General features: G+C 40.0%; 6 protein-coding genes across 7 annotated transcripts in view; 3 read left to right on the top strand and 3 right to left on the bottom strand.

Annotated features, from left to right (window-relative positions):
• Positions 1–331: 331 nt before the first annotated feature.
• On the bottom strand, positions 332–15,126 carry LOC121051865. Its single transcript, XM_040515389.1, has 3 exons — positions 13,919–15,126; positions 13,625–13,726; positions 332–406 (listed from the first exon to the last, which is right to left on the bottom strand). Exons 1-3 carry the CDS (start codon positions 14,235–14,237, stop codon positions 381–383), a joined length of 447 nt encoding a protein of 148 aa, XP_040371323.1. The 5' UTR covers positions 14,238–15,126; the 3' UTR covers positions 332–380.
• An 8,610-nt stretch (positions 15,127–23,736) lies between these two features.
• LOC112188833 (DELLA protein GAI) lies at positions 23,737–25,794 on the bottom strand. The gene has a single exon (XM_024328051.2). The coding sequence runs from the start codon at positions 25,571–25,573 to the stop codon at positions 23,951–23,953; it is 1,623 nt and encodes a 540-aa protein (XP_024183819.1). The 5' UTR covers positions 25,574–25,794; the 3' UTR covers positions 23,737–23,950.
• Positions 25,795–31,746: 5,952 nt separating this feature from the next.
• On the top strand, positions 31,747–33,945 carry LOC112187500 (pentatricopeptide repeat-containing protein At1g08070, chloroplastic). The gene has a single exon (XM_024326333.2). The coding sequence runs from the start codon at positions 31,757–31,759 to the stop codon at positions 33,905–33,907; it is 2,151 nt and encodes a 716-aa protein (XP_024182101.1). The 5' UTR covers positions 31,747–31,756; the 3' UTR covers positions 33,908–33,945.
• Positions 33,946–34,657: 712 nt separating this feature from the next.
• On the bottom strand, positions 34,658–36,371 carry LOC112187501 (GDP-fucose transporter 1). The gene has a single exon (XM_024326334.2). It carries the CDS (start codon positions 35,904–35,906, stop codon positions 34,857–34,859), a length of 1,050 nt encoding a protein of 349 aa, XP_024182102.1. The 5' UTR covers positions 35,907–36,371; the 3' UTR covers positions 34,658–34,856.
• Positions 36,372–37,199: 828 nt separating this feature from the next.
• Positions 37,200–39,377, top strand: LOC112183506 (pentatricopeptide repeat-containing protein At1g31430). Its single transcript, XM_024321890.2, has one exon. The coding sequence runs from the start codon at positions 37,247–37,249 to the stop codon at positions 39,107–39,109; it is 1,863 nt and encodes a 620-aa protein (XP_024177658.2). The 5' UTR covers positions 37,200–37,246; the 3' UTR covers positions 39,110–39,377.
• Positions 39,378–57,854: 18,477 nt separating this feature from the next.
• The window catches only part of LOC112188407 (heme-binding-like protein At3g10130, chloroplastic), a 3,536-nt gene continuing 442 nt past the window's right edge, over positions 57,855–60,948 (top strand). The window contains exons 1-8 of one of the 2 annotated variants that reach the window (XM_024327516.2): positions 57,855–58,367; positions 58,852–58,989; positions 59,085–59,153; positions 59,246–59,317; positions 59,508–59,590; positions 59,707–59,838; positions 59,925–60,138; positions 60,685–60,801. In XM_024327516.2, coding sequence (XP_024183284.1) covers positions 57,945–58,367; positions 58,852–58,989; positions 59,085–59,153; positions 59,246–59,317; positions 59,508–59,590; positions 59,707–59,838; positions 59,925–60,138; positions 60,685–60,729 — 1,176 coding nt within the window. In that variant the 5' untranslated portion in view covers positions 57,855–57,944 and the 3' untranslated portion in view covers positions 60,730–60,801. The remainder of the gene's footprint in view (positions 58,368–58,851; positions 58,990–59,084; positions 59,154–59,245; positions 59,318–59,507; positions 59,591–59,706; positions 59,839–59,924; positions 60,139–60,684; positions 60,802–60,948) is intronic. The other variant, XM_024327517.2, reaches the window with a different exon arrangement.

The following is a 60,948-nucleotide window of genomic DNA, read 5'->3' as shown; positions in this document are numbered from 1 at the left end:
TGTTAAGATCCCTATGCTAGATGGCAGATGGCAATAGGAATTTGAAGCAGCTGGAACAAACTTTGCAAGGCCTCATAAGCTAGCCCATTTCGAGTTCAAGGCAGCAAGAGTGGAAACCACCAGCTCAAGGCCTGTACGTAAAACTAAACTTTGATGGAGCAATGTCTAGGATAATTGGCAAGCCTTGGGGTGGGAGGCATGGTGAGAAATGATGCAGGTCAAATGCTAGGTGGATGCCTTGGGTCTTGTCATTGAGATCTGTAGACGAAGATCTCGGTGTTGAGGGGCTCATAATGGATGAAATTTGTGCTTTAAGTAATGCTTTCGAGTTCTGCAGTTGGCGTTTTGTCCCTCATCTATGTAATAGTGCTGCCCATGGTCTACAATAGTTTTGGGGTGCTTTCACCTGTAAAAATGTGAGTGAGATCTTGATTATTTACATTTTTTGTGAATGTCATATTTCTATAGCTTATTGAATAAATTAATTTGATACGTAAAAAAATGGTTTTTGCTTGTTTATTTTGAATGTACGATGGCTAAAGAAAAAACGAATACTTGTAATCGTTTATAGTTTCTTCAATGACATGGTCCGGATAATTAGACTTCCCTTTTGCACACTCATTCTTGGCGCTGTTAGCCCAACCAAAAATGTCATAAATTAGATCTTGCGCAAAGGCCTATTAGAGAATAATGATAATGATAAGAAGATAACAACTTGCAGAACATTTTTATTTTTCCCACACAAAATTGATCACTCTCCTTGGAACCCTATTCTTAAAAGAGAATTCTCAATGCATTCAATCTATTAAGCTTAAAAGTCTATTGAATCCCTCAAATCTCATACGGATCTCTTCAAATAATGTCTCCACTATTTTATCAAACCCTCTCACCTTTTCAAGGCATCTCTCACTTATTAGAAAAATAAAGAAACACACACACATTCTAAAGAGTTGGCTCATTACTAATTCAAGACCCAAAAAGATTAGGAATTCGATCTTCTCTAAAGAGACAGTGAAACCTTTTTACTTCCAAGGGAGAATAGGGATAATCTTAGAGACTATTAAGAATATTATGTAATTAGTTGAGAATATTATGTAATTAAGAATAGATTTCTTGTATCTTTTGTATCTTTAGGAAATCATGTACATGAGGATTATGGCATTATCTGTATCCCTAGATTATAGAGTTTCCTTGTTGATCAAAGTTGTATATCTGTATATATTGATGATTATGAATAGAAGGAAAATCAATTCAATCACAATTATAATTCTTTATGGTATCAGAGCAGGCAACGTCCTGACTCTTCTTTCTTCTGCAAATTCTTTTGCAGCCTTTATCCTTCTTCGTTTTCCCTAACCTTTCATGGCTGGAGATGATATATTTTCTGAAACTCCCAATGGTGGCAGCTGCACCAATGACACCTCCTCTAATGAATATGCAAATCCGCTCTTTCTCCATCATTCAGACCATCCCGGTCTCATCCTTGTCTCCAAGAAATTGACAGGAGACAATTACAACTCATGGTGTCACGTCATGAAGATCTCCTTGAGTGAGAAGAATAAGACCAGATTCATCACCAGTGCAATCAAAGAACCCTTTGAAATCAAGAAACCAGAGGAGCATGCTCTATGGTAGCGATGCAACGACATGGTCTTGTCCTGGATTCTCAATTCTCTTGAACCAGACCTTGCTGATTCGGTCCTCTCCTGCACAATACCTTATGCTATTTGGGAAGATCTCAGGGAACGCTTTGCCTTGGGAAATGCCCCACGTATCTTCCAGGTTCAAAGAGACATCTACAAGATTGAATAAGGCCAGTTGTCAATCGCTGCTTATTATACCAAGTTGAAAGCACTTTGGGACGAACTTGCCTCATACAATACAGTGGAGAATTGCACTTGTGGGGCACAGAATGACCGCACCAAACTCATGCAATTTCTTATGGGCTTGAATGAATCATATGCAAGTACTCGTGGTCAAATTTTGCTAATGAATCCATTACCTTCCGTGCCACAGGCCTATGCTTCAGTAACTCATGAAGAGAAGCAGCAAGAACTTGGTGTTGCTGCCCTTGCTCCATCCAACGCAGCAGCAATGGCCATTCTTAACAATCTCAAGCCACAATCTTTTAATCCGGGCAATCAAGGCAGCAGTTCTCGCAATCGTACTCCAGTTCAATGCACCTATTGTAACAAATTTTATCATACTGAGGAGACTTGTCACAGGAAACATGGCTTTCCACCTGGTCATCGGCTCTATAAACACAATCAACAACAAAGAAATCGACCTCCACCACGCAATGATGCCTTTGCTAGTCATGTTGATTGCACACCTTCATTTAAGGAGCTGCAAGCCACACTTCCCAACCTGACTAAAGATCAATACACTCAGGTCATTGCTGCATTGAATCCTAAGCCACCAACTCCTCAGGCTAACGCCACTTCTGCTACAGAGTTTGCTTCAGGTTTGTCTTTGGTGGATCCTAATCGATGGATAATCGATAGTGGAGCAACTCACCACATTATTAATTCACCACATCTTTTTACTAGCCATAAGAATGCATCTTTTCCTTCTGTTTCTTTGCCTAGTGGAGCCAAGGCAAACATCACTATGAAAGGGTCAATTACCATTAATAATGCAGTTTTGTGGGATGTGCTTTGTGTTCCCTCATTCGATGTTAATTTGATGTCTGTTGGACGCACTATAGATGATTTGCATTGTTCAGTAACCTTTTTCCCTTCTTGGTGTATTTTGCAGGATTTGGCTACGAGGATGACGATTGGTGTGGGTAAGCGACGTGGAAATTTGTACTATCTTATGGTGTTGTCTTCTACCATTCCTACCACACATCCCTTTTCCGGTCATATTACCATCTCATCTGATCTCTGGCATCGCCGCTTGGGACACCCCTTTCCTGCTCGTTTACAATTTCTAGCCAAGAATTCTCTTTCTTTTGTTTTTGATTCTAGTCATAAATGTGCAGGGTCCTTTAGCTAAACAGACCCGCCAACCTTTTTCTTCTAGTTCAATAAAAACTTCTTGATGTTTTTCTCGTATTCATTGTGATATTTGGGGACATCTTAAGACGCCTTATCTTAATGGTGCTCATTATTTTTTTACTATAGTGGATGATTTTTCTCATTTTACATGAGTTTTTCTCATGCGTCACAAAAGTGACACGCAACATTTACTTCGACATTTTTTTGCTTATGTTAAGACTCAATTTAATACCCATGTTCAACAATTTCGTTCCAACAATGGCGCTGAATTTCTTTCTTTACGCAACTTCTTTCAAGATCAAGGAGTCATTTTTCAGCATTCTTGCGTTTACACATCTCAACAAAATGGTGTTGTTGAGCGCAAGCATCGACACCTTCTAGAAGTTTCTCGAGCTCTTCGTTTCCAATCTCATTTGCCTCTTCAGTTTTGGGGTGAATGTCTTCTCACTGCTGCCTACACAATTAATAGGTTGCCCACTCTTTTACTCCATGTTAATGTTTGAGATTGGGCGGTGGTCGAATTTTGGTTAACGCTGGTCCGGTGGGCGGACCGCTACTGGTGATGTTCTTAGAGCTTCCGCTATCTATCAAGTAAAATATAAAGGGGCGTCAGAGGGAGACCGCGCTGGGCGGTCTTCTCCTCTCCGATGCCTAAGTTAGTCAATGTATTTGTGTTGACAGAATAACAGTAGGTAAGTAATAAATGCGTAATTAATGAGGAGTGAGAAATGGACCTTTTATAGGTGGGGAAGAGACTGATCTCTTCCTTGTTTACGATGTGGGACTGATATGGTTCAGTTCCCAACTTCTGATGCTTCAGCGAGGCGATACTAGCGCGGCGCGTCAGCTGCGAGCTGGGGGTGAGCCGGGGCTCAGGTGATAGCCTGCTTGGCAATGTTTCCATAGGGCACACCGTTAGTGGTTGTTGGTACCGCTGACGGTAGTATGAGCGTGGCTCATTATAGCTAATTATGCTTGGTAAATGCTCATGTAAGTACAAGTCCCCTAAGACCCGAGTCAAGGAGGGTGTATTCTACGTTAAGTCCCCCTGGTCCTGTGAGGATGATACCGGCGTAGCTAGCCTTAGCGCAGACAGAACCATCTACATAGAGATTCCACTATGATGGTGTCTTTGTTTGAGTGGTTTTAGGGTGCTGATTGCTACCCTCCGACATTGCATCGGTGGTATGTTTCGGCTGTGGTTCGGTTAGTTCTGCTATGAAATCATCAATAGCTTGTCCCCTGATGGCAGTTCTTGGCTTGTCCCCTGAGTTCTATTACCCATTTGCTAAGGCGTCCTGAGTGTTCCGGACTTTGGAGTACTAGCTTTAGCGTTTGATTTGTGAGAACATGGATTGTATGTGCTTGGAAATATTAGCGCAACCTCCTAGCGGCCATTATAAGTGCTAAGGCAAGTTGCTCAAGTGGCGGTACCTTGTTTCCGCTCCATTCATGCCTCTGTCGGCGTAGAATACCGACAATTCTTCTGATGCTTCCCTGCGGACAATTGCACAACTTATGGCGGACTTGGATACCTCTAGGTATATGTATAGTATTTCGCCCTATACTGGAATTGGGAGTAATGGAACAGAGGCCAAGTATTCCTTGAGGCCCTAAAATGCCGCTTCACAATCAGGCGTCCAGTCAACCACCTTGCAATGAGATTGCTTCATTGCCTTGAAGAATGGTAGGCACTTGTCGGTGAGCTTGGAGATGAACCGGGAAAGTGCCGTTAACTTTCCCTGCAAGCTTTGTACCTCAACTTTTTTCTCAGGAGATTTCATGTTCATGACCACCTGTACTTTGTCGGGGTTAGCCTCGATTCCTCGCTCACTAACTATGTATCTAAGGAACTTGCTGGCGATGACGCCGAAGAAACACTTTTCCAGATTTAGGCGCATTCCATATGTTAGCAATATGGCAAATATGATGAGGAGGTTGGCTACGTGACCTCCAGCTTTTACACTTTTGACAAGCATGTCATCGACATATACTTCAATGATCTTGCCCAAGTGTTCAGCTAACATTGCATTCATCTACCATTGGTACGTGGTTCTTGCATTCTTGAGGCCAAATGGCATGACATTGTAGCAGTATGAACCTTTGTCGGTGGTAAATGTTGTGCATTCCTAGTCGTCGGGATGCATCTTTATCTGGTTGTAGCCAGAAAAGGCATCCATCATGCTGAGTATCTCATGCCCTGCTGTTGCATCAACCAGTTGGTTGATGAGGGGTAGCGGAAAGCTATCCTTGGGGCATGTCTTATTCAAACCTTTGAAGTCGAGACACATCCGCCACTTCCCATTGGGTTTCTTTACCATTACCACGTTAGAGATCCATTGTGGATAATTAACCAAGCGGATGAAGTCTATGTCTCGCAACTTGGTTACTTCTTCCTTGATGGCCCGATATCACTATTCGTCAAATGCCCGTCGCTTCTGCTTGATGGGGTAAAAGGATGGCTTGATGCTGAGTTTATGTTGAATTATATAGGGAGAGATTCCTGGCATGTCGGCATACAACCATGCAAAGACTGTGGCGTTTTCTTTTAGAAACTGGGTGAGTTCAGCCGCTATCTCAAGGGAGAGTTGGGCTCCGATGCGCACAGTTCTCTCTGGGTGCTCGTCGGAGATGCTTACAATGCGGACAGACATTTCTGGGTTGACTGGCTCCTTTTTGAAGTATTTTTCCTTATCATATCTGGGGTTGTCAATTTTGTCCGTCAACTGTGGTGTATTGGCTACCGTTAAAATTTCATGGCGGCCTCTTGACATTGACATCGTTGTTGAGTAACACTCTCGTGCAATTGATTGGCTTCCCCTGATGGAGTAAGTGCCGTTACGTGTTGGTAACTTCATGAGTAGCATGTACCTGATGATGATGCACTTGAGCTTGTCAAGGGCTGGGCGATCGATAATGGCATTGTATGAACTTAAGCAATCTACCACAATGAATTATGTGTGTATTTCCGCCGTATATGAGACCGTCCCAATGGATAGGCGCATATAATCTGACCCCAGAGGTTGGGTCCCATCTCCGGAGAAACTGAGTAGCGGCTCGTGGTCTTGCAGGAGTTTCCTGTTGCACTGCAGTTGCTTGTAACAGCCGTTGAATATGACGTTGACTGTGGACCAGCTATCTACTAGTACCCTTCCGACGGACCACTTGTCGAGGACTGCATCCATCAGAAATGGGTCGTTATGGGGTGTGTGAATACCTCGCTCCCCCTCCTCGGAGAAAGTGATTGGTTCCCAACCAGTTTTGGCCATTTTGGCGGATCGGTCATAACGGATGTTGAATACTTCTTTTGGGTGATTAGCGCACTCATAATGCTTTCTTGCCCTGTGTGATAAGCTGCCTATGAAAGCACTGCCATCAATGGTGTTGATCCGCCGCATTGGGTCGATGTTGGCTACAACAAGCTGTGGTTGTTGAACTTTGTACTGCTCCAACTTTCCGTCGCGGTATAATGATTCGATTGCAGTCTTGAGGGCATTGCAGTCTTTGGTGTTGTGACCACTATTCATGGTGTTTGCACCATTTGCAGGGGTATTTTCTTGGGGGTGGTGGTGGGATTTGATCCTTGCACTGATCATATATTTCTTCATATGACGCCGTCAAGACTGTAAAAACCTCAAATTTTTGAGTATTTGTGGGGGGGTTATTGTGGCGGTTGTCGCCACTGTCGCGACGGTCATTGTGAAAAGATCTGCTGCCCTTACTGTGATACTGCTGATCCCTTTGCTGCTTGTCTTGGTAGTTGCCTTGCTGCCTCTCCTTTTTCTTGTCATTGGGTAGTGCGGTGATGTTTGGAGTTGTGATGGTGTTTCCTTGTTGGTATGTGGTAGGGTGGGTTTTGAGTGGACTTTGTGGTGGTGGTAGTGTGGCGCCATAAGTGTTGTACTCGGCTTGGGCATGTAGGACCACCTCATTCATGACGTGGTCATATGTGGCATTTGGATAATTGCAGTTAAGATGGTATAAAAAAACTTGACTTGAGGAGTCCCTGCTTGAAGGCTGCCAGCGCCATTGTTTTGTAAAGATCCCGACATCTCGATGTGGCTATCCTCCATCTTTGTGACAAATGATTTTAACGACTCATCAGTACCTTGTTTGATACTGAATAGTTGGCTGGAGTTGTGATACTTGTCCGTCATGAGGATGAACCGTGATAGAAATGCGTTTGATAGAGCTGATAATGAATCCATGGAACCTGGCGGGCACTCAAAAAACCAACGCATTGCCTTGCCATCCAATGTTTCACTGAATAGGTGACAAAGAGTTGCGTCAACAAATCCCTTATTATTGCTGACTTTTTTGAATGTATCCATGTGCACGAATGGATATGTTGAGCTGCCAAATTGGGCTATCTTGGGGGTCTTTGCATATGTAGGTCCGACGGTTTGCAAAATTCTGGTGGTAAATGGACATGGTCGTTCCGCAAAGAGTGGATTTTGTGTTGGAGGTAGGGTGCTAGCCTAGCTCTAAACAACATTTCCTCTAGTTCCAGCATTTTTTTCCAGTATCAAGGTGGTGGCGTCAACAGTCGGTCTAGGCATGTGTTGATTTGGTGCCACTATCTGTTGTCGGGGCGCCAGTATGTTTCTGGTTCCCCTTTGCTGGTCAGCGCTGAATAAGTTATAGTATTGCGGCTATAAGTCCGCTAGCTGCTCTTGTGCCAACTGTGGCGGTGGTGCCGGTCCTAATCCCGCTAGTTCAGCTGGGTTTAGAGCGACACCCATTGGGATTACTGGTATCGGTGCTGCTATTGTCCCTATGCTTGGACTAAGCCTTGCGCTTTGGGAGTGTTCACTCTGGGTCGGTCGTGCATTTGTTCCTAGCGCCTTCTTCAGCTCGTCAAATTTTGACAATAGCGTCACCACTTGATTTTGAGCTTCCGCCTTTTCCCTTCGCTCCTTTTCTCGCTCTCTATTTGAACTGTGCAAGTCTGCCAAGGCTATTTCTAACATAACGGCAAGATCTCAACCTTGTGCTTGACGGCTCGTGCCAGTCTGATTTTCCACGATAGATTGTGTTGAGAACACCTCGGGGGTGTTGAGGTTTTGACAGTCAATGTTGATTGGTGTGGTGAACAATTCACGGTTGACGGTTATTGGATTGGTAGGGTTGGGCTGAGGGTTGACGGGTCGGCCTGCTTGATCTTCAACACCATCGCCGCTTCCGCTAGCCATGGTAGATTATGGGGGATGACTCTTAGTTCAAAGTTTCCCATAGACGGCGTCAATGTTAATGTTTATAATACCGCCATATGATGTGGACGAGGGTCCAATCTTCAAATATATTGAGAGTTCTTGAAATCCCACTAATCTGTCAAGAAAAATACAACGGCGTCAAGAGGGGAGACCGCGGTTGGCGGTCTTCGCTCCTCCGATGCTAAAGTTAGACGATGTACTTATATTGACAAATGTAGCAGTAAATAGCTATTAAATGCGTAATGAATGAAGAGATAAGTGAACTTTTATAGGTGAGATAGTGAGTTGCTTCAGTCTTGTTTTCGATGTGGCACTGATATGCTTCAGTTTGCTAAGTTTTGGTCTTTTCTGCAGAGACGACTTTGGGTGGCGCGTGTCGGTGTGTTGAGGCATATTTCGGCCTGGAGATGGCTTGCCAGTGAATGTTGTCTTGCTGTGTTCCCAGGGATCACACAGTTGAAGTCGTTCCGACAAAGTGACATGGTCAGGTATGAGTGCTGATTATGGCCGGCAGATGTCATGTATGTACAACTTATGATTGTGAAATGTCTGTCATCCTATTTGTAAATGAAAAGTGGAGACCGTATCTATTGGGGAATTCCTTTACAATCAAGACAGATGACTACACGCATTTATATACGTGTAATTATATCTAAAGCCAATCCCCATGTCAATTTAATATGTAATTGATCCATTTTTATTTATTTTGTAGAAAATAAGTGGAATTGCGAAAGATAAAATAGTGTGAAATTGGAGTTTCCGAAAAAGGATAAAATAGTCAATGCGGGTCAATCGTGGTCAAGGCTATCAAGGGAGCGGAATCTAACTGTCTCCGATAGTATATGTGGAAATGCATTGAGAAGAAGAGAAAGGAAAAAAAACAAAAACAAAAACAAAAGAAGAGAAGAGAATTATATATAATAAATATATGAAGGAACAACGCATCAACACAAGGTTAATTAACTAATTAAATTGGTTAATTAAGGTTAACTAACCTTGCAGCTAGGCCTGGCAACGTGCAGGTTCTTAACGGGCCGACCCGGTAAAAACTCATTAACTTAACGGGTTTGCAGATATCCGTTGGAACCCGTAAACATATTTTTTTTAATTTTTATTATTATTATTATTTATTTATTTATTATTATTTTTTATGTATATAATTTTTTTGCTTTTGCTAACAAGCTCTTCAAATAAAACTTGGTAAAAATCTAATGCGGTGTTACCAAAGAAAAGTTGACACATTTTATACATTTGTTCGAAACGTTATATGCTGGGTACAAGTGTAAAGGAACAAGTTATTATCAGTTCAACTATGTATTCATATCATAAAAGATCGAATCCAACAGGGATATCGAGCAGCCAAAGAAACCCACAAACAACTTTTACTATCAAATTTGAGCTTAAAGAGTATTGCCAACATTCTTCATCTCCTGTACATTCAATTCAAATTTTTGCCAAGCAAGGGAAAGGCAATGGCGGCAGAGCTCTGCCAGTTTCGATTTCTGACGATTTTCGTCAATCTTGTCCTTGGTTCTTAATTGTTGTTAGAATTTAAGATCAGTCTTAATCTTACCATTACTTAATACTTTTGTTCATGTAGAGGCCTGATGGAGGCAGGGATCGAGCGGGATTTACTTCTCCCTCACTCATAAATTGTAGATAGTAGTGATAGAAATCTCAGCTGCTGTTTGTAGTGTTTGATCTTCCATTCTTCCCTTACATAGTAATTATCTGTAGAATTGAATTCCTTAGATCATATAATTGATTGCTACGTGTTAGATTTTCTGTGACTGCAGTAAGAAAATGAGCAGTAAATAAATAAATTTGACTATGGATACTCTATATTCTCTGCTTTGATCTCGAAGCTGGTTTTGGGTTTGGAGGCTGCTCGAAGAAAAGAGAGATGGAGGCTGCTCTTGGTTGCCGAAAGAGAGGAAAATAAGAAATGAGTTTTAGTTAACGGGTTCCGACGGGTAATAACGGGTTTAGCACGGCCCAACCCGTTTATTTGAGGGTTTTTTTTCAGCCCGGATTAACAATAGTGCGGGTTCGTGCGGGCTTTTAGCGTGCGGGTTTGTGGGTTATAGGTCTAAATGCCAAGCCTACTTGCAGCCAACAACAACACGTGATCAACTTCTCTTACATTATTCAATCAGTCTGGTTTTGACACGTGGCAGTTCATAAGTCCACAAACCCTATTCTTCTATCTTCCTTCGTGATAGCCAAGAGCATGTACACATATCCATCTTCGGTGGGAATTGAACACCACCAATGCCACACAACACACTCCACCAGACCCCATTTCCATCCTCTTTCCTCTTAACACCGAACCACTCACCACCATTCCATTCTTTTTCTTCTATCTTTTCTCACTTCTCCACCACTACTCATCATCAATTTCACAAGATTCAAAGGGGAAGCCCAAGAATTAAGAGCTTCATTACTATCAAATTTGGGTAAAGTGGGGAGCCATAAATCAAGACTAGTCATAATTGCTCTATAGCAATTTGTGGCTTGTTCTTGTTACTCCTTACTTCTATCTTTAAATTATGTATATTGATGTTAGTTTAATGATGGGTAATGAGTAGTTTTGTTGTTGGGGGCTAAGGTTATGTGCCCTAGTTCAAATCTTGTGTAAAAGATGCTTATTTTAATGTAATAATGCAATTTTCATATGATGGATGCTTATATCTATTTTTGTTGGATTAAAATGCATATCTAGGAGCCTAGTCAACTCTAGGGTGCGTATTTTGAGCATGTCTAGGATAGAGTTAGAGGCTTGACCCCCTCTAATTTCTAAGATAGAAACATTCAATTTCGTATTTGAAGGGTCATAAGCATGGTGATTAACACCCGTTCCATGAATGCGCAGGCGCATGGGTCGCTTAGTTGTCTAATTCCTCGATCTTTAAGCCTCTTGATGTGAATTAGAGACCCTTGAACCAGTTCTAATTCATGCAAAGTGAGTTCCTACGACCCTTGAACCAGAGTAGGAATACAATAAAAGGGAATTTCAGTCCTTTAGCCTTGAACCGCATTGGATATGACTACCGCCAAAGTATGAAATTTGCATCTACATTATATTAGCTTCCGACACATAAGATTTGGGTGAAGAAGCCTCCCTAGCACCCGACATTTTCATTATATTGTTTACACTTCCCTAGTTTTCCTTGCATTTTTATTAATCACTTTGCATTTTATAACTTTTTGTTAAAGTCAAATCAACTCTCAATCATTGAATCCAACGACTCATTTGTGTATATTCCCCTTGAGGCTACAAGTTAGTGGCTTTGAATAGGCTTAGTGTGAGTTAAGCCGAGCATTTCCAAGGCTTGGTCCTTGATTGTTTTTAGTTTTTATTTTATTTGATAATTTTATTGTATGCATTCAAGTTGTCATAGAGCCAATTATCTCGGTTAGGTCTGACACCTAATCCCCAAGGCAGCGGCGGAGGGATAAAGGGGCACCCTGGGTCACGTGCCCCAGTCATGTTTCTTGGCACAAGTTGATATATATATATATATATATATATATATATATATATATATATATATATATAGAACTAGGACAAAGAACAAATTCAGTGCAGCAAGTGAGCAGCCAGCCATGCAGGCAAAGAGAGCAGGTCTGTGAGGAAAGAAAGAAGTTTGGAACTTCCAGGGCCCTAACCTACCAATTGGGCTTTTTCTTTTAAAAACTTTTTGTTTCTTTTTGTCTTTTCTTTTCTATATACTTTTTTCTTCTTTTTCTTTTATATATATATATATATATATTTATTATATCAATTCTTATCTTATCAAAAATTATTTAATATATTAATATCTAGAATGGAAATCAGGTTTTGATATCCTATATAATATAATATTATTATATAATATCTTTCATTCCCAAACCTTTTTGACATTCAATTAATATTTACAAATTTCTCACTCCAATGCGGAAATGATTAAAAATTAATTAATTAACATCAGTAACATGTATTGCCGCAGTTGAATGAGAATGATATTTTTACTAATGTAGATGATGAGACTATTATGAAAGTTCAGGATAATTACCGTTGTTAGATAAAAATTACATATAGAAATTTTTTTATGCTTTGATATTATCAATATTTTTCTTTGTGCCCCAGTAAACATAATTTTCTAGCTCTGCCACTGCCCCAAGGTACAATAAACCAGGGTTCTAAAAATCGGCCTAGGCGCTAGGCGCCACACTACCGTTCGGATTTTTGCCTAGTCGTTTGAGTTGGGCGCTGGACCGATTTTCTGCCGCCTAGTCGGGCTAGGTGGAGTCTAAGCGTCCTGGGCGGGGCTTCCTGGGCGCTGGGTGCTGCCTACTTTTTTTTTTTTCCCTTAACTCGTTGTTAAACTCAATAGACTGATCGTAGTAAATTTAAAATTTGAACCCAAAATCGACTCTAGATTAGCCTTGCAGAGTTGCAGTGACTGCAGTCGCCATCTCTCTCTCTCTCTCTCTCCGAGTCTCCGGCATGGCTGCGTGGCCTCCTTTGCTCTCCAGCCTCTCCTCGACGGTGGTACTTGCATAATTGGTAGGATTGAATTTCTGGGTTTCAACTTCCAAAGTTTCAATCAATTTGTCTCTCATAAACATATCCACTTTCTGAAGAACTGGTCATTGCTCTCTTCCACATTCTGGTTCGATTCTTCAATCTTCAGTCGAAGTCTTGCTTGGACGCTTGGTAAGTTGCTGCTTTGCTGGGTATTCAATTATTCTGGGTTGCTCTTGTTTTGCTGTTTTGGATGATTGAGGGTAAGATCGAATAATGGATATTTGCTTTGTTGCTTTCTATACTAACTTGGCAATTGAATTGTATACGTGTTTAGTTGTATAATTGATTAGTTGCATGGTGTTGGATCGTGGCAGCATTGCAGCAAATAATCCAAATAAATATTTGTTATTCTCTTTTGAATTTTTTAACTAGTATCCGGTTTTGGGCATTTGGCATCTATTTTTCCATTTGGGATTAGTCTTGCAAGAATCTAATTTGCAATTGTTTTTTTTATTTTTCCATGCAAAATATAAGTATTTTCATTATTTTCAAACATTATAATACCTTTTATAATTTTTATTTATATAATTATATGTTATAAAAATAAAAATAAATTGAAGAAAAAAAAAACCGCCTAGGCCCCTGGGCACTAGTTCCCGGGTTTCCGCCCGACTAGCGCCTAGCGTTTTTTAGAACCTTGCAATAAACTAAGGTCCAAATACTTCTCTCACTTGACACAATTCGAACGCTTGCGAGAGTTTATGCATCAAGTTAACAGGCCATCAAACACTCAGCTCGATCAAAGAATCTGTACCCTAGCTCAACACAAGTGGCTTTCTAAACTATTGGCATGGGCTACAATTAAACCATTGAGTACAAAGTAGGGAAGCTCAATACAGTACCTGACATCTTATCAAGACAACATGAGCTAATGGCAATCCAAATAGCTTCAGCACCGATCTTTGATAGCATCCACCACATTGACAATGCCTGCAGAAAAGACACTGAGGCCAACTCCATCATTCAAGCACTTTCCCAGGGTCACAACACAAAAAAGAAATTTTCAGTTACCAATGGCAGACTTATGTATAAGAACAAAATATTTGTGCCAGCAACTTCAGATTGGCATGCTAAACTACTACATGAGTACCATGGTTCACTGATGATAGGTCACTCAGGGTACCTAAGAACCTTACTCGTCTCTCCCGCAACTTTGCTTGGCTTGGAATGCGGAAGAAGGTAAAACTCTATGTGGCCTCCTGTGATCAATGCCAAAGGAAAAATCATGAGGCTATACATCCCCCAAGCCTTCTGCAACCACTCCCTATACCTGAGGATACATGGGAAGACATCTCCGTGGACTTTATGGAAGGATTGCCTGATTCTCATGGATACAATGCAACCGTGGTGGTGGTTGATCGCCTCTCGAAGTTTGCCCATTTCATTCCGGTCTCTCACCCATTCATAGCAGCTCAGATTGCAGAGACATTCACAAGGGAGATTTTCCGGCTTCATGGGATGACTAAACGAATTGTCAGTGACTGAGACCCTATATTCTTGAGCAACTTCTGGGTAAACTTCTTCCGACTCCAAGGGACACAACTCTATCACAGTTCAGCATACCACCCCCAATCAGATGGACAAATAGAGGTGGTCAACAGGTCCCTGGAACACTACTTGCAGTGCTTTGTCTTCGACAAACCCTCAACTTGGAAAGCTCTCATCCACTGGGCCGAGTACTGGCACAACACAACATTTCAATCAACCATCAACACAACTCCATTTCAGGCACTATATGGAAAACCCCCACCATCTATTTCCAAATACATACTGGCACAACAAAGGTCCACAAGGTAGACACTTCACTGAAGGCTCGAGATGAACTTCTTCTTAATCTCTGTTCCCATATGGCACTGGCACAAAACAGAATAAAACAATGCACTGATCAGAGCGAAATGAGAGAGAATTCAAGGAGGGCGATTGGGAATTTCTGAAAATTCATCCTTACAGACAAAAATCCTTGGTTAAGAGAACAGTTCATAAACTATCATCTCGGTTCTACTGGCCATTCAAAGTTGTTGCCAAGATTGGGTCCGTCTCTTACTGCTTGGATCTGCCACCATCCTCAAAGCTTCACCCTGTATTCCACGTCTCCTTGCTGAAGAAGAGACTCGGCGATGGAATTCCAGTCTCCACTACTTTGCCCCAATTTGACCAGCACGGTGACATCATGTGGAAACCTCTCTGTGATCTTGACATGGAATTTCACACAAGAAAGAAGCACCGCATCACTACTTGGCTAATTCAGTGGGAAGGTATGCCAACAGAGGATGCTGCTACCTGGGAAGATGCTAGCACCATCGCTGCACGTTTTCCTGTATTTTGTGCCTGAGGACATGCACATTCTTCGTGGGGGGAGCGGTTGTTTAGAACAACCTTATTCAAACCTTTATTTTGCAAGCCCAGAGTAGTATAATTAAGCCCAAGTAGTCATGTAGCCCAAGTAGCTGTGGTCCTATGGACACGTGTCTAGCAGCTGTCTTGTACGAGTTATCTGCCCAGCTGCCCAGCTCTATATCTTGTAGACTTGTACTGAGGACTATTTTGGCATCTATATATCTTTTGATGAATGAAATGAATCTCTTTCCAGTTTATGCTTTCTTTACACTTTTCTGCCTATTTCATACTTCGCTTCTTACCAAAGAACACTTATTAGGTTCAGAAAATTCAACAACTACATTACTAAATAGAGTTAGGAATTTATGTATACATATTGTATTAAGCTATTAGAGGCTGGAATTTGAAATTTGTGTATATTAGTTACTCCCTTGTTAACAAAAGAAAATAAATAAATAAAACCCTATGCCTCTCTCTCGAGAGAGAGAGAGTTCTCTCGCTGGCCTCCTCCTTTGATCGACTACGGCAATGTACCTTAGATCAGAAAGGAGGGGTTCATCCTTCTCTATGGTCCAAATCTTCTGGTAACGGCGGACTCCTCCGACGAAACTCCATGCTTTCATATTTTAGCCTTTCTGTTCCCTTTGCGGAGATAAATGTTCCTGGTAGCGGTGTGAGTGATCGGTTTGCCATTGGCAGCGGCGCGGGTGCATTGATCGTTGATCATAGTGGTTGGTTTGTTTTGGGGATTGACGGGATCTGGTTTTGTAGAGACAAAGACAATTCTGTTTTTGGTGGCGGCGATGGGAATGCAACTCTGGGATGGGCGGCCACGGCAACGAAGGCTTGAGACTTGGAGTGATCCTTCTGTTTTCGTGAAACCTCACATAGACTGATGGGGATTGATCGATCTATAAGGGATATACTGGAGAATAAGGCCGATGCTTTTGCTGGTGAGGTTACTCGTGTCGTCGGAGGCCACGACCGTGGCTCACGAAGCAGGGGCGCTGGTGCTCTAAAACAGGTCGGGGTGCCCTTAGCATTTCCTGCTTGGGCCATTTGGGCTTTGATTTGGTTTGTGGCTTGGGAGTGGGTAGCTTGGACCTTTAGTTTCGGGTTCTGGGCTTCCTTAGTTATGGGTGTGGAGGATGGGATGTCATCCTCTAACCCAAATATTGTTTAATATTCTGTTTGGGGTCGCAAAATCTAGTTGCTCAGTTGTTACATTTACTTAAACTGCTTCTGAGTTTTCTAGGTTTTGTTAGAATAAAAGTGCGTAAATTTCCTTAAAAGGTGGGTGCACCTGGGAGTGAGAGGTTATGTTTTCTCTAGAATAGGTCCTTTGTATGTCCTAAAAGACGGTTCTTTCTGTCGGCCCCTCAGGGGTGTGTCCTTTATGGCACTGCTTGTTGAATTTTAAAATTGGATGATCTATTTCGATTCAAAAAATAAAAAATAAATAAAAGAAAATCAATTACAATATAAAAAGCATGAAAACTATGACCTAGTTTGGACATTTTTCCTATTGTACATGTAATGCTTAAATGAGAATTAAAAGAACAAAAATTAATGTAATAAAAGTTATAAAACCATCTCTCTTCTATTTTTGGTAATAAATAAATATGTTGTTAACCCAATGGGGTTGGTCTAGTGTAAGCATGCTAGGCTGCAAGTGGGGTAGACGTTGCAGAGCTTCTCCTGGTAATAGAAAGTCTCTGGTTCAAACCTCAGCTTGTGAAAAACATCCATTGGGGAGGGGTCATACCCAAATTGCTCTCGGTCTCAGAGTGGTAACTCACTCAGCCACTATTTTGCTTACCAAAAAAAAAAATGATGTCCATCTACTACTAGCTTCTCCCATTAGATTGACACGTGAACCTACTTGGGGATGTGTAGGGAGTTAGTCTATAGCCTTTCAAAAAACATACTTAATTATGAGTTTGCCACTATATCTACTAATTGTCATTGTACGAGTTCTTTCCTCGCTTCTCATTTAATCACCAACCTGTCGTCGCTCTGTCAGAAAACAGAATCATATTGTATACTGCAATTGATTTAATCTAGCAGCAACATTTATTTTGATCATCTAATTGTTACTACAATTTGACTATATCTCCCAACTTTTACTAATTTCTTTACTAATATCGCCTGTGTACATACAACAAAATTTAGAAAGAGTTTTTCCCTCTTCTTTTTAGGATTCTAAACACAATAAATAATGTTTCTCATTTATTAGTTCGTTAAAATCCTATTTCACAACACTTCTTTCGGTATGTTCTTATGTTTGTGGAGTATACACTTCATTTAGTAATCAATATATTGCTTTTGGAGTAGAAAAGACAAGTAGTAAGATTGTGATTTGTTTTTGTTTATTATGTGGTCGTCTTTTTCTTTACATTAGGTGTTTGACATCATAAACTCAAATATTTCTCTGTTTGTTTAGTGCTTATATGATGCATTATAGATCTCAAATTCAAGTTATTCTTTCTCAATTACTTGATCGGTCTATCCATCGCCTTCTTTGTACGCATTTCTTTTTAATGTGTTAGTTATTATTTTGTTGATATATCACTACTTATTTGGAAAAAATAACAAGTTAACAACAACGATATATGAAAATAGTCGATCACTCACAAATCATAACTTTTTTTTTTATTGAATTAAATTTTAACCAATGAAGTTTAACTCAGTATATTATTGATAAGCACTAAATTCGTATTGTTTTTCTTTGAAAACTATAAAAACACTTTGAGAATTTACCCTATAGAAAGAAATGTTGGTTCTTACCACGAAGGCACGAAGTACAGCTACAACATCAAAAGATTGTACAAGAATCGAAAGGCAACAATATGAATAAAGCTTAAATTCAAAATCGGGTGGGTTATGGATGTAGGATCTGAACCTCAACCCTCACCGAAGCAACCGTACTTTCACAATGAAAACTAAAAAGACATGGAAGAACTGCACTTCTGTAATGCAACGGTGAGTTCGTACTTAAACAAAATCAGGGCCATATAGTAGGAAAATAAGAAAAGAAAAGAGGCAACACAATCCACGTTTACACTAGTGGACTTCGGCTGGAGTATTGGGTCTAGGTCTGGTTTCGCTTGTCACATACAATATTGGACCAATTCATTTTTTCATATTAAGTTACCCAAATTCTTATGACCTATGGTCGTTTTTTAATAAAATAAAAAAATAATTTAAAATATATATATCTTTTCAATTTTGAAATAATTTGAGAAATTTTCCTCGATTTTGTTCATGTCAACAAACAAAACAGTTCAAAATACCTCGAGTTTTTCAAAACAGGTTATAATCAAATAGCAATGAGAGTTTGGCACTGATTCACTCATGTGAAGAAGAAAAAACTATGAATCAACAAGTACTGATTAAAAGATTAACTCCGATTTCCGTTGAATATAATATTGTAGAGCTTTTACAATTTTATACCTTAGGGAAAACAAAAAGAAAAAAAAAAAAAACCATTTTCCTCTCTTAGGTCAAAATGATGAAACTCAATTTTCCTTGGGCTGTTACTGTATTTGATACGAACTTGAAAAATCATCATCATCATCGCAGTCCTTGATGGTAGACTAATTTGGCAAATTCTTGCAATGTTATTATATGATAATTTAGTGGGAAAATCATGCGTCCACATCAGGGCCAATTCATTGTGAGACCAACTTGTTGATAGCGAGCCCATAATATTTAGTCTTATTTATATGTGGATCTCTATTTTAAGAGTTGTCCCCGTCACCATAAAATTGACCTCATAGAAAACTACGATGTCGTTTTCAACACGTGGGAGAGATAACTGACACGTGAGTATGCTCTCTCAGTTTCTCAGCCCCTGGGGCTTGGGCTAACTGCTATTAAGGTGGTCCTTTTTTAAATGTTCAACTTGCTGAAAACGATTCTTAACGAAATCACGTGAAATTTTGGAAAAAAAATAATGCCAAAACGGTGGGCCTTTACGGTTCCGGTATGACCCGCGGGCCGTTTCAACGATGTTTCGTCTATCTGTCCAGTCTTATCAAAACCTAATTCTTGTACTAGTGGTATTATACTAAAAATAGTGATGAATGAAATTATCATTCAATAAAGAGATTCATTGTTAACAACCCAATCCCATCGATTATTGCCACTCCCATGAACTCATTAAGATTTGGTATCGAAAGTCTTTTTGTGACACGATTTACTAAATTCCTTAAAATTTGGAACCGAAAGTTTTCTTCTGAGACGATTATTTCAAATATCGAGGAAGTTCACAAAATGAAAACGAAAAAAGCGCCTGCACCTAATGGTCTAAGTCGTTGTTTTCGTTTTCAAAGTGATTTGGAATCAAAAATCTTATTGTAACATGATTATTTCGAGTGTCAAGAAGTTTTATAAAATGAAAAAGAAAAAACGTATACACCTAATGGTCTAAGTTGTTTTCGTTTTCAAAGTGATTTGATTCAATCTTTATTTTGTACGGGAATAAGATGTCAGTTCAAATGTCCAATTTAAATAATAAAAGTAGGTAACAATATTATTTAAAAAGTACGATGGGTTATTTATAAAATAAAGAGTTTCTACTGGGACCTAGGGCTGTCAGTTCCAACACGACTCGAAACCCGCACTAAATAAAGCGGGTTGAACCCGCACGATTAAAAAGCGGGTCAGCCATGGGTCAACCCGCCATGACCTATTTAATAAATGGGTAGGCCATGGGTCAACCCGCCAACACGAATTAACCCGTATAACCCGATTATACTATACTTCTTCTTGAAATTTTGGACGTTGGGAGTATTTGATCATAAGATTAGACAATTTGAAATATTTTGCTTTATAATTATTGGATTTAATTATTTATGAATATATATATTTATTTATATTATTCGTTTTGTGGAGTTTTTAGTGAATTTAATCAATTTATGCATTTTTTAGTTAAATGGGTCACATTGTTAACCCTTAAATGAGTTATTTTGTCTAACACGACACGACATATTTGTTAAATGAGTTAAGCGGGTTGGAAACGGGTAATCCGTTTAATAAATAGGTTGGGTTTTGATTTAAATTTTTGACACGATTATTAAAGGGTAAATTCCTCCTATGGTACCTGAGGTAGTGCTACTTGGATAGTTTGATACCTGATGTATTAAATGGGACATTTTGGTACTTGAAGTTAGACTCCGTTTGGGTTGGAAATGGGTTGGGTTTGGGTTTGGGTTTGTACCTTGCAACACAACAAACACCTTAACCCGACACGAACCCAACCCGACACGACTCATTGATAGCCCTACTGGGACCTCCTAATCTACTTACTAGACCTCCCTCATTTTTTAATTATTAAATGACTTATATGTCCTTATATAAAAAGACTGTTACAGACAACAAAATATTAAGAAAGTATATATTGTTTTGTTCTCTCTCCAAAGCTTTATAATAATAGAAACACAATTCACGTTTTCCATTTTCAAATCTCATTTCTTTGTTTGTGAAAGGTTTAGAAGAAAAAAAAAATTCAAAAGAAAATGCATTAAAAATTACTTGGTGAATTATACAAGAACAAAACTATGATGCAATAGGAACAAAATTAGAAAAAGGTTTTTCTCATTAGTATAACAAGATCATGAAACGAGGGATAGAGAGTGTAAACTAAGAGTTTTTCTATTGGAACCTCTAAATTTACTCACTTGACCTCCTTGCTTTTTACACCTCCTATCAAATTTTTAAATACTAAATTTACTCACTAAACCTCACTCAAGTTCCTGAAATAACTTTACTCATATAATTTGCAAACAAACTATTAATTACATATTTATTCTTTAACTGGATTACATAAATCTCTTATCTAATAAAAAAGAAACTCAAACACAAGGTATTGGGCTTTAAAAATTAATTTATAATAAAAACGAATTGTTTTTTTTTACTTTTTTTTTCTCTTGTAGATGTGCAAAAAAAAAAATGAAGAGTAATTTTTCTTAATGTTTAATTATTTTCTGTACCTCATGATTATTAATTATTTAATAGTGTTTTAGATTATTTTTTTTACTACTAGCTCTTTTATTTTTTTGGTAAATATAATGAATAGATTGGGATTTAGGTCATAAATGATTTCTTTTGGTATCCCTCACCAATATGCGTTCAACATATATGATGACAGGAATTTTTATGTCACATGATCTTGATTATAGTTTGAATTCTTATTAAATATATATAAATGCTTTAATGAGTATGAAGTGAAATTAGAAAATGAAAATAGATAAGGAAAATAATAAAGAATGCAATATAATATTATTGAATCGGAAAGTCTAGAGAAATTAAATATAATATTTTTTTACGATAATTATTGTCCTTGATAGTCATTTTATAAGAAGCTATATATGTTATTTAATAATTTATAATAGAGTGAGGTCAACTGAGCAGATTTGGAGGTCCCAATAGAAACACTCTAACTAAACCAAATAAGCCTGTGAAGCGGCATATAAGATAAAGCTAAATAAAACGATAGAATGAGCAAAATTTAATTTTGTAACCTAGCCAAAACGGTAGTAACCATGTAATATGAAACATTAGGCTTGAAAACAATTATGGCTATATTTTTTTAATTATTTACCAAGCTATGACTTTATTTTCAATAATTATTTCAGTTTTTCTTGTTTGGTAAACAAACAATTATGGGAGCACTGAAACCCATCTTTAATGCTCGGAACATTCCATTTATAGGTAAGGTTAAGTTAGGTATCTGAAAGAGGTTTAGATAGCAAATTTTACTTTTTAAAAAGCAAGTAGGAGGTGTAAAGAGCCTGTGAGGTCAAATGAGCAAATCTAGAGATCCTAATAGAAATTTTTTTTTCGAATAAGCTAAGACATGAACAATCAAGCAAGCGAAATCTTCGACAGGTAATAAAGAAGATTCTTGATGTTGCTTCTAAGTCGCAACAACAAAACTTTAAGAAATCTGCCCCTGCTTAGATCCATTTTCCCCCAAATGCAATATGTCTTAGCTATGGGTACAAAGGGTGGCCCGAGGACGGTGCTAGCTCTCTCCTACCTCCATGTGAAGCAAAGCAGTGTCGAGTCCACATTCATGTTCATAATTACGTCGACGGGTCCCGTTAGCTTTGTACTCCCTTCTTTCTTTTCCATTCTTAGCCAACCCACATGCACCTATCTGCATGATTAATTACGCTGGCAACCACTCGAGCTGAAAGAAAGTGAAAGTGAGATGGTGAATTTGAATTGGGATTGAATCTCTTTTCATGTAAAACTGTTGAGAATCACAGTCCTGGAATCAAATACAGGCCAACAACGCAATGGTGAAAGCTAGCTAAAGGCTAAAGCTGTGGGTGTGTCTGCATTTCTGTTCGTACATTGCAAAAGTTGAATCCTCTTTTCTATTCGAGGTTGATCGATCCTCAACTCCATCAATTATGATTCCATTGTTTCTGGCCCTAGCAATTACAGTACGTACATGAATGACACCACTTCACAGTCGATCCTCTTTTATTTGGTGGAAGTCTCCATTTTCGAGCATAATAATTGATGTATATCTATGCATGTGATTATTAAATTACAAATTGCGGTTGTTTTTACAAAATAAACAAACTTATTTTAGATTTTGTTTCTTGGTCGGATTGTTATTTTCGTTTCTGATTTTCCTCTAAAAACACTTGAAAAATTATTTTAAATCGACCACAATAACATAGAAAAGAAGCATGCATTCAATTAATAAATCATAGAAATAAAGAAAATATCTGATATTAGTTTATTCCCTAAATCAAAGAGTAATAATGTTTAGGTAGAGAATGCAGATTTGGATTCCAATTCCAGTTCCATCACATACCAACCCAAGGGTGTAGTGTTTGGTCGAAGGTAGCAGTCTAAGAGTTTTAGAGTACCCTAATGAACAAATAGGGTTCCCAAAGGGTGTCACTAGATTGGACGCTTAAGCTGATTCCTTCTTCCCAATATGGAATACGTCAGGTTCCAGTACCAGCGTGCTATCTCTTTCAATTTTCTGTTCTTTGATTTCTTTAAATTTTTTTCAAAACAAAATCAATTTTGGAGGTCACCAAGAGACACTGAGGCAGACTGAGCTAGACAGCCTCCTACAACTAGTTTAATTTCCTGCGTGGGTTGACTGCTTCTGGGAATCTGGGGCCATGCTCGCTCTTCTTTTCGTAATGGCAAATACCAAATAGATTCAGTTGTCATTTCAAATCTCAGTCCAGAAATTTTGAGAATCTGGGTTTCTCCACAAAACTAATCCCAAAATGAGAAACACTACATAGAAAGTTTTAACTAGTTAATGGTCATGACTAAATGAGTTGAATCAAGCAACATGAAGAGGCAGAACTCAGAAGAGCTCTTATATTACCTAAAACACTCTGACTAGTTTATTAGTACGTCTTTTGAAGTAACACATTTGAACTACCCAACTTGGATTCTTTTGATTGTTGTCCTCTCTCACCATAATCTAGTAAACATTTTAGATCAATTCTCTCTCTCATAAACTCTTAGATCGAGCTTGCTACTAAATTTATATTGTTTGATAAGTGAACAACTTACCAAACATTTCCTGCCTTTGTAAGTGAACATGATCGAGTTATCAATTGCTGAAAAGGTGAACCAAAAACTCAAGTGGCCATTACCTTCACTAACACGGCAACCATAAATGGAAATCTTTCCTTTTTCTTTCTGCAACTTTAATTAACCTAAACCGCCATGGTTATTAATGGATAGTTCCTTAATTCATATCTGGTGCAACACGATTTTACCACATAAAGCTCGAGTAGTAGTAGTAACGGTAGTAGTAAAAATTTCAAAAAGAAAGTAAAAATTTAGACATGATTGGCACTATGATTAACAATCCCAAGTGGGTTAGTCGCTGTTGCGGTTGCTTCAGGCAAAGGCATAACCTGCCAAGCCGAAGCCGCAATCAGAGGTCGGCTATGCCAGCCGAGTGTAAGACACCCTTCCTTCTCTTCCACACGATAACCTTCCGCCGAGAACAGCGTCAGCAGCATACTCGCCTGCTTGAACGCATTCGACCCCAAGTGGAGCGGGCTGAATCCGGCTAGTTCTAGCCGGGTTCTCCACTTAGAGAGCGGCTCGTGTCTCTCGACGCGAGCCAGTCCCTCGCAGCATACCACGTTACATATCTCTCTTTGTATGTACATCTCCGCTAGGGTCTTGTCCGGCTGCATGGCGCCGCAAGCTTCGAGCGAGTCGAACATATTGGAGTAGTAGTAAAGAGCCTCCGTGAACCGCTCCAAGAACCCTGCCTTGTTGTGGTCCGCTTCTTGCTCCACGACGGTGACAATCTTCGGGTTAAGATTTCGGATCCATCCCAACATCATTTCAATCGGAGAATTCCGGTTCGAATCGGATCCGAGAAGTCTATGGAGCTGCATGATCGAGTTTACAGCTACGGCTTCCTTTGGACTGACCTGAAGCATCCACGGCTTAACGTCCTCGAGACGCGAAGCCGCCACGCCGCGGAAAGCGAAACGGACGTTAACGGAGCGAGCCAGCTCCGCGAGCCGGAGCCCGATTTCTCTTAGCGAGTCACGGCCGTCAGGTGACGGCGGTCCAATGCCCGTCAGCCGAAGCAAGGGGGGCCCACCGGGCCGTAAAGCCAGAGCCTGAATCAGCGCCGGCCATTGGAGTCCGTGCATTAAGTTGAAGTCGATGACGTGGACGCAATCGTGGCCGTGGAAGGCCTCCAAGATCGCCTGGTTCGCCGTGAAATGCGCGAATTTGAGGTAGGGGCAGGCTTCGTAGAAGTAGTGGTAGAGAAGCTCGTTCTGGTGAGCCGAGCCGCCGTCGGAGCCGACGCTCTGCGGGGTGAAGACGCGGCGGCTGAGGGCGTCGATGAAGTAGCCGGCGACCTTTCCGATGCCGCAATCCGTGTTGACACGTGTGAGCAGCGCCCGCATGGTCTCGATAATCGAGCCGGCCAATGCGAGATCGCCGCGCTGGACGGACTCGGCGCACGTGACGAGCAGCTGCACTAGCCTTATCCCGGAGTCTTCCTCCATCACGGCGGTTACCTGGTGGTGGTTCTGCGGCGGCGCGGCGGAGATCGGTGGAATTTCGGCCCACGTGTCGGCGGTGGGGAGAGCGGTGTGATGATTGTTGATGATGACGCCAGGGAAGTCGAGATCGGAGATGGAGAGGTCGGAGGCGGAGAGGAGGGAGTCGACCCAGGAGGCGAGGTCGGAGGGGTTGTAGATGACGGCGTCGGAGGCGAAGTGGGCGAGGTCGTTGGGGGAGTTGACCATGACGTTTTCCAAGCGCTCGAGGCGCTGAGCGACGTGTCGTAGGTCGGAGGAGCGGACCATGTACCCGGCCTCGGCCAAATACCCGTCCATCTCATGCGGCTTGGTTATGGAGGCGGCGGAGGAGGAGGAAGAGGAGCTGGCGCTGCTGCTGACGCCACCGGAATTGCCGTACGGCTCCATGAGAGGGGGGATGAGTTTGGTTTAGGTTTGATGATTAACTAGTTAGAAGCGGGAGTTCCGATGGTGAAGATTCTCCTCATCTCATGATGGTCAGGAAAAAAAAAAGGGAGAGAGAGTCTGAGTGTGTGAAGGTGAAGGAGGTTTGAGTGGGAAAGAGATAGGAAAGGTGGGAGGGAGCAAAGGAAAGGAAGGAGATGGATGAAGTGAAAGGGGAAGGAGAAGGGGAGAGGGGGGTTTTGATATGATATGAGAGACCGATTAGGAAAAAGAGAGCGTGGGACAGAGATAGATAGAGAAAGGGGCTGATTGCTGATGTGTTTCACTGGTCCACTACCCACCTAATCTTTAGTGTATATACTATAGTTTCCTTTTTTCTTTTTCTTTTTAATCGAAATTTAGATAATAAGTCATCTCATTTATGTTATCGAATTAATAACACACTCATTCAATTATTTAGACCGAGATTCAGGAGAGTATCTTAGCAAAATCAGACATGCCCCTCAGATATACTGGTCATAAATTGGTGAGAGTTGAAACTTGAATTCTAGACAACGAAGGACCCTCAAACATGCTGTCTTAGTGGAAGTTGAGACTCAAACATTAGACACAAAGATTACATGTTAGGCCGCTCAACCAACTTTATCACACCAGGTGATTTCCTTTTATATTTATTTTTTTTATTTTTTTTTGTTTTATAGTAGTAGCTGCGTAGGACTAGAGATATTTGATTTAAAATAATGATTAAGTTGGTATTACGTTCAATATTAGTGCATGGTTTTGCGGAACACCGTGAGTGGCAGAAACCCAGTGATCCACGTCAGCTGGAGTCTACCGTGTCTGGAAATCCGCTGGTAAAGACTAACCGGTCAATGTTCACCAGAGCTGATGATAATTAAATGCTTCTTTTATTGCACGTTATCATCATTGGAAATGCTAACGACGCCTCTTTTAACTGTGGTGAACCCTAATCGTATACGTGTTTACTTTCTATCGGGTATTTTTCCGCAGGGCCGGCCCTGAGGGCTGCTGCCTGAGGCAGCCGCCTCAGGCCACCGGTCTCCGGCGGGCCTCCGCCAATTGTGCAGCGGTGATAGAGTTTTGTTGCACCAAGGTTCGAGTCGTAGCGGCCTCTTTTTTTTATATTTTTTTTTCCTTAATTAATATTTTTATTTTTTGCAATACTATTAATGTAGGGATTCAGTTTATATATATATAAAAGTTTGTTCGATTATATGATTTTTTTATATGAGGCCACATTTTAATTATTCGCCTCAGACCTCCAAAATGTCAGGACCGGCACTGTTTTTCCGGTTCTGAGTTTTCCACCGGATCAGAATTCAGAATTGAGGTTTTCGAAGACGGCTGCAGCGTTGGTTTAGATCCAAGTATTATATATCTGGTTCTGGATCGAGAATATATAACTGAGCCTGAAGAACCAAGATTCCCTGATCTTGATTAGTACTAAACAATCTGTTGCAGCCAGGTGCATCCAGTTAGAATAAGCACTTGGATAAATATAAGTTGGAGCTGATCATTCAGTACTTAATAATTACCTTGCTGCTGAAGTATAGAAGCAGTTGCAGTTTACTAATTAACTTAAAATGGGTAAAAGAAGAACTAAACTGGGTGCTTAAGAGTTTATTAATTACTATTTACTTAATCCTCTAAGTTCATGACTGGCCAAATCTGGGAGTTGAACTACAAGCTTTATTGGCTTTTTACCTTGATTAGTTACATGATTTACTACCAGCTCGAGCTTAAGGATATTTGTATGTAAAGTTAGAGAATTATTGATTAAGGAGAGTGGCCCGCTGGTGTAATGCTGTTATGCAGATCATTATATTAACAATTGGCTCCATCAAGAAACCCATCACAGGGACCACATGAATACCATCCTGAGAGAAAGAGTGCCATTTTCAAACAATTAATTATCTGTCATCTGAATTTTTATGAGTGAAAATTAAAAAGAGTATTCATACTATATCATTAAGGAAAAAATAACTCTCATGTCAAAGTCGATAAAATGATTAATTCCTGACTCACAGTTGAAAATTTGAAACGCGTTTGATTGACTTATTTATTGTAATGTCTAATAACATATTATTTTAACGATTAATCATTAATAACTAATATCATGATAAATTATGAGTCTTATAAAGTATATAAAATAAAAATATAATATGAACACGTTAGATTTACACTATAATTTAATATTACCGTGTCACCCGAGCAATTATAGGGTGTTGTTATAAGGTTATGAAATCACTAATCTATATTGCATATTCATATGCAATTGATAAACTAGAAAATGATTAACCTATGTAAACCAGACAAGATTATCACATATATCAATCTTTTCGCTTTGTAATGGTCGTTCTATTGCTTTAAAAAATGTTCATGCCAATGAAGGGACCTCACCTCATCAAGCAGCTTGTGGGTTCACATTGATTTTACCTAAACAAAAAATAAAATGCACCTAGTAACTTGTTTAGGTGCCAAGAAATAGTCTTTTCATAAAAATTTAAAAAAAAAAAAAAAAAAGATAGGGTCATTGTTGCGCGAATATTCACATCAAGGAGACATGTGTCATGTAAAGACACTATTTTGGTGTCATTGTTAATTAATTTTGTTCATCTGTTTTCCTCCGTGGGTGTCATTGTTAATGTGAATCAAATCAGATTAGATAAGGAATAGATTAAAGGGTTTTCTTACTTACATAATTAAGACAAAGAAAGATTCATATTTGATTTAGTTATCCACAACTTGCTCTTAATTGAGACTTGAATGTCATATCACCGTACTATGAAGACAAGGACGAGTAAGATTAATTATAATTAGGAGGACTTTATTAATGAACAAAGTCACCCGCCGATCGAACAAACTTAGTTTAATTGAAAATCGATGGAAGGAAGACTATACTTCAGTTTTATATCACCTGGCTTTCAATCACAAACAAATGGATTTGAATCAGTACACTGTTGGATAGTAATTTAAAATGTCATCGACTTACTGGTTAATTACTACGTACTAATCTAGCCAGTAGCCAACCACAGACTCTGTTTTATTTAATTTTACTAGTTTGCTACATGAACTGAACCAAATCCAAAAGATAAGAATATCCAGACACATAATTGATTAATATGCTCTTTCTAATAAAATTTCAGATAATTATAAAGGAATATCATATATTTGGAGGGAAAACTTATTATTTTATTTTGAACAACAACTTTATTTATAATTGTATTAATCATGCTTGGAAAGTGACCTACATGCTTAAATGTCACGGTCTTTTCACTTCCGTTCTGTTTTGTTTAAATCCATAACAAACGAATAAGTTGGTACTACTTACAATCTTGGCAAGACGTCAAGTATACAAGTACTACCACATTAGCGTTCCTAATATTATTACTCCATCAAATATGTATTTTACAAGAACGTGGATTGCCCACTAAAGAAGTACTTTAAAGGTAACCTAGCTAGCTAATTTCCAATACTCTATTTGCAGCTTAAGTTATTAATTGCTGTTAGATATTAATGGAATGATGGTCCTCTCTCTCAGTTTCTTTTATTCTACCTAATCGGAGGATCTCTGCGCTTTAAGCCATAAATCAAAAATGTTAATAGTATTAGAGATCTGCGCACGGTCCGGCCTGTACTATATTACAATTCGAGTAATCAGAGATGGGAATCAGATTAAGATATATATGCCAATCTTAAGGCCTTCTTTGAAACGCTCAACGAGCCAAATTCTTTCTAGATATGCCTCTTCACAATTCTAGGACCTGTGAACTTTGTGGCCACCAAGGTCTCTGTATTTGTATATGTCTCACTGCAATGCGCGCGTTTTTATACCCAAGGTTTACAGACCATATTCTATTATTTTTATTATATTCTCTTTCATAATTCTATGTGTGATTAGGAGCATATTCACTTTATTGTCGATTAATATACTTTTACTTAATAAATTAAAAATTGATTGAAAATCTCAAAATTTTGATTTATGGACTCTGATAGTTGATCGATAGATTCTTGTTTTTAAACAAGATTTTGATCTTCATATAAAAATATCAAATTTTTTTTCAATAATCTTATTTACAATACATCCAAGATGTGAATCAATGGATATATATGGTGTTTGTCCACGTTGAGCATAAATTTAACATATATGAAGTGGCAGCTCGCTGTGTTTGAAGGGGAGCACAATCTCACAATCTCCTACCCGTAGGAATCTACAGAAGATAAATTTCTTTTAAGGAAACTAGGGAAGTAGAAAACAACAACCGGAAAAAGTTATAGCTAAATAATAGGGAGGGATAATGATTAAGAGTTACATGTATTAAGGAAGAGCTGGTGACTCGTATAAGGTGGTCCAGACGTCCAGTACAGTGGGTAACATGTATGCAAGGAATATGGGACCAGAGAGATCGAGCAATATATTTGTTATTATAGATCACAGAGGTGATAGATATATTGATTTTTCACAGAGCCCAAAACGAGGGCATGAATTTAAGTGAAAAGGGATGCCAAATTGTAATGCTCGAGGATGACTAGCCTGGGACGATGGGTAGGAGAGGACCAAGAGTTTAAGTTTGATTGGGAAGGTAATAGGTTGTGGACACGTAGGGACTGAGTCACGAAAACTATTTCTGCTTGGTTGCGCTGGCATTGGCCATTTCAGAAGGTGAAGAAGGTGGTGGTGCCGTGGTGGCATGGTGGTAGGGATAACTGACTGTGACTGCTGTTGCTGTTGCTGTTACTGCTAATTCTGATGGGAGCGAGAGAGAGAGAGAGAGAGAGAGAGAGAGAGATCTGTGAGAGGAAGAAGAAGAGAGAGAGGGAGCTGGGACCAGAGCGAACATGCATGTTGTGTATGGGACAGACATCTCTCTAGGTCTAGGGTTGTGTCCCCTCCAATTCCCGTTGTTTTTGCTGACACCATCACGTTATGATATTCATCATCAGCCACTCACCTCTGAACTATAAAGATCTTTAATCATTTTGCAGATATATATCAGAGATGGTATGTGTGCGTGAGTGATAGAGAGAGAGAATTCAACCTTTGTCCTCATGATTAAACTGGATGGATCTGGGGCATGTTAACCAAGCACCGTAAAAAGTAATCTCTTTGGTTTACAAAAATAGATCACTTCTCTATTACGTTCTAATATTATAGTAGCTGTACGTAATAGTTATATAGAGTAATCATAGATCGACTGTAACACAGCCGCAACATAATTACACTTTTAACGATCTACTATTATATTTAGTTGCACACTTGCACAATATAATTTACTTCAACGTTATTAGAACCCTAATTATAACCCTTTTACAGAGCAAACATGCATATATGCATAAGAAAAACTAAACCTTATAAATTAATCATAAGAAACGATGCAAAAATGTACTAGTGTACGTCTTAGTTCTGTTGCTATCTTTTGACGTTCTGGGTTTGTTGTTCCACGAGCTCTAGCTCTCTCTCTCTCTGCGTTGGCATTTCTAAATTGGTCAAATAGATACATGTGACGTGATCAGTATCAAGGGGCAGACATAACCTTCACTCATATATAGATTTCGCACAAAGCACTACCTGGATTACCTCACCTACATCGATCAATCATATCTACACAGCTAAAAAGCACAACCACCGTTACGCACTGTACTCGTCACACGCAATCACTGTTCAGCAAACCCTAAGTAGTACTCAAGCACCTTAGGAACAACGATGGTGGATAGCACAGCTGGGACTCTGGAAGGGACCAAAGCAAAAGTTACGTTTTTCAACCATTATTGGGTAACCATGATGTTAAGGATAGGATTATGAGATTTCATTGCAATTGTTACAAGCTGTTGGAAAGGAGAAGAAATTCAGAGCACAGAGTTCAAGAACTAAGATCACCTAATAGGGTTTAAGTCATTAGACTGTTGATTTTTTTTACTGTTTTACTTGGTCGAGTCTCTACTTGGTTGACGTAGTTGCAAGGATCTCGAACCAACCCCACCAGCAAAAAGGTTGCAGATTCTCTCAGCCAATGTCGGTATCATAGTTGGTCTCCAAATTAACGGCATTAACTGCCTACTCAGCGTCGCGATCAAAGAAAAAAAAAAAAAAAAGTTACTACTACTTGCGGAAGAAGCATTTTTAACTGTAATAACTAACCAGTCGTACTGGATAGGGTAGGCGCAATGGCTGCTCCGCTTTCCCTCCACCACATTAGACCACATTTCTTTCCCGACAATCCCCTCTTAAATAAACCCACCGCCATAACGGCGGCAACCACCACCGCCGCGGCGGCTACCAAAACTAACCAAGCTCAACAACACCCATGTCTCACGTTACTAGACAACTGCTCCAGCATGTCTGAGCTCAAGCAAATCCACGCCCAGCTCCTCCGGAATGGTCTCTTCTTCGACGCATTCACCGCCAGCAAGATCGTCGCCTTTTCGGCTTTAGAAGACTCCGGAAACCTCACTTATTCCCGTTCAGTCCTCACCCAAATCCCCAATCCCAATGGTTTCACTTGTAATTCTGTTATCCGAGGCTATACGAACAAGGGTTTGGCCCGGGAGGCCATTTCTTTCTACCGAGAAATGATTGCACGGGGTTGGATACCTGACCGGTTCACATTCCCTTCGTTGTTCAAGTCATGTAAGGATTTGGGTGAAGGGAAACAGCTGCATTGTCAATCTACCAAGCTAGGCTTCGCTTCGGATTCGTACATTCAGAACACTCTGATGAACATGTACTCGACTTGCGGGTGTTTGGTCTCTGCAAGGAAGGTGTTTGATAAAATGAGTGACAAGAGTGTGGTGTCTTGGGCGACCATGATCGACGCTTATGCGCAGTGGGATCAATCCGCTGAAGCTTTGAAGCTGTTTTATAAGATGGAGAGGGAAAACGTGGATCCTAATGAGGTTACTTTGCTTAATGTTTTGACTGCGTGTGGGATGGCGAGGGATTTGGAAACTGCGAAAAGGGTGCACCGGTGCATTGAGGAGTACAGTTTTGGGTCGCATTTGAAGCTCAGTACGGCTCTTATGGATGTTTATTGCAAATGTGGATGTGTATCGCTTGCGCGAGAATTGTTCGACAGAATGCCTGAGAAGAACTTGTTCTGTTGGAACATCATGATCAATGGACATGTAGAGGAAAGTGATTATGATGAGGCGTTCCTACTCTTTCGTAGAATGCAACTTGAGGGAGAAAAGGGGGATGAGGTGACTATGGTGAGTTTATTGCTTGCTTGCAGCAATTTGGGAGCTCTAGAGCTTGGAAAGTGGCTGCACGCCTATATTGAAAAGCAGGAAATTGAGGTGGACGTTGCCCTCGGGACGGCTCTTGTTAACATGTACGCCAAGTGCGGGAGCATAGACATTGCATCGGATGTTTTCCGAACACTGCCTGAGAAGGATTTGATGACTTGGACAGCCTTGATTTCTGGTTTTGCAATGTGTGGCCAGGGGAAGAAGGCTTTGGAGCATTTCCATGAGATGCAGATGAGTGGAGTGAAACCAGATGCAATAACCTTTGTTGGGGTATTGGCTGCTTGTAGCCATGCTGGGTTTGTGGATGAAGGACTTTCACATTTTAACTCAATGTCTGAAGTGTATGGGATTCAGCCTAGCATTGAACACTATGGCTGTATGGTTGATGTGCTAGGCAGAGCTGGTCGCATAGCTGAAGCAGAGGAGTTGATTCAAAAGATGCGAATGAAACCAGACCGTTTCGTTTTGGGAGGGCTTCTTGGTGCCTGCAGAATCCATGGCAACCTTGAGGCTGCAGAAAGAGCAGCTAAACGGCTCCTTGAACTTAATCCGGATGATGAAGGGACATATGTGCTTCTATCAAACTTGTACAGCTTTATGGAAAAATGGGAAGAAGCAGTAAGAATTAGGAAACTCATGGCAGAAAGGAAAATTAAGAAACCTCCTGGATGCAGTCTGATTGAGGTCGATGGAATTGTCCATGAATTTGTGAAGGGTGATTCATCTCACCCACAAACCACAAACATCTACGAAATGCTTGAAGACATGATCAGCCGATTGAAGAAAGCCGGTTATGTCCCTCAGAAATCAGAGGTGTTGTTTGATATGGATGAAGAAGAGAAGGAGACTGCACTTAGCCTCCACAGTGAAAAACTAGCAATTGCATTTGGGCTCATTAGTACAAATCCTGGGACGCCGATACGAGTAGTGAAAAACCTTCGTGTATGCAGTGATTGCCACACTGCAACCAAGCTCATATCCAAAGTTTACAACAGGGAGATAATAGTTCGGGACAGGAATCGTTTCCATCAATTTAAAGATGGATCTTGTTCTTGTAAGGATTTCTGGTGATACACAACAATTAACTTAATAAAACACTTTTAAGTTTCCTGTTCAATCAGAGTGAAATTCACACAGCTTTGAGGTATTGTTTATGCAAAGCATCTCCAAATATAAGGACTCAATAAATTAATAGAAGAGTTGGTTTTACGTGGGAAGACATAACTTCAGAAAGTGGAAGGAAGCGTGACAAGATACCACCTTCCATGGGCGCCTGTGTGTGCACGTTCTGAATCTGAACTAATCTAAAATATATTAGACTCTAACAATGAGATTGCGGGAAGTCTTTATTTAGAGTGAAAATTGATCAGCATCTGTAAGGAAGCCATATGCTTTCAAAGCAGTGTGCTCAGAATCGTCAGTTCCACACTAAAAACCCAACACAGATAGAAAGACAATCAATTCGGGGTGCCACATCAATCGAGTTTGCCATTACTCCTAGCAACACTGAAGCAGTTGCAGCAATCCACAGAAGAGGTTTAACCGAAGCATACACCCTTTATCATATCAAATCATAAAGACTCGGTATAAATCTATACCAAGCGGAAAGCCTCTAATCAATCCTATCCCAGATCGCTATGCCAAACCTTTTCAAGAAGAGAAAAAACAAGGTAACAGGATGAAATAAGCTAATTGATAGAGAAAACATGAAATTTTTTGGCATACAAAGTGCTTGGTTTTTGTGTTGATTCTTACACTATGCAAGATAGCATGCAACCATTACTTCTATGTTATAACTGAAATTAACAAGACACCAAACAATTGCCAGAAGAAAAGAAAAAAGCATTATCATTTATCAGTAATGACAAAGTAGCTGTAGTTCTCTCAGATATCAAATTGTAACATAATACTTGTGCATATAAATACTGAATATCTCCTAAATTACAGTCTTTTAAGATAATCTCCAAAGATACAATACCTCTTCAGCAGCTAAAAAATGATCATGCAAGGAAAGGAATTCTCATATAGATCCAAGTTTGGCAGAAACAGCCTTCCCTTGGTTTTCATTGTCAAAGTCATCACCATCATTCTCGCTGTCAGTCAGCTTAGGCACTGCTGATTCACTCTTTGATGGGGCACTGCTAGGTCCAGTTACAGATTGCTGATAAAAGACACCACCAATGATTGTCATTAGGAGGCAGAACAAACCAAAGGGGCTGGCATGCTTATCCCATATCATCACATTGATAGCAACCGTGAGAAACTTATTAACAACACCAGTCACTGTAAAGGCTGTTGCAGAGACTGCCTTCCTCGCTGCAAACCCAAAGAAGCTGATAAGCAAGCCAAACACACACGACAATGACACTGCAAAGAATGCACCAGGTGCAAAGAAACTCTCAGTCTTGGATCCCAAAGCAGCAAACACCTCAACATACTCTCCTGTAATGATCCAGAACGGCGGAGCCATCATCAATGACAACAAATTGTTGTACAACACAAAACCCCAAGTGTTCAACCCGAGATTCGTCACCATATGCTTAATGTACACCATCTCAGTCGTAATGGTCACCAAATACGCAAACGCCCACGAATAAGCAGTCAAAGTAAAGCCATAATCAGTGGCCACATACCCAACAGCTCCCCCCAAAATCACCAACAAAGACAGAAACGTAAGCTTGGACGGGCACTTCTGATTCCTAAACACTGTATCAGCCAGCGCAACCAAAATGGGTGTACACGACCGAAACACTATAAATGTATCCACATTGGCATGGCGAAGCAGATTAGTATTGGTGAAAATGGCAAGATAAAACACAAGAGCAGCAGGCAAGAACTTCTTAGCTGTTTCCCATGTGAATGCATCATGGTGCAAAAACCCCAACTTTCCCAAAACCCAAACCCCCAAAGCAGAAGTGAGGTATTGCAGAGCGGTCAAAAGACCCGGGTAATTGAATTTGGTTATGGCAAACTTGTTTATCACAGCTAACAAGCTAGAACAGACTGCATAGCCAATCAGAAGACTACTAGTGGCGTAGTACTGCTTAGCATCAACCCTAATGGCAGACATTGTGACTAACTAAAACCCTCAATTCAAAATCCAATACCAAAATGTAGTACAAGATCTTCAACAATTACAGAGAGCTATAGAAACAGTGAAAAAGGACTGAAACCCAGAAAGGAAAATGAATTAAAATGAAAAGGGTATAGCTTCATAGCGAAATCTGAGATGTGGGTATTGAAGATTAAGCCGATCTAGTATATTGGGCAGCAAATTAAGTCAAAAAAATTGAATCTTTAAGTATATAAAACTTGGAGAAGAGAAATGGTACATCACCGACACGTTGAAAAGCTCGGATCTTGAACCCAAATCGAAGCAGAGGAAGAGGTTGAGATCCGAGAGAGAGCTTGGAGAAGCGAAATGGAGAAGGCCTGGCAATGCGCAGAAGAATTGAAATGTCTATGGCGTTGATTTGGTGAAGATATAACAGCGGAGTGAGACGGCAGCGTTTTGAGGACGTTTTCGGTTTGGATCGTGTGGGCGTCAACGTGTGATATTTATATTTATAGAAAATTACTTATAAGTGTAATTAACTCATATATTTTAATATTTATATGATCAAAGACTAGTGTTTGTTGTTGGACCCAAAATTATGTTTGATGAGGATTATCATATTCCACCGCCAAATGAGAAAATGTAAAGAAAAACAAAACTATGGATTTTTCTTACCTCTTATATGGTGGCTTTGAAAGGTGAGGAAGACCAAAAAGCCAAGGGAGTAGGGATCCCATAACATAGCACATGGACTTCTTCACAATTTGCGACATTGGTCTAAGATGTCCATGTGTTCTTGATCCATCCATCTTGGTATGAAACAAATCCATGTGGTATGTTACTGTAGATCATATCTAAATTGGTGAAGAGATTGCATATTGTGATGAATGTGGCTTAACTATTTGCTATTCTTTGAGCTGGTGAAAAAAAATATGTAACGTAATGTTAGAGCGGATTATTCATTCAAATTGTTATTCGAGCTTGACTTAATGGGTATGTGCGAGTCGGACCCAATTTACTGGACACGGGCATGATCTGCAATTAGATGTGGAAACCAACAGCATTCAATAAATCATGTAAAAAACTAGTTGGAGAAATGTTAATACATTCTTATTATTTCATCACACAAACTCTTCCGGGGCTTCAGATCCATTGCATATGTTGGTTTCCAACACTAATAAAGCCCAAGGCCCAATATGAACCAACCCAAGAACAAGCTTTCAGAATTTGAGGTTTATTTCCCTCCAAATTTCTTTGCAAACCAATCTCCTTCATCAATCATTATATAACCCACTCACAAAGTCACAATGCTAAACAAAGCATCATGCATCCAACTCATCCAGAGCTGCAAATCCATGAAGCAGCTCAAACAGATCCAAACCCAGATGTTCCTTCTTGGACTACACCAATGCAGAGCCACCCTTAGCAAGCTCATGGTCTTCTGCACAGACCCAACTCTTGGAGACTTGCATTACGCCGAGAAAATCTTCGATCACATCCAAACCCCTGGTTTGTTCATCTACAATGTAATGATCAAGGCTTTAGCCAAAAGGAGAAGATTCAAAAGCGTCATTGAGCTCTTTCGGCGGTTGAGGGAAGAGGGCTTGTGGCCCGATAATTTCACGTACCCATTTGCTTGTAAAGCCATTGGAGGCTTGGGAGAGGCTCAGGAAGGTGCGAAGGTTCATGGGTTTGCTGTAAAGACTGGACTTCAGTTCGATTCGTATGTGTGTAACTCACTCATTGACATGTATGCGGAATTGGGTCTAGTTGATAATGTGAAGCAGGTGTTTGATGAGATGCCTGAGAGAGATGTTGTTTCTTGGAATGTTACGATTTCAGGGTGTGTTAGGTGTATGGGGTTTAGGGAGGCAGTGAGTGTGTTCCGTCGGATGAGAAAAGAGAGCAATGAGAAGCCGGATGAAGCTACAGTTGTGAGCACGCTTTCGGCTTGCGCAGCACTGAAAGATGTGGAGCTTGGTAGAGAAATTCATGACTATGTTAGAGCTGAGCTTAAGTTCACTAGTATAATCGGAAATGCGGTGTTGGATATGTATGCTAAGTGTGGTTGTTTGAGTGAAGCAAGGAAAGTTTTCGATGAAATTCCGTTGAAAAATGTCATGTGTTGGACTAGTATGGTGTGTGGGTATGTGAATTGTGGTATGCTGGATGAGGCTAGAGAGCTGTTTGATAGGAGTCCTACTAAGGATGTTGTTCTATGGACGGCTATGATGAATGGGTATGTACAGTATAACCAATTTGATGAGGCAGTGGCTCTATTCCAAGAGATGCAATTTAGAAGAGTTCAAGTGGATAAATTCACAGTTGTTGCGCTCCTCACTGGCTGTGCTCAGCTAGGAGCATTAGAGCAAGGGAATTGGATTCACGGATACATAGATGAAAATGGAATCAAAATTGATGCTGTTGTTGGTACTGCTCTTATAGAAATGTATGCAAAATGTGGGTGCATAGACAAGTCTCTGGAGATTTTCAATGCATTGAATGAAAAAGATGCAGCCACTTGGACTTCAATGGTCTGCGCGCTTGCAATGAATGGAAAGACAAGCAAAGCACTCGAGTTGTTCTCCAAAATGAAGCAGGTTAAGATCAACCCTGATGATATCACCTTCATTGGTGTCTTGAGTGCTTGTAGTCATGGAGGATTGGTTGATGAAGGACGAAAGTTGTTCAACTCCATGAGAAAGGACTATGGGATCGAGCCAAAGCTAGAACATTACGGGTGTCTGATTGACCTTCTTGGTCGGGCTGGACTCCTAGACGAGGCAGAGGAGCTGATAGAAAGTATTCCCAGTGAAAACAATAAGTTTGTAGTTCCACTTTACAGTTCTTTACTCAGTGCTTGCAGAATCCATGGCAATGTTAGCATGAGTGAAAGAGTGGCTAAAAGGATATCGGATATTGAGTCCAGCGGCTCGAGTGCTCACACGCTTCTGGCCAACATCTACGCAGATGCTGAGAGATGGGAAGATGTAACAAAGGTGAGGAGGAAAATGAGAGATCTCGGAGTGAAAAAGATGCCTGGGTGCAGCTCGGTTGAGATTAATGGCACTGTCCATGAGTTCCTTGTTGGTGATTCATCTCACCCAGAAACGGAAAAGATATACTCTATGTTGCATAGATTGATAAAGCCATCAGTGGATTTAGAAGAAAATTACGGAATAGAAACAGAAATCTCAGGTTTAGTAAGTTTCTGTTGAATTAATTAATCAACATGTTCTGATATTCTTATATCACAAATGAAATTAATTTGGATCAACAGCAAAACAAAAAACTTGAAACTAACATCATCAAACAGAATGTATAACAATAATTAATATCATTTATTGTTGGATTTTGCTGGCTGCTTACACAATACATATTTTATGAAACTATAGCTACCTACCCTCGATGACATACACATATTAGGTCACTGGTAGCAGGATGAACATGTAGATGAAGATGACGTCCATGCATAAAATAAGTAAACGTACACTAGCTACCCAATATCCTTGGAGAAACTAGACCCACTCCTTCGATATAAAATATTGCTCATCACTCATCACAGTATTTAAGCTAATAACCCTAAGAGCTCCTAATGTGGTACGCACGTACTAAGCCATGGCCACAAGCATTATTAACTTGGTACCATCAATTTATTCAGCATGATCATATTAACCTAGCTAGCTAGTAGGCTATATGTGACTTACGCATAATGGATATCAATGCAATACTAAGCTACTGATGATTAACTAGTAGAAAAGTAGTATTAGTCTATCTACTTATGCAGCCGGAGCGAAATCGTAATCTGCATCATCATCGTCGTCGCCGTCCCCTTCAGTGATCACAGCCGGCGAAAAACGATTATAATATTTATCACGACCGTCGTCCTTGCCATAACACCCAATATCCACGTGCTTAATGTTGCCCCACAAAGCAACATGAGTGCTGGAAATGGGACACATTTTATAACTCGGTGATTACGAGAACTAAACTGATCGAAGAAAAAAGAGTTGGATTTAATTACTTGGGTTGTCTTAACTGAAGTAGAAAAAAGAGTAACCAGTACTATGAATGGGGGATGAGTAAGTAGGGATGTGCAATATCCTTATATATAGAGATGGAGTGTGGAAGAAGATCGATGGAAATGTGTTGAAAGCTGTGGAACTTGATGAGGGCACAAGGATTCCTCATGTGGAGTGTGAGGACTGCATGAAGGTTGTGCATGAAGCATCGTGCGTCACAGGTGGTGCTATTTGGTCCAGCCACATCAGACATCCAAGTGACAGGTCAGCATGCCACGTAGGTGACAAACATGAGCATACTGTTTGCGAGCATCTATCTCAATCAATTTGCTGATAAAAAGTGAATCTGGAAAAGATCTAGAACTCAGTTAAATGGCCCTTTGGTGCAGGATGGAGTCATTATCCCAGTATATATCCGTCAGTTTTCAATATATATCAGAGAATAATTTGGCAACGTGGTAGTATTTTCCATTACATAATGGAAACACTGCAGAAAGTGATCGATGGGTACGAATGGAAACACTGCAGAAAGTGATCGATGGGTACGTGCTGCTTTGTGATGAGGCCATTTAGGGTTCCTGGCTAGAAAGATCAATGAGCTCGTGCTTTAGCTTAGAAATAATTGAAGACATTGTGCCGCCTATGAATCGTCGTATATGAGACTTTAAACTTGACCACATGTATTATGTATACACACGTGTATCAATCAGAAAAGAGAAAGATCGATGAAGAAGACTGACAAGCCAGTACGAGCTATTGTGCTGTGTGTGGTGGCAGACTGTGAGGCAGCTTCGTTTATCTCTGTTGGGCTGGGGCCCATTACATGGTTGTACTGTTTGGAGATTTTCCCGATGAGATTAAGGCCCCAAAGCTCGAGCAATTGGCAATTGGGGGGTGACTGAGTGGGGTGGCAATGACATTTCTAAGCAATTTTAAGGAGATAAGAAACTTGTTTCTTTTTCGCGTTTGCCTGAATATGGTGATGGTTACAGTTTTCTTTTACTTATAATTGCCGGCCGGCGACAAAAGAGAAAAGCTCAGAAGAAATCGAGCTAGATTTGAGGATGAAATTGATGAGTATGTGAAGGACAATCGTAAAATGCTTCTTTTTTTATGTGCTTTAGCAATTTAGCACAGAACAAAATTTAACCAAAGGGAGATAGTTGCAAGTGTTGTGATTGTATTAATCTTGTGGAAAACAGAGTTTGATATTTGTACTTGATTGTTTGCTAGGAATAGTTCATGGTATGGTCATGAAGCCATTGACCATGGGTAAAAGTTAAGCAACCTTGTGCTGTTTATAAGTAGAACACTGATCTGACATGGTTTTGAAAGTTAATTAAGTAACCTTACGTTGTTCTCATCTTCTAATTAAAGAATTTAAGTTTCATTCAATTTAATTCCAAATAAAAGAAAACAAAGGTATTGATTAATGGACAAATAGCTCGAACCTACAATCAACTTAACAACCAAGCCATGATCATCATCTTCAGACCAGAAGAAAACAAAAGGAGAGGCCATCATGAAACTCCGATAAATTAAACAGAGAAACTAAATGCACGACTAAGAAGCTAAAACAAATATCGAACGAGACAGTAAGGCCCAATTGGCTGCTGTTGTGACCGCCACCGCCACCGCCACCGGCGAATGGAACCTCAATCTGTGGTCTGTACAATGCACCAGTCCATGCATAAACCCATGACGGTGGCTTTCTCGGCGTAGTGAATGCGGACGCAGAAACTCGAGAAGCATTACTGGGTTACAGTTGCAAACGGAACAACCCCAACCATAAAGAAAAGATCAACACCCGCTATTGGGAACACGAGCTTAGTTGGGCACTCAAGCACGAAGTGGTTGGGTGCATGGGCCACAGCAACAACCACCGCCGGTGGCTCAAATCTTAGAAATTGTGGATCTCAAACAAATCGTATCATATCTCAGTGTGAGTCTAAAACAAAAGTGTGGCAGGCAGCTAGTATATATGGTTTTTTTTGGAAGAAGCTAGTATATATGGTAGCTAGCTGCGGCACTTCATATATAGCCCGGAAGTGATGGTCACATGAAACTAGCACATGAGTGAGCAGAAGCCATGTGCTGGTGAATAGAGCGGTGCTACGTACGCCATCTTAGCTGCATGCACAATTTATGTGCAGGAATTTCTAATGACGTGGAGATGCATGTCCGGAATTGGTGTGGGTTTGTGATGACCTGGTTTTCTGTTATTTAAATTTGGTATTTAATAATGGACCAGTTGTACGAATAATTGTTATAATGCTTTATTCGTAGATTTTATATGGAGTAGAATGATTTTCGTACGTATAAATATTTGAATTTCACAGTTTAGGGGGTCGTGTGAAGTTTGACTTTTTATATGTTGGGATTCTCGGAAAATTTCCTTCACGAAAGTTGTAGAGCGCGTCGATACGAGTTCGTGGACATGTGGAACGCGTAAATCGGAGTTCGTATGAGGAAGTTATGGCTATGGAAAGAAGTTTCCATTTTAGTATATAAAGGGAAAATTAGAATTTTATTTCATTATTTCCCTTTCCATTTCCGGAAACCATACCCTCTCTCTCTCTTCTCTCTCGTCCGCTCCCTCAGTATCGAAGATTTTCGACTGACCCGACCCGAACCCGGCCGATCCGACCCGACTTTTCCGGCCAACTGCGGCGGTCTCCGGCCTTGAAACTTGGCCAGCAGGGTCGCCTCTTCCGTCTGGTCGTCCCTCTGGTGGTCTCTATCGCCGATTCTTCTCCACGGCGGCGCTGCAAGGCGGTGCAGCCTTGTGTTTTCGGACCCGGTCGGAAAACACAGCTCCGACGTCGGCACGGCTTCGAGTTTTCTTGGTTGAGCTCAGAGCTGCCTCGCCGATCGATCCTTTGTGGTTGTTTGGATCGATTCACGTGAAAATTCGATCAACTCGGATTGGATTACTGTTCACGGCTTGTGAGGTAGTTTTCGATCCCTTAAGCTTGTTTTCTGACTTCGATCCAGTTATGAAAGTTCACAAGCATGCTTAGATGAAGCTTTTTGATGTTGGGAGTTTTGTGAAATATTGAGTTTTGGCCGGCGGCGGTGCGCCACCGTCTGTGGCGGCGTTCCGGCGGTGTTCTGGCCATGTATGGAACTGTTTCTGCTATTATATGTCTTCTACTCGTCGATACGAGCGTTTCGATATATAATATGCAAATTTTGGAGTTCGATTGGATTTGTTATGATTTTTGCAGTTTCATACCGATCAATTTATTTGATCCGTGAGGATTCGAGCGTCCGATCGATTTGTGGTTTGGTCACATCGATCGTGGACGTATTCCGAAGACTTTGGGAGGTCTCGGATGTGGTTTTGCCTCGATTGGCGCCACTTTGGGGATTTTAGTTCAAAAACAGGGGTTTCGAACTAAATCAAATGTGAATCATTACTAAGTTGGAACCATATGTGATTAGGTACTTGACGAAGTATTCAGACGAGTGGTTGGTGATAGTTTGGTTCGGTTCTGTATTGAAGACGCAGCAGGAGTTCGAGGTGAGTAAATCTCACAAGGACCTTTATGAACAGGAGTACCATTATTGTTTTGGCGTTAATTATTTAACTGCAAACTATAGTTGGTATTAGTAGGCATTCCTGACTGAATGACTACATATATATGTTTAGATGAAATATATATATATCCTTGTGAATGATTATGATGAATAATAATATGCATGATGGTGTTCATATTATTGTTAAATGCGACTTTTCAAGAAACGATATTATAGAAAAAGATGTTTTCTATTGTTTGGAAAGTATTGAGCTTGATGTTACATTTTGAGTCAAGCGTGACTCATTTTAGATGTATTGGTTTTAGAATCAAGGGTCACAGATGGTGAGCAGGGATTAGGAAAACCGAAACTAGATGTTGTAACGTTTTTAAGTCGGAGGCGACTTACTTAACGTTGACCTTAAGACCAGATAGGGTCTAAGAAGATCTTATGTCACAGATGGTGATAGATCATAGATAGTGACAGGTTGCAGACGGTAACCTTGATGTTGATTTCATGACCAGATGGGGTCTGAAGATCATTAGTCACAGATGGTGACAATTGGTGATCAATGGCTGACCTTGAGACCAGATGGGTCTAATGATCTTATGTCACAGATGGTGATAGATCATAGATAGTAACAGGTTGCAGACGGTAACCTTGATGTTTGATCTCAAGACCAGATAGGGTCTAGGAAGATCTTACGTCACAGATGGTGATAGATCATAGATAGCAACAGGTTGCAGACGGTAACCTTGATGTTTGACTTCATGACCAGATGGGGTCTGAAGATCATGAGTCACAGATGGTGATAAATGGTTGAGCTGAGACCAGATGGGGTCTAAAGATTATAGGTCACAGATGGTGACAGGTTGCAGATGGCGAACTTGATATTGATTCCCTGACTAGACGGAGTCTGAAATCATATGTCTCAGATGGTGACAGATCACAGATGGTGATCAAGGCAGGAAATAGGTAATCACGTTCTGGTTAGGACGAGTGGTTACAATTTCAATAGAATTCTAGTTTATCTGCCATGATAGCTTATGGGAGTAACGGTCGAGGTTGCTTGAGACTCATAGGTATGCAGCTTAAAGGAGAGTTTCGACGGCATTCTCCTTTAATTGTCTAGATGAGACTTGAATTGCTACTTGATGGTTAAGTTAGCAAATAGAGCATGGTCATAGCGGTGACTCATGTTGTCCTTTCTTTGGAAAGGATATGGAATGTTAGAAGGAATCATGGCTGCATGTTTCCTTAAGTAGATTGATGTGAGTTGTTGATTGATGTTCATGAGTTACTCATACGAGCTTGAAGAAGCTTACCGGGTTTGTTGTTTGGCAACCCCGGTGCACCATTGTATATGGTGTAGGGGCTAATCCTGCAGGTCAGGAAAATCGTGGCTGAAGCTGAAGGAGCTTGTTGGCAGCAGAACGGGTAGGAAGCAATTTTTGTTGGCTTTGCCAATATATGACTTCCGCTATGCAGTAAGCTCTGAGGAGCATTTACGTTTTATTGTGATGACAATTAAATTCGTAAATTTGTATAATATATAACTCTGTGGAGCGAGTGTATGTTATCTCGGATGATTCAGTGTATCAGTAAGTACTTGTTTTAAGGGAAAGATGTTCCAGGTATTTGTATTGATGACTGAATATTCACGCATGTATAATTATGGGATTATATATATCGATTTTTATTGTTGTAAAAATCAGGGGCGTGACAGATTGGTATCAGAGCGTAAGGTACATATTTGGTGACACAATCAATACTCCTCGAGTGATGGCCCGTCTGCAGCGGATCCCCATCATATGCTCTTCGGTATTGATATAGTCATTGGGTATGTAATGAACGGTAGGATGTGAGTCGTCAGGGTAGTGTCGGCTTAGGAGATGAAGTGTAGGAGCTAGATGTAGCTTCTATGAGTTAAAGACTTTTAAGGAATGATGACCTTTAGTCTAACTCAAGATTTACGTAGGGGATGGAATTGTATCCTTGACGTAGCATTGTGGTTGATTGAGTCATAGCGTTGACTTATACTTGTGTTTGAGAGTTATACATGTATTAACCACATGTTGTTATACTCCTTAGGTGATGGACCCTCGAGGAGGCAGAGCTAGGGGTCGAGGTAGACCCAGAGGCAGGGGTAGAGCCCGAGGTAGAGGCAGGATTCCTCCTCCTGTTGAGGAGATGTTTGAGAATGATGTGGAGGCATCAAATGTTGAATTGCCTGTTCCACCTGTGGTGGAGGTTGCTAACGTTGTAGATCCTACTCGTTTGTCGAAGTTGGCAAAGGAGATTTCGAGATTGGGAGGAGTTCCATTTCAGGGAGGTACGGATCACATGTTGGCAGACCAATGGATTGAGAATATGAAGACCTACTTCGAGATGGTCGTCTGTGACGACATTGAGAAGAGGAAGATTTCCACATTTATGCTCCAAGGCGATGCACGGGTTTGGTGGAATGGCACACAGAGGGTGATGGACGTGTCCACCATGACCTGGAATGAGTTTGTAGAACTGTTCAGGAAGAAGTACTTTCCGCCTTCAGTGAGGGAGCAGATGGAAAGGGAATTCATCTCGTTAGTCCAAGGGACTAAGAGTGTGAGGGAGTATGAAGCTGAGTTCTCAAGGTTGTATCGCTTTGTGAGGCAGATGGATGCTGAGAGCTTAGCTATGAAGTTTCAGTGGGGACTGAATGCTTCAATCCGGCGCGATGTCGCTGTTCTGGGACTGAAGACAGTGGAGCTCATTTTCGTCAAGGCTATGGCCATTGAGCAAGAGAATTTGACTCTCCAAGAACACGAATCGGCTGGAAGGAATTTCCAAAGAAAGGGAAAGGCAACTGCGGGGAGCAGTAAGGCATCTGGGGATCGAGGTGGATTCTGGAAGAGACAGAGGACTAATCAGCAGGCACCAGCTAGGGCTGCAGCTGCACCTGCTAGGGTTGCACCTAATAGGCCAGTGGCGAACCCGAAGTGTTTCAATTGCAATGAGATGGGCCATGTCGCTCGAGATTGCACGAAACCTAAGAACTTGGCATGCTTCACATGTGGCCAGACGGGGCACTTCTCAAGGGATTGTACCCAGCAGGGTAGGGGACAAGGAAATCAGCAGAGGCATCTACCTCCGGGAAATGCAAGGGTGTTTGCTATTGGTCAGCAGAATGTCGGAGTGGAAGGTACCTTATCCTTATTTGATTTCTTTGCTAGGGTGTTATTTGATACGGGAGCGTCCCACTCTTTCATATCTAGTTCTGTGGTTGATATGTTAGGTTTAACTCCTAGGCCTCTTGCTAGACCCTTGTGTGTTATTTCCCCACTTGGTATTTCCCTTGAGCTTGATAAGTTTCGTGATGCTTGTCCAATTTTGATTGGTGGTAAGGAGTTTACCGCGGCCTTGATTGTGTTAGCAAATCATAAGTATGATGTCATTTTGGGTATTGATTGGCTGAGGCCAAATCATGCTATGATTGATTGCTTTGAAATGGTAGTATCATTTCATATACCTGGGCAGCCGGTGTTTCGTTATCGGTGTCTTAGGTCAGATACTGCTTTAAGGGCAGGATTCTTAGCTCATGTGGAGTCAGTGAGTTGTACTGCGGTTAGGGCAGAGATTTCTGTGGTTTCCGAGTACAGTGATGTATTTCAGGAAATATCAGGATTACCTCCAAGAAGGGAAGTGGATTTTGCTATCGATGTGATACCAGGTACTGCACCTGTATCTATGGCACCATTTCGGATGGCACCAACTGAACTTAAAGAGTTGAAGGAGCAAATTGATGGTTTACTTGAGCAAGGGTTCATTAGACCTAGTACTTCTCCTTGGGGTGCACCTGTGGTGTTTGCGAAGAAGAAGGATGGTTCACTAAGGTTGTGTGTGGATTATCGGCAGTTGAACAAGGTGACGATTAAGAATAGGTACCCTTTACCTAGGATTGATGACTTGTTCGACCAGCTTAAGGAAGCTGCTGTATTCTCGAAGATCGATTTGAGATCCGGATATCACCAGTTGAGGGTGAAAGATGATGATGTTCCTAAGACTGCTTTTAGGACTAGGTATGGACACTTTGCGTTTGTTGTCATGCCTTTTGGTTTAACCAATGCACCTGCAGCCTTTATGGACTTGATGAACCGTATGTTCAGTCCGTACTTGGATAAGTTTGTGGTAGTGTTCGTGGATGATATTTTGGTTTATTCCAAGACGTTGGAGGACCATGATCAGCATCTGCGGATTGTGCTACAACTTTTGAGAGAAGAGAAGTTGTTTGCGAAATTCGAGAAGTGCGAATTTTGGCAAAGGGAGATCAAGTTCCTTGGTCATGTGATTTCGAAGGATGGAATCTCCGTGGATCCTTCTAAGGTGGAAGCAGTGATGAACTGGGGCCAACCCACTACAGTTACTGAGGTACGTAGTTTCCTGGGTTTGGCAGGTTATTATCGGAGATTCATTGAGGGATTTTCTAGCATTGCTTCGGCTTTGACCAAGTTGACAAGGAAGAATGTCCAGTTTGTGTGGACTGAGGAATGTGAACGAGCATTCAACGAGTTGAAGGCTAGATTGACCACAGCCCCAGTGTTGACTATTCCCACAAGCGGTGGCGGTTTAGTCATCTATAGTGATGCGTCTCATCAAGGTTTGGGATGTGTATTGATGCAGCATGGAGGTGTTGTCGCTTATGGTTCTAGACAGTTGAAGGTGCATGAGCGTAATTACCCCACTCATGATTTGGAGTTGGCTGCTGTTGTGTTTGCCTTGAAGATTTGGAGGCATTACTTGTATGGGGAGAAGTTCGAACTCTTTTCGGATCATAAGAGTTTGAAGTATCTGTTCTCTCAGAAGGAGTTGAACATGAGACAGAGAAGGCGGATGGAACTCATAAAGGACTATGATTTTACTTTGGAGTATCATCCAGGAAAGGCCAACGTGGTGGCGGATGCTTTGAGTAGGAAGCCCAGAAGTATGGTTGCTTCTATTATGGTTCAGGAGTGGCTTATGCTGGAAACTGCATCTGAGTTTGACCTTGTGCAAGTAGGAGTTGAGAATGGGAGTTTCCTTGGAAGTATCACGGTACAGCCTGCCCTGATTTCCAGGAACATTCAAGGTCAGACAGAGGATGAGTTCTCAAGTGCGAAGTTGGTAGAGTTATGCAGATCTGAAAAGGAGACATGTTGAGTTTAATGAGGGTGATCATGTGTTCTTGAAAGTCTCGCCCATGAAGGGTGTGGTGAGATTTGGCAAGAAAGGAAAGTTATCACCAAGGTTTGTCGGACCTTTTGAAATTCTGGAATGGGTAGGAGAGTTGGCTTATAGGCTTGCCTTACCTCCTACTATGTCTGGTGTGCATAATGTTTTCCATGTGTCTATGTTGAGGAAGTATGTTCAGGATGAGTCACATGTGATTGATTATGGTACGATTGAGGTGCATGCGGATACGACCTTTGTTGTTGAACCTGTTCGAATTTTGGATAGGTCAACAAAGCAACTTCGAAGGAAGGAAGTTGACTTGGTCAAGATATTGTGGAGTCACCATGACGAGGGTGATGCTTCTTGGGAATTGGAGTCGGATATGAGAGCGAAGTACCCACAGTTGTTTGTTGATGAGAAAGCGTGAATTTCGGGACGAAATTCCTTTAAGGAGGGTAGACTGTGATGACCTGGTTTTCTGTTATTTAAATTTGGTATTTAATAATGGACCAGTTGTACGAATAATTGTTATAATGCTTTATTCGTAGATTTTATATGGAGTAGAATGATTTTCGTACGTATAAATATTTGAATTTCACAGTTTAGGGGGTCGTGTGAAGTTTGACTTTTTATATGTTGGGATTCTCGGAAAATTTCCTTCACGAAAGTTGTAGAGCGCGTCGATACGAGTTCGTGGACATGTGGAACGCGTAAATCGGAGTTCGTATGAGGAAGTTATGGCTATGGAAAGAAGTTTCCATTTTAGTATATAAAGGGAAAATTAGAATTTTATTTCATTATTTCCCTTTCCATTTCCGGAAACCATACCCTCTCTCTCTCTTCTCTCTCGTCCGCTCCCTCAGTATCGAAGATTTTCGACTGACCCGACCCGAACCCGGCCGATCCGACCCGACTTTTCCGGCCAACTGCGGCGGTCTCCGGCCTTGAAACTTGGCCAGCAGGGTCGCCTCTTCCGTCTGGTCGTCCCTCTGGTGGTCTCTATCGCCGATTCTTCTCCACGGCGGCGCTGCAAGGCGGTGCAGCCTTGTGTTTTCGGACCCGGTCGGAAAACACAGCTCCGACGTCGGCACGGCTTCGAGTTTTCTTGGTTGAGCTCAGAGCTGCCTCGCCGATCGATCCTTTGTGGTTGTTTGGATCGATTCACGTGAAAATTCGATCAACTCGGATTGGATTACTGTTCACGGCTTGTGAGGTAGTTTTCGATCCCTTAAGCTTGTTTTCTGACTTCGATCCAGTTATGAAAGTTCACAAGCATGCTTAGATGAAGCTTTTTGATGTTGGGAGTTTTGTGAAATATTGAGTTTTGGCCGGCGGCGGTGCGCCACCGTCTGTGGCGGCGTTCCGGCGGTGTTCTGGCCATGTATGGAACTGTTTCTGCTATTATATGTCTTCTACTCGTCGATACGAGCGTTTCGATATATAATATGCAAATTTTGGAGTTCGATTGGATTTGTTATGATTTTTGCAGTTTCATACCGATCAATTTATTTGATCCGTGAGGATTCGAGCGTCCGATCGATTTGTGGTTTGGTCACATCGATCGTGGACGTATTCCGAAGACTTTGGGAGGTCTCGGATGTGGTTTTGCCTCGATTGGCGCCACTTTGGGGATTTTAGTTCAAAAACAGGGGTTTCGAACTAAATCAAATGTGAATCATTACTAAGTTGGAACCATATGTGATTAGGTACTTGACGAAGTATTCAGACGAGTGGTTGGTGATAGTTTGGTTCGGTTCTGTATTGAAGACGCAGCAGGAGTTCGAGGTGAGTAAATCTCACAAGGACCTTTATGAACAGGAGTACCATTATTGTTTTGGCGTTAATTATTTAACTGCAAACTATAGTTGGTATTAGTAGGCATTCCTGACTGAATGACTACATATATATGTTTAGATGAAATATATATATATATCCTTGTGAATGATTATGATGAATAATAATATGCATGATGGTGTTCATATTATTGTTAAATGCGACTTTTCAAGAAACGATATTATAGAAAAAGATGTTTTCTATTGTTTGGAAAGTATTGAGCTTGATGTTACATTTTGAGTCAAGCGTGACTCATTTTAGATGTATTGGTTTTAGAATCAAGGGTCACAGATGGTGAGCAGGGATTAGGAAAACCGAAACTAGATGTTGTAACGTTTTTAAGTCGGAGGCGACTTACTTAACGTTGACCTTAAGACCAGATAGGGTCTAAGAAGATCTTATGTCACAGATGGTGATAGATCATAGATAGTGACAGGTTGCAGACGGTAACCTTGATGTTGATTTCATGACCAGATGGGGTCTGAAGATCATTAGTCACAGATGGTGACAATTGGTGATCAATGGCTGACCTTGAGACCAGATGGGTCTAATGATCTTATGTCACAGATGGTGATAGATCATAGATAGTAACAGGTTGCAGACGGTAACCTTGATGTTTGATCTCAAGACCAGATAGGGTCTAGGAAGATCTTACGTCACAGATGGTGATAGATCATAGATAGCAACAGGTTGCAGACGGTAACCTTGATGTTTGACTTCATGACCAGATGGGGTCTGAAGATCATGAGTCACAGATGGTGATAAATGGTTGAGCTGAGACCAGATGGGGTCTAAAGATTATAGGTCACAGATGGTGACAGGTTGCAGATGGCGAACTTGATATTGATTCCCTGACTAGACGGAGTCTGAAATCATATGTCTCAGATGGTGACAGATCACAGATGGTGATCAAGGCAGGAAATAGGTAATCACGTTCTGGTTAGGACGAGTGGTTACAATTTCAATAGAATTCTAGTTTATCTGCCATGATAGCTTATGGGAGTAACGGTCGAGGTTGCTTGAGACTCATAGGTATGCAGCTTAAAGGAGAGTTTCGACGGCATTCTCCTTTAATTGTCTAGATGAGACTTGAATTGCTACTTGATGGTTAAGTTAGCAAATAGAGCATGGTCATAGCGGTGACTCATGTTGTCCTTTCTTTGGAAAGGATATGGAATGTTAGAAGGAATCATGGCTGCATGTTTCCTTAAGTAGATTGATGTGAGTTGTTGATTGATGTTCATGAGTTACTCATACGAGCTTGAAGAAGCTTACCGGGTTTGTTGTTTGGCAACCCCGGTGCACCATTGTATATGGTGTAGGGGCTAATCCTGCAGGTCAGGAAAATCGTGGCTGAAGCTGAAGGAGCTTGTTGGCAGCAGAACGGGTAGGAAGCAATTTTTGTTGGCTTTGCCAATATATGACTTCCGCTATGCAGTAAGCTCTGAGGAGCATTTACGTTTTATTGTGATGACAATTAAATTCGTAAATTTGTATAATATATAACTCTGTGGAGCGAGTGTATGTTATCTCGGATGATTCAGTGTATCAGTAAGTACTTGTTTTAAGGGAAAGATGTTCCAGGTATTTGTATTGATGACTGAATATTCACGCATGTATAATTATGGGATTATATATATCGATTTTTATTGTTGTAAAAATCAGGGGCGTGACAGGGTTACGGCCTCATGATCGATCACTTTGTTCTACACGGCTGAGTCTCGTCGCCCATGAACTGTGGTTTCCTAATGTCGTCTATCTGAGGCCGGGTGTTCATCACTTTTGGTTTGTTAATTTCTTGGTTAATTACATAGTGGTGACCTATGCCTTGTCTCTCCGGTCGATCTACATGGACGAATGCTATAGATCACTAATCCTCAATGTAATAGGAATAGGAATGAGGAATCATTCAACAAGGATAAAACAGATCCATATCCCACAAAAACAAAGGAAACCTAATGATTTGCAGTTGATAAGAGGATCAGGAGACTTTTATAGCAATAAATGGATTTTTCTGGCTGCTTACACAATACATATTTTATGTAGCTATAGCTACCTAGCTAACATCGATGACATACACATATTAGGTCACTGGCAGCAGGATGATGAACATGTAGATTAAGATGATCGACGTCCATGCATAAATAAGTAATACTACCCAATATCCTTAGAGAAACTAGACCTTCTCCTTCGCTATATGATATTGTTCTAATATTCCATCGTAATTCTATCACTCATCACAGTCCGTAAAGACGCCTACGCCACTAATAGTTAATCCTTAATCTAGAGCTACTAATTTGGTACGTACGTACTAAGCCACAAGATTAACTTGGTACCATCAGTTTATTCAGCATGATGATATGTAACCTAGCTATAGCTAGTACGATATATTTGACTTATGGATAATGCCATAATGGATATCAATGTGATACTAAGCTACTGATTTATTTATTTTTTATTAAAGGGAGCAGACGTCCATATATTATAAAGATAGAATGTCAATACAATAGGGACGAGGGGTTAAACGAACCCCTTTAAATAAAAAGCAAAGCAACCTACATACAAAACTTAGCAATATACACTGAATGAAACTTAGTGAAGAAAACAAAAATGAGGTAAGCCAAGTTGATCCCGATAACAAAGTTGCACAAGAAAATGGAGGATTGAACTGATTAACAAGTAGCAAAGTAGTATTAGTCAAGCTACTTATGCAGCAGGAGCGAAATCGTAACCTCCATCATCGTCATCATCGTCGTCCCCTTCAGTGACCATAGCTGGGGAAAAACGATCATAATATTCATTACGATCATCCTTGCCATAACATCCAATATCCACATGCTTAATGTTGCACCACAAAGCAACATTAGTGTTGGAAATACAACACATTTTATAACTTGCTGTCTTGGTGAGTAGGAGAACTAGAAGTGATCGAAGAGCAAAGAGTTGGATTTATTGGGTTTTCTTAACTTGGAGTAGAAGAAAAAGGGGACCAGTACTATGAATGGGGGATGAGTAATGCTGTAATGTCCTTATATATAGAGAGGGAATATGGGAGAAGATCGATGGAAATGTGTTGCAACTTGTTGAGCTTCATTAGGGCACAAGATATCCGCGTGCGGAGTGTGAGCAATGCATGAAGGCTGTGCATAAACCATCGTCCCTGGAACGTGGGTGCTATATGGTCCAACCACCTCAGACATCCAAGTGACAGGTCAGCATGCCACGTAGGTAACAAACTGTACGTTCATGTTTGCGAGCAACTATCTCGATCAATTTGCTGATAAAAAGTGAATCTGGAAAAGATTCTGCTAGATCTCAGTCAAATGGCCCTTTGGGTTCACGAGGGAGTCATAATTCGGTAATTCCTACCTGTATATATTCATCCTATTCATCCATTTCCAGTATATATAACAGACAGATAATATGGCAACTTGGTGGCATTTTCCATTACATAAATTCTACACACTGAAATTCTGAAAGTGAAAGATGGGTGCTTTTTGATAAGGCCACCTAGGGTTTCTAGAATGACAAATGAGCTCATTTTAATGACACTGTGCCGCGTATATATCGTCCCTATATTAGACTTTGACCATGTATGTATATTGTATATGTATCAATCAGAAAAAGAAAAAGAAGAAACGATTGGCATAGAAGATCAATAGATAGCAATGACTAGAGGACCAAGTGTGAATACTTTCTCAGAATCCGATTATAGTATCTCCTTAATTTTTAGTTGCATGTATTTTGGTGATTGAGGTGTTTTATCGGTGGTCATGCGTACGTGTGAAATTTTAATTGGTATTAGTTTTGACCTAATCAAGTTTAATTAATATCCGTACACATGGTTGTTCAATATATTAAGCGATCGATGGAGTCATGTACGTATAAAGAACTAGGTATGTTGAAACTGGGAAGAAACTTATGACTATGCACGTCACCCTTCTTTGATTGAGATTGGAGACACACACACACGCTAAGGACCTCCTTAGATTTTAAAATCTAAGGATTTCCTTGAATAGACTCACTCTTCGATTACATATCCACATTTCGATCGTTCAGTTTTTAGGTCCTAATGTATAGATCACTTTAGCAAATTTTCAGCCAAATTGATGATCGTTTACAATTTGTGTTCATAATTGTAAATTGCAGTTTTGAATGTCTTAACGATTATCAATTTGATTGAAAATTTGCAGAAGTGATCTATACATTATGACCTAAAAACTGAACGGTCGAGATGCAAATATGTGATCAAAGAGTGAGTTTATTCAAGAAAATTCTTAAATTTTAAAATCTAAGGAGGTCCTTAATATAGAAATAATAGACTCACTCTTCGATCATATATACACACACACACACACACGACGAGGACGAGAACGACTGAGGCCTGAATTAAGGAGTGGTTTATTTATGACTTGAGCATGACGACTGATAGGGTCTATAGATGCTCGTATAATCATATAGTTGCTCAACATTATTAGAGTTCAGGGCTTTATCGTCTCTTGAAGACATTTATATGAACATTAACCTCTTGCAAATCACGTAAAATGCGAAGCTCTTCAATAATTACTTTATGAAATCAGATATAACATGAAAATACAAATACAAATGATCTTTCAAGATTAAATTAAGTATAGGATATATTACTTTATACAGTATCGGTTATTCTTCGAATGAGGTTTAGTGGGTATTTACTCTCTAGTAGTAGCTCGTTGAATACAAAACTTTTCCTCAGCAATCTTTACTATACCAAAAAGTTTGAATTTAATTTATATCAGATGATCAGCAAAGTGACCACTTAGAGAAGTACATTAGCATTGAAATTAAAAAGAACTGGTAAAGGAAGAGAATATCATAAAGCAGGCCGGTGCGCTGAGCTGAGCAATTACAAGAAAGATGGAAAATAACAACTGCATATGAACAATTTTGCTTTCTCGATCCGAGCTCGTCAAGTTGATAATTAAGTACATGATTATAAAATCATCCATGTAAAGTATTTCTGTTTAATAATTATATTATCTTAACGCAAATTCACCAATTAAGCGAACTTGCAGATAGGGAAATGAGACTTATTGTGTGCTTGAAATTAATACAGACTTCATTGAAAGGAAACACTGTCCACAAACCACATTTTGCTCATATTAATCTACTTAATTAGCATCATCCAGTTTCAAACAAAAAAGGTGTTGGAAAATTTGACATTAAATTATTAAGGGTTATTATCACAAATGGTACCTGAACTTATCTTCTATTTTATCGATGGTACCTGAACTTCAATTTTGATCACAACCAGTACCTGAACTTTTCGATTTCATTTTAAATGGTACCTAAGGCCACATTCGATCACTATTCCGGCCAAAAAAGCCAAATCTAAAAAAATAAAAAATAAAAAAACAAGTTCAAGGCAAGCTTATTACCAAAAAATCATCACTATGATCGCCTCCCATGCCGTTTTTAGTCGGAATAGTGATCGAAGGTGGCTCTAGGTACCATTTAAAATGAAATCGAAAGTTCGGGTACTGGTTGTGATCAAAATTGAAGTTCAAGTACCATCGATAATATTGAGATATAGTTCAGGTACCATTTGTAATAATAACCCAATTATTAAATTTCCATAATTTGTGGATGAATAATATAGTGATCGAGAAGGTGTAAAGTTGAATAAATGTAAATGACTATGCAATGAGAAGTCATGAATGTTCACAAGAGAGATAACTTTTGGTGAAAAGTCATATCTCCTCCAAAAGTCACCTTACATCTATTAAACACGTGCTACACCATATTCTGAATATCACTTCTTGAATTCATCTTTCATCCTCTTCTTTTACATCTGAGTCTTTCCTAATGTCTTGAAAACCAATTGAGTCTTTTTAAGAGAGAGTTCATACACAATCTAAGTTCGATGTCTTGAGGTTTGAAGTGTTATTACCACAAGAAGAAGGTCGTTGTATCATAAGAGATGTTTGCCATTAAAACCCTTTAAGCACCGATGAGGATGCAATTTCGTCTTAAACACATAAAACCAAGTTCTAAACTCGATCATATTGTTTAAAGTTTTTCTAACTTTTATTGGTTTACTTTGATTTGAATTATACTTTCTGCCTTTTACTTGATCTGCATAAATGAGTTCTTGATTTTATTATAAATATCGCAATTAAACCATATATTTTAACAACAAAAGGAAATTGGACAACCATGGTTACTGATAAGACATTGATAGATAATATCCTAACAGCTGACGAGCTACAAAGGCAAAAAATACTTAGGGGTTTGCAAAAAACCCCATGATTAACTTGCCACTCTATCATGATATCAAGAATGTAAGCAATTTCTGACTTGCTAGTTACATAACTCTTATGCGGCTGGAGCATAATCATAACCACCATCGTCGTCGTCGTCGCCGTCTTCCATAGAGGCCGCTGGAGCATAGTCATAGTCAGAATCGTCATCGTCGCCATCGCCTTCCATGCTTGCTGATGCCGCCGGGGTGTAGTCATATCCATCATCAACATCGTCGTCTCCATCTCCATGCTTCTTCCACCATGATATTGAGGCACTCTTGAACTTTGAAAGGGCAAACATTTTCTCCTTCTAATTTGGACTGCTTGGAGGGTTTGGAGGTTGGTTTTCTAAGAGTCTGAATTAGGAGATGAGGGAAATGGGAGCTTTGGTGTTTATGATTCGGATTGGTTATGAAATTGAAGTTCATGGATGGCCATATATATAGAGGGATGATGCTGCTTGGCGTGTTTCTCCCCAGTGAAATCGTGTGCTGAGAGTGTGGAATTGTGCTGGAAGAATGTGCTAGCCTAATGCATGTCCAACGTTTCACTTTATATAGCTAGTCTTTGGAAGCATCACATATTTCAATTTGACAAATTTTTATATCAAAAAATTTGGAACATGTACGTATAGCATTATAGTAGTTTTCTACACAAATGCAACATACAATAGTTTAGTGGTGGATTTACTACTTTTTATTTTTATTTTTAATTTTTTTTAGTGATCTAAGACGTGCACTTTTCAAACAAGGAGTTTTCTTTACTCTTGGCTTCTTGCACCTTGAACATTTTTACAAATATTTTATCATCATAGATTTTGCATACGCATAGGATGCAAAGATCGTTTATGACCAATAAGAAGTTCAATTTGATTAGTTGTCTACATTTACTCTTAATGCGATATTTAATTTGAGGTCATGTGTTCGAGATTCATCAAAGGTAGAGAGGGGTGGGGTTAAAATAAAATAAAATATTATACCCGATGGACAATGATATTGTTGTTTCTCTATCATTTTAATAAGGTATTTGCAAACGAGGAATTCTACCAATCTACCATGCATTTAAGTGTACATGAAGACATTGTAGCCACTAATTTCAGAAATGAACATCAACCAATCAACTTGTGGCTAAGATGTTTCATAGCCAAAAAAGCAAGTTGCAATGCATGGGCACGCACCAAACCAACAGAGTCACACGCCCACCACAACCACCAAATGGCTAGCACACAACTTTCCGACCAAGTTTTCAGGCCAATCCCTGCCGTGTGCGTCAGTTTGCGGCAACTGAGCACCACCAAACCGAATAAACTACCATGCCACCCACGTCCCAAAGCCTTGAAACACAAACACTTGGGGATTCAAACAGCGCAGAACTACTCAAAGTGGGCTGTTAGACTTAGCTTAGTTGACCAAATCCCGCCAAAATCAACCGTCGACATGGAACGGTTAGTCGATTTTCTGTACCAGGATTTAGTGCACTTGTTTGATGATCAAGGAATTGATCGGACGGCGTATGATGAACGTGTGAAGTTCAGGGATCCAATCACCAAGCATGACTCTATAACTGGCTACTTGTTGAACATTGCCTTCTTGAAGACAGTCTTCACTCCCAAGTTCCAGTTGCATTGGGTCAAACAGGTAACAGTTTAAGGTTTTGCTTTGTTCTGTGTTCTTTCTCTTATTAGATTAACTACTAGATTATTGGGAATTTTAGGCATTGAATTATTGATTATGTTGATCAAATATAAGAATCTAACTGGGCAGTTCAGTGGTTTTCAACTTTTCATACAATGAAACGATGTAACTTAGAATTTTGGATGATGCATAGCTAAACCCTACATTAATAAAGTTTAAGGGAACCTATTTTAATATGAATATGTTGAAGATGAAAGAAAATTGTGTATGTTCCTATTCTCATTTATGCTGCATATGTTGGATGATGTTATGATGTTGACAAGTCAAAGTAAAACTAAAAATTTCATAGTTACTGAGTATTGAATATGAGTTCTATATTTCTATTGTTGTTTGATGATCATCTGAGGAAAAGATATTTGATTGCAGTCTCAAACTTTTCAGTTTAAAGTTTCTACTGTTTTAGTTTACGGATTAAGTTGCTATATAGTCAGGACCATATGAAATCACTACAAGGTGGACTATGGTTATGAAATTCATCCCTCTGCCTTGGAAACCAGAATTGATCTTCACTGGTACTTCTGTTATGGGAATCAACCCTGAAACCGGGAAGTTCTGCAGCCATGTGGTAACAATCATCCACCTCATGACTCTTCATGGAACAATATATATGATACAGTGTATTGTCAAAAACATGTTCATGTATCTATAATGTACATGTAGGACTTCTGGGATTCCATAAGGAAGAATGACTATTTTTCTGTAGAAGGTTTGTTAGATGTATTCAAGCAGGTATTGGCAGACTCGATCATTATTCACTTTCCATTATCATGTATAGAGATTCTTTCTTGCCTTAGTCTCTTCTTGTATGTAAAACCCTGCAGCTGAGGATTTACAAAACTCCAGACTTGGAAACACCAAAATATGAGATACTAAAAAGAACAGCAAATTATGAGGTGTGTTCTGCTTTCAGTGAATGGCCAATGTTGTATTCATTAAAACTTGGGCTTTTAGACTCCATTCTATTAAGTTAATTCAATTCTAATGAATGAATAGCATTACATTTGAAGATCTTTTTGTCTATAACTCAATTTGGTTGGAAGGTTTTATTGTTTTAGTTAGTTGATTCCTGGATTGGTTCTACAGGTAAGAAAGTACTCCCCTTTTATAGTGGTAGAAGGAAGTGTAGACAAGCTGTCTGGATCAGCTGGTTTCAATGATGTTACTGGGTGAGTGCTTGCGTTACAGCTTAGCTAATCATGTGCTTTTAAAAAAATAAAAAATAAAAAAAATTTGGAACTTTTGTTTCTTCTCTTTGATGATATGGAAAATGGAATTTGTTTAGGTACATCTTCGGAAAGAACTCGAAAATGGAGAAGATGCCAATGACAACTCCAGTGTTCACAGAGGCATCTGATGCTGAATTTTCCAAAGTATCCATCAAAGTATGTCTTCCACTAGACAAGGATTTAAGCAGGTGGAGAATTAATAGATGTTAGATATCTATTGTACTTACATTGTCCATGTGAATAGTTACTAATAAAAAAATTGTGCTGTGACCAGTTTACCAGATCCTAATGCAGAAACAATTAGCTTGAAAAAAATGGAAGAAGGCATTGCTGCTGTTACCAAGTTCAGTGGGAAGCCTACCGAAGATGTTGTTCGTGAAAAGGAGAAATTGCTGCGTGCTAGTCTTATTAGAGATGGTCTCAAACCTAAGGCCGGTTGTATGCTTGCTCGTTACAATGACCCCGGCCGAACTTGGAGCTTTATACTGGTATGTAACATCAGTCTGATAATGTGTTCTCAGATATCCCTAATTTTGTATGATATATGGAGAAAACTTCACCAAAGAAAATTCCAACTATTGAAACTTCATCTAATAAGTTACAAGATATCTACGTACCTTTGACATTGAAGCTTTGAAATTACTGCAAGCAACCGTTTTCGAAGAAAATTTCAACAATTGAAACTTCATCTAATAAGTCACAAGATATATATCTACCCCTTCGCATTTTGAAGCTTTATAATTACTGCAAGCAACCCTTATTCAAGAAAACTTGAACTAAGAATTGACATCTATTCCGTTTGTTCGACTTTGGCCGGCCTGATTTTTAATAGCCCTAGTACTCTAGTAGTAGTAATCTTGCTAGCTGTTCCTTCTACTGCCTTCTAGGCAAAGCAAAACCAGTAGCAAGTAATCTTGATCATTAAGCTTTTGTTTTTACTTTTAGTTATCTTTTGGCTATCAAATCGTAGAGTTTTGCTTTCTTCACTCTAACGATTGAGCTTTGATTTTGTTTTGGTGCTGATTGCATTTTAGAGAAATGAAGTGCTGATATGGCTGGAGGAATTCACATTGGAGTAGCATGTTCAACATTGCCTATTGTTCAACTAACTTTCCTCTTGCGTCATTTTTCTCCAACACAAAGTTACTACCGTAAGATTTCTTTTCCTCTATTAAAATTTGCTTTCCTGTAACCAACTTGGATCAAAATTGCATATGCTTGATACTTAATGCCAACTTAAATTAGTTAGTAACATATCCTTTTCAACTCTTCAAGATTCCATTTCACCCTCACCATTA

This window comes from Rosa chinensis, chromosome 2 (genome assembly GCF_002994745.2).
Source record: "Rosa chinensis cultivar Old Blush chromosome 2, RchiOBHm-V2, whole genome shotgun sequence".
Lineage (NCBI taxonomy): Eukaryota > Viridiplantae > Streptophyta > Magnoliopsida > Rosales > Rosaceae > Rosa > Rosa chinensis.
The sequence above is the reverse complement of the archived record's forward strand: the minus strand, read 5'-3'. Positions and strand labels throughout refer to the sequence as shown.

Excerpts from the sequence above, each read along its gene's own strand:
- LOC112188833 (XM_024328051.2), bottom strand. The coding sequence starts at position 25,573 with ATGGAGCCGTACGGCAATTCCGGTGGCGTCAGCAGCAGCGCCAGCTCC.
- LOC112187501 (XM_024326334.2), bottom strand. The coding sequence starts at position 35,906 with ATGTCTGCCATTAGGGTTGATGCTAAGCAGTACTACGCCACTAGTAGT.
- LOC121051865 (XM_040515389.1), bottom strand. The coding sequence starts at position 14,237 with ATGAAGCCGGAAAATCTCCCTTGTGAATGTCTCTGCAATCTGAGCTGC. Across the intron at positions 13,727-13,918 it reads CAAAGTTGCGGGAGAGACGA|TGTCTTTTCTGCAGGCATTG; the intron begins GTAAGGTTCTTA and ends AGTTGGCCTCAG. Across the intron at positions 407-13,624 it reads TTGTCTTGATAAGATGTCAG|GTGAAAGCACCCCAAAACTA; the intron begins GTACTGTATTGA and ends ACATTTTTACAG.
- LOC112183506 (XM_024321890.2), top strand. The coding sequence starts at position 37,247 with ATGAAGCAGCTCAAACAGATCCAAACCCAGATGTTCCTTCTTGGACTA.
- LOC112187500 (XM_024326333.2), top strand. The coding sequence starts at position 31,757 with ATGGCTGCTCCGCTTTCCCTCCACCACATTAGACCACATTTCTTTCCC.